At 45.4% G+C, this 68,418-nt stretch overlaps 1 protein-coding gene across 1 annotated transcript; it reads left to right on the top strand.

Moving 5' to 3' along the window:
• Positions 1–30,601: 30,601 nt before the first annotated feature.
• Positions 30,602–66,905, top strand: LOC118770215 (semaphorin-3E-like). Its single transcript, XM_036517754.1, has 17 exons — positions 30,602–30,673; positions 44,998–45,158; positions 46,184–46,243; positions 46,863–46,982; positions 50,289–50,382; positions 51,753–51,869; positions 53,223–53,365; positions 54,128–54,242; positions 54,877–54,946; positions 55,892–56,036; positions 58,120–58,342; positions 60,768–60,859; positions 60,976–61,017; positions 62,036–62,202; positions 63,833–63,900; positions 65,410–65,543; positions 66,256–66,905. The coding sequence occupies exons 2-17, from the start codon at positions 45,063–45,065 to the stop codon at positions 66,712–66,714; spliced, it is 2,145 nt and encodes a 714-aa protein (XP_036373647.1). The 5' UTR covers positions 30,602–30,673; positions 44,998–45,062; the 3' UTR covers positions 66,715–66,905.
• Positions 66,906–68,418: the final 1,513 nt, after the last annotated feature.

Genomic DNA, 68,418 nt, shown 5'->3' with positions numbered 1-68,418 from the left:
CTTGCAGAATGGGTTCATGGCTTCGCCGACAAATAATTTGAGTAAATTTATCCATGGAAAACAAAATTTTGTGTCTGCTGAAGACCCACTAAATTTCCCCTTGGGGAATCAGTGCCTCATGTGAGCAATTACCCTGTTTGGAGACTGAAAGAAATTCAGATAAACTGGGATATAAAACAATCACATGATAACAATGTAGGCACCACAGTACGTGTCCTTTAATTAGCTACCTAACATTCACAGTGCTTTATACGATTCGACTTCTAAACAGAGAATGGATTGTCTGGCTTTGCAAATTATGCATAAAACCTACGTATTTATCGAACGCTTGTCCCGCCACATCTTTCAGGTAAGGAATTCATGAATGCAATCCATACCAATTTTGATTTTATCTTAATTTGATTTCATTTCCTCCCTCTCGAACGTCTTTGGCATAAAGCCGCAAAATTGCACTAACTTAAAAAGGAACAGCGAGTTCTGTTTTTAGTAAAAAAACACTTTTATTAACCTTTTCACCCTGATTTGAGCATGCGCTTAGTACTTTCTGTGCATGCTGTAGCATCAAGCAGAGGCCTAAACTGTTTCCAAAAACTGGTAAGTTAAGACTTCTCTCTTTTTGAGTGAAGTTAATTATCAGTATTCATGAATTTGCGGGGTGTTTTTAAATGCGAGGTGTTGGGTGGTGACAGCTTTGTCTGGGTTTGAGTGTCATTGGGGAGTGCTTATGGCAAAGGGATTGGGAAAGGATATGAGGACGTTCTGTGCAACGCCAAAAGTTAAGATGTTATCGACCGGAGCTCGCTTTCAGCTATTCCCTTGAAATTAGTTCCAAATGCATGTAAAATCTAAATTTATGATCACAAAGGAAGATGTGTACACTCATTTAATCAAACGTGCTGTTGGCAGGTGTTTTTCTTTTTTATGGAATAGACACTTCCGAAAATAATGGCTCCAGTAAGGATAATTTCTAATAAGCATTATATGTCCCGGGGGGATACAGTTTTAGATGTGCTGTTACTACAGCAAGTTCATAAACGTTGTTGAATAGCCTAAATAACAACGGAATTGATGCCGAATTTGAACTGCTCAACCCATTTATAAATTCTAAACAAATATTTGTTGTCAATTATGTAGCCGTAACTACCATATTATTAGCAAGTACACAGTCTGTGTTATCTATTTCAACGAAAGCATCTGACCGAAACAAAGCGTTTTATGTTGAAACGTCTCGACGACTCAGAGTGGCAGTTTGTGGGGCAACCTTCCAGCTCCCTAAGAAAGGGCCCATAAAAGCAATCGGTGACAGGTGGGATTGCATACTTTGTGGTGACGGAGTAGCCATCGGAATAGCTGTTAATTGCCCACTCATTGACAATAGTAACATGCTGTAAGGTGTGGTATCATTAATTCCATCCATCGGAAAACTTAAGAATTGAATATTATCGTTTTATAGTAACAGTTTGGGCAGCGTATTATGAGCATTTAAAAATGCGTGTTCGAAAATCGTTAAGTACTAATTATACAACATGTTTTTTCACTCGTTAAATGTGCTTTTATATCGCGTGGATACATTGATTTTCTACACTGTGTTGCAGACGGTTCAGGAAATTACTATGGAACTTGTCTGGCACCTGGTGGTCGAGCTGGGCATTGCATTTCGCTCCGAACACAGCGGTTATGTTTGAGTCCAGCTTGTTCTTCTAGATGCTGCGCAGGTGTGCTGATCTTTCTGTAATATGGGAATGTATGTGTCTCTACTTCCAGATAAGGTTGTACAATACTCCGAGTGCAACATCTGTCTGTTAGTTAACATATAATTAAGTTTTGTATCTCTGGAGTTCAATACTACATTTACCATTACTGTTTTCTTGGAGTGTTATATTTGCAAATCATATTGCTCTTTGGCATGCTATGTATTGCAAACAGTACATTGAACAATGCCTTTCAGTTGTGTATTAGAAGACAGAGGTAACACAGCTACCAAGATTTGATATTGGATACAGAACCGTACAGTAGGTCGCAGCAGAAAATCTGTGGGTCCACCTTGTGTTCATGTGGTATTACTACAGCTAAACCCATTTTTATAACATTGAGCCATATGCAGGCATATCGTGTACATTTTTTCATTAGTATTTTTTAATTGTCCCAGAACACCAAATCTGCAGAGAGATTGGTTTTGGTATGTTTTTGGGGAAAAAATGTCAGATTTTGTAATCTTTTATCATGATGATGTGACACATTATTTGCTGTACATTATCCACTTGTTGGCCAGCCAACATTGTTAAGACAAACCTACATAATTAAAATTTCACCTGTTATCCATTTAATCATCTCTGTGTTTACTGAAGTGGCTTCCTTATAATGCACTGCATCAGAATGGAAGCCACCATTAGCATGAACCAGTTGGATGGTTGCTGCACGGTAGACATTCTGTGTGTGGTCACCGTTGACCAATCACACAGTGTTCCATGTGGAGGGACAGTGGTTTGAATGTGCAGTTAAGAGTTGGATTATTGTGCTAGAAGCTCTGGATAAGAATGTCTGCTAAATGTAATGTAATGGATGATGGACAGAGTGTTTGGTCAGGACACTGGGGTGAACTTTCTGTAGCATGTTTAATGACTGTGGTGCTTTTTTTTCGCTTTCATCTAAAAGTCTACATTGCAGTGTCCCCATGAAGTACAGAGACACTGGCTTCATTGGGAAGGGCGCCCCCTTTTGGGTCACCAACACCTCTTCCAGCTGTAACCTCATATTCTCAAATGGCTTCAAGCCAAGCACTAACCAGCACCAACACTACTTAACTTCAGCCAATTGGCAAGATACGGCTGCTTGTTATTGCAGATATTACCTTTCCCTTGAGTTGCATAACACTGTTGTTGGTGAGGATAAAACTGGAGCAACGTGGCACAACATTTCATACTATAAAAGTAATGAGAACCATTGATATTTAGGCTTCCACCAATTCACTGAGCGTGACATAATTCGTGGTTTGTTTCATCATTTTGTCTGTTATTGAAGAGTGAATCTTTGCAGGTGAGTTTGGAGCCATAAGAGTAACTGCATTGCTTTTCCACTCTAATCCAATAAGGCTTTTGTATGAACTGAGACATTATGCGGCCTGGTGCTTTTGATCTGAAAGGCGAAATTTTGGCCTGCACGGCGGAACGGATTCCTGCTTGTTTAACCACTGGCTGAGGCTGTATCAGTTGGCTTCTTTGTGGACACATTCTCAATTTCATTTTAACCCCCCCCCTTCCCCCCTGGGTGTTCAAGAGGACACCCATGAGCGCTTGTATCAATATTGCTGTGATAGATATACAAGGCCACAGAGACCCGGGGATTGAAACATGCTGTTTTGTGTACGCTTTTCTGACAGCTTAAACCCGCTGTTTGTTATTGGAGGCCCTCACCTGTGGGGCCACTTAAAGCCGAATGGATCCATGTGTTCTGCGGAGAGCCGCCGGGCAGCATGCGGGCCCTCTCACAGCGTCGGTGAGTTTTTGCGTTGGCACGGAGGTGGGTGCATTGCAGGATGGCCCTGACACGCAGTGGGCCCAGGAGCGATCTTTGTCGCCCCCCCCTGTACCCGCTTGCACCCTGAACAAGGCCAAGTGAAGCTCAGCATATGCACCCTCGGTGCTAATGTGGAAGCGCTGACACGCACTCTCTTCAGTAACGGATCAGCCCCAGCTGAGGCTGATGGAAAAGTTTGAGAGCTTTTTGGACAGACATTTTACAAGTTCAACTAACTGATTTCAGGCATCACTGGTAAGGGGTTTGTTTTTTTTACAGTATAAGATTAGTTTACTGTGTTATCTGAATATGAATGTACGTAACCAGGTCATTTTTGGGGCTTGTTGGACCTAACAGTATAAGCATAAGGCTACCTCACTGGTAAGCATCTGGAGATGGGGTTTCACAAGACCCGGGCTCCTGTGTGGATAAAACTGCCTTCTGTTTCGGGAGTAATAAGCCGACATTCCTATACTTTGAGCGCGTGTTGGGGTTCCAAAGCCCAGCTAGAGGGGTGGGTCGTAACAGCGCCTCCCTCGGCTCCGCAGACCTTTGTCACCATGGTTCAGGGAAAAGATCACTGTTGGATGGAAAAAGTCGGCCCTTGTGATTCCACAGGCCCGAGCACACGGATGAGCACACGGAATTTCACCCAGTGAAAAAGGGCCCATAAATTTTGGGGGAGACAATGACGCATGGAAAAATGAGGAGAACGAATGCAAGAGAGAGTGTGTGTGTGTGTGTGTGTGTGTGTGTGTGTGTGTGTGTGTGTGTGTGTGTCTATGTCTGTGTGTGCTTGGGTGCATGTGTTTGTGGAGAGAGGGTTACTTTGTGAAAATAACTGCACCAAAATCAGTTTGATTCTGATACAATAAAAGTAATGCTGTTTCATGCCAACCTTCATTGGTCATTTTTTATCCAAAACAATTAAAGATTTAACATTTTCCAGAGTGCTGTCACAAAAAGAAAAGAAAATAAAAACTAACTAAAGCAAAATAACTTCAACCTCTAACTGTGTACAAAACATTGTTTTTATATAGTTCCATAAAGTTTATGTGGAATACTGAAGAGGTTCAATTATTTTGGGGTTTTTCGTACAAAATGCCTCCAGTCCTATGAGTGAATCGTAGTGAAGTGAAGTTGTTTTACACAGGGGCATGTGTTCAGCACCTGAGTGAACACTGTCCCACAGACACGCACGGCTGTTCATCTCCTGTCTCAGAGATTTACCTCACATGCTTCTCAGGGCAGGGGGACCCCACTCCTGGTGCCCCTTTACGCAGTTTGTCAAAGATGAATGACAAGAACCGAGGGGAATTGTGTCAGGTGTGACCATTCCTGTGACCAGTTACCCTCAAAATATTGTTCGTACACGATCACTGTTTATGACAAAAGATGTTCCGTGCAAGATGTGTGGAATTTACTGTGGACTGTAACGAATGAAGGAGACCTGTGCTTTGCACTACCATGAACAACAAAAATTTAATTTTATGGTCAATGTTTCTCCTTTAACTATCTTAACTTGGATTCTTCTGTTATGTAGCAGAAGGTTTCAACAAACCATATCTTTAGCATACTTTTTTACCAATAGACAGTTGTCCATAGTTTTTTATGGATTAAACATCTCTTCCTAATTTTTAATTGACAAAATCAGTTTTCATTGGCTGATGAAGCATCTTGTCTGATTGTTGGAGCTGACCTTGGTTTCCCACTTGTTGATTGCACATCTGAGCTCAACGGGCTTAAAGGTATGATGGGAGATGAAGTTTAGGGTAAGAGGTAGAAAAGTAAAATTGAGTTCCATCAACTCCTGTTCAGTGTCATGCAGCATGCTGCCTGTTAAAGCCATTCCCGTCGGCATTAGCTGATAGGATATTTGCTTCCATTGCAGCAAACACCGGTGGTGGTGTATGAACCATAATTGGCCTAAGTGCATGTGCAAGACAAGAAGCCTAAATATTTAGAAGTTGACAGAGCAGTTTCTTTATTGCCATAAGATTTGAACTGTAAATGCCTAAAATACACACTATTATGCAGTGCTCCACTGTTAGATGCCCTTCCAAAATCTAAAAGCAGAGAAATCAGTCATTGAACTTGTATCAAGACATTTATAAGTGCACATTTTTTACGAGCGCCATTGGCCTGACACACAACAACGCCCTGCGCAATGTGGCCGGAGATGGATAACCCAGTATGCCTCAGTCATCTGCAGCCAAACCGCAGCCGACATAGCGGACAACATAAACAAACCAGTCATATAATTTAGGATTCGGAGGCATGCCCCGAATTCCTGAGAGGTAATCTCTTGTGTTATTTAAAGCGGCAGGAATGTGGAAGCTTTTCCCCACCATGTCATGTGTCACTTACTTACATCTATCCAGTGCATGACACGACCAACCATGCCTTTAAGGGAACTGTACACATACAGTTTATAATGAATGTGTGCCAAGTTAAGTGTATGTCAATGTAATTCATGGAAAGTAATTAATCTTCTTTGCTACACGAATTCTGGATATTTTACTTATTTAGTTTATTTAGTTTGGATGAAGTCTGATCAGTTACAGCTTTAAGAAGTAGCTACATATGGAATGCTAAACACCGTGTGAGTTCACAGAACATAGCGAGCTGTTGAACTGCCGGGTCAGCCGAGGAGATCTTTGGCTGTCTCCCTGTCTGTTTTGGGATCGCTAAACATCACCTTTGGAATCTCACACCAAGCATTCCCATAAGTCTGAAGAGTAGCTGAAAAGCAGTGAGTCTTGTGTTAACGCAATGAAAAAATGGCAGGAGCATTAATACAGAAATGCATTGTAGCCTGAGGAGAGGCAGAAAAAGCAATGCATGCATTCGGTTTGGTCTAAAATGCTGACCCAGTGGGTTTGTATCTCGCACAATAAATCAGATTGTGCTTCAGTTAGGCTTTATTGGCTTCTTTGGGCTCTTCTGCAAACTTAATATTGCCGTGCAGGTCACTGCTGTAATGTGTGGCTCATGTCACTGACGGCTAGCGGTAGCGTTCCTCAGGGCTGATGGCCAGTGGTTGGGCTCCTCAGTTCGTGGGGGCTTATTATTATCTTACAACATATTAATTTACTATCATTTTCTTTTTTTAAAGCATGCAAGTAGGCCAATCATTTTCTAATCCCTCATAACATTGAGCTAACAATGGTTCTCCACCGTAACTACACTTCAACTGCTGCTTACTAATAAAACAGTGCACCAATATGTGGTATGTATGAGTATTAAGAATGCAGACACACTCTAAAAATATGTGTAGCCATTATTTGTCATATTCAGAATAGAGCTTTATGATTATCTTCTGTTTTTCTCATGTGGTAGATGATAAATGAAAAATGCTAACAAGTAAAATGAAATGTTAGTGGGGAAAAAAAGCCCAAATATATCATCTACGCAATCAGTAACCAGTAGGAGACTACACTAACGGGAACAACATGTATTGACTAGAGGAAAACAGGTGGCTGTATTTACTCACAATACCTTTTTCTTTGGCGTGTAGAGGAACATCATGATGAAGCTTCAGGTAGCTGCAAATTCTGATGCATATTAATGAGTATCTTGCTGTTTCTCAGCGATCAAAGGGTGGAGACGGAGGGAGCTGCATTAAGCCCCAGGGGTGCTAGATGAGTTGGAGACATCTGGCCAGTCAACTCACTCTGTGACTCCATTCAGTAAGCATCTGCACCATAATGAATGTTAACATGAAGTAGAGTTACATTTTGCACTCAGAAACGTATGAGCTGTTGCAGTTGTTAACAAAACCTTGTTTGATCAGTCACAGTGGTGGGCTATCTTGTGCCATCTCATAGAGGGCAGCTGTTTAAATGTTTAAAAATTAAATTGATTTGCATGTCATACTCATACCGTGAAATATTTATATGCACAGTGTAACTTATGTGTATGAATTCAGCTGACTGGAGACTTGTTAACTTCAATGCCATAGGCTGGGAAATCGTGGTGCAGGAGATGAGATCTTTTGTTTAAAATCTGATCCATATTGACAAAGGTATTTCATGGACATCATTAAAAAAGGTTTTTCTCAAAGGTATCTTCTTGGTGTGCTATGGTAATAAATCATTGTGCTGCATGTAAGTGATTCTGTGAATTTTAAACACATACAAAAATTATGATTCATAACAAGGAAAATACATTATTGTGCATCACATCAATTTTAATAGCTAACATAACAGTATGCCATTGTAAGTCGTCTTGTTCAGTAAATATTCTAATTTCCTTGAATTTTTTTCGCCCAAAAAATGTTGGCCACTGACGTTCCACTGAAAGGTGCAGCACGGACCTCATTTTCACGGTTCATTTCCCCTTCGTGACGGTGTAACTGTAGCTGTGGCACGCTGCACGGTCACAGCTACTCCACCACTGGCACCGTGCACCAGCTGCCAGTCCCTCACTGTTTTCTCTCTCCTATGAGTCAGCCCCGTCCTGAGTGCTTTTCTGGAAGCCAGACCGCTGCGCTGACTTCGATTGGCTGCGTTTAAAGTAACGAGTCCCAGCATTCCTCACCTCTGAAACAGGGTGCCTCCTGTCCTCTCGGTGCCTCTGTGAGGTAAACCGCAGGGCCCTGGGTTTTGACTGACAGCGCGGTCGTTTCTGCCCAGGTTAAGAGGAGTGGGTCTGTTGAGTTTCACGCCCGTGAGCTGCGTTTCCAGGTCAGTCAGGAACAGATACGTAGATGAGTCCGAAAACAAAACGAACCCTTAGGACGGAGCGACGTTCCTTCTCTGTCCTCTCAGTGATCGGTCACTTCCTAGAAATACCCGTCATTAACGTACAACAAGAGGCTGGCGTGCTCCGGGCCGGTGCCTTGGCAGCCCAATGTTGGCTTTGGCGCTGGGCGATATTAAGTGTTTATTTACGCAATGACTCAACATCCCGGCCTCTCTTTCCTCCGCGCAGGAAACCGAGGGGCTGAAGTGTTTGCTCAGGAGCGGGCGGCCCGGCGTCACGTCACACGAACCCTCATCAGGCCCTGGCGAGTCTCCCCTCCCACCTCGCGTTGAGAGCGGCCCATGCCAGGAGCAAAAGCCCCGGCGGCTTCACGCACGAAACGGGCTGGGGAGAGCGATCTTAATCACTTCCAGAGCCGGGGCGAAAAGGCCAGGGTATTAAGTCTCCCTAACCACACACTGTCCCGGCCGCTGGCCTCCGCCACGGCATGCTGGCCGGGGGGATAATCTTACTTAAGTAGGTAAAAGAAAAGCATGTTGTCATGTTTCAGAGCAGGGTTTGATGTTGCGGTCGACTCCTTGTCTGGTTATACAGGCCCCATTGTTTGGACTTCATCCATGTTGGATTTGGCAGTAGCGACCAGGGTGGTTTACTTAGCTTAGTTACCAACTGGAAGCGCTGTAAGTGTGGTTGAAGTGGAAGAAGCAGAAAACGGCTCGTATGAGATCCCTTTGATAACGATAGCCAGTAGTGAAATGTCAGTCGGCTTGATATTTAAACCCTTTTGTCTCCATTATTGCAGTTTTGAAGTAGGAAATACCCCTCATTCTCTGTTTAATAACATTCAGCTATAGGTTTGTGGTGAAAAGTGTAATTCGAATTTGATTACTCTCATGTTATGTGGACCATATCGGTGGCCTGGTGAGGTTGACTGGCTTTGAAAGCGGAAGCTGATGCATTTGCGATTCCCAGCCGAGGCATGCCAGAGGCTTTTCAGAAGGCCAAACGGCTGCACTCACTTCCAGCCTGACCAGAAGTGCAAGGCAATGTCAGCTTGGCATTCCCAATACGGGCAGGCACTCGAGACCCATTCACAGTTTCGGTTTTGACCTGGTTTGCCTCCCTTCAGAGTTCCCTGTCGGGGCGCCACTGATCAAAGCACCCGCCGAGCCACAGGAGGAGTAAAAATGGCGACACGTGTTTGGCTGCTTGCTCTGCACTGGCAGGCATCATCAAATGTCCAGGCACCTCTGGACATCTGGGGTACGAATCTGCCTTGAGACAATGGCCCTTTGCATATGAAGCAGCTTCACGCCCCAGGACAGCATGTACAACCACAGGCTTATTATACGCTCAGTTTAAGAATATGCAGAACAGCTAATTACAGGCCAGGTTATTTCAGCAATGGGAATTTAAGCAATACCCTATGATCTATAAAAGCATTGTGTTGAAGTCTGTAATCTCTCATTAACTTAAAGACTTTACGATTTCCATTAAAAACAATCATAAACGGGGGTACTGTATAGCCGTGAGCTTATGCAGGGCTTTCAGAATGCCCTCAAAGAGCGCTTTATACTCCTGTGAAGTGTTTGATCTTATTCTCTGCAGCACTGTGCAAACTGGAAAAATTCCAACGTGCAAAAGCCCTGGGTCAATAAAACCCAGAACCTAAGGAAGTATTAGAGATTGAAAGCGGAAAGCGTTTTTGCCTCTTATCAGACATTAGCTTATCTTGTGTATTTTTGCCCTCCTCAAAACTCATTGTAAATACTCAATTCTTATCTTACAAACGATGCTATTTCACATCTTACCAATTTTTTTAGTTTTCTGCCTGTTTTTTTTTCTTTTTAGCAGACTGATTTTTGCGGTCAGTTCCCATCCTGGTGCAGGCAGCCCATCCATTATGTGGATGACATGTTGTTGTCCAGGTGACTCTTTGAAACAGTGTCCAAATGGACCAGCTCCAGTCTCATCAGGGTTGTATAATTCTCTCATCCACTCCTCGTATCTGGCCTAATAACATCAAATGTGGAAGGAAGGTAATTTGGCCGTAAAATCTGGGTATTTTCATAATTGTATCAAATTTTAGGCCTGATAGCATTACTTCAGGTCAAAGTTCAGACCTGTTTGAGGCATCTGTTCCAAAAGTTTGATTGAATCATGAAGCACTGGAAAAAAAACACCTTTCCAAAAGCTTTTCATGATGTCCAAAGTAAGCTTGTAATATGAGTATCTCCGCTATTTCCCTGATCACTGATGAATTCTGGCACAGATACATCCCTCTGTCTGCCAGACATCTTGCCCATGACCAGATCATTATTGGGCAATTTTTGTCTGAAAGGGTCAAAGGTCAGCAACAATATACTTCCTTTGTTTGGCAATTACCCTGTCTTTTTTTTTTTGATCCGGATTAATAATATGGCACACATTTATTTCCATAGATCTCACGAGAAAGGATTGCTTTATGAATCAAGCCGTCTTGTGTTCAAAGGTTATCAAAACAGACTTGGGGTGCACACATTAATCTGTTTGAGCTTTATTTCATTTGGGATGAATCTGATTATTTGATTATTTATTTGATTTAGGGACAGATGAAGCCCGTGGTGGATGAGGAATAGCTGGGAGCGAGCCATGCCTTTTGCTGTGTTTATTGTGGTTTCTTTTCGCCTTGAAACGGTTCCAGGGTCCTCCTTCATTTATTACAAACGCAGCAGCACCGCTCTCTCCCCCCTGTTTAGAAGCCACACGCCTGTTGTTTCATCTGCGCTCTGTGTCGTAATATCGTACTCCAGCGGTTTGTATGCAGGCCTGCCGATCTGCCCTTTTGATTAGCGCATCTCTGCACGAAGCCCGCGCTTCTCTCGCCCCACACTAATTCGGCTGCGCAGTCAATCAGGTGAACGCTGTCCAAAGAGACAGCCTGGGCTTTGTCAGACAGACAATCCAGTCTCTTCAACTCACATAATCAAAAAGATGTGTTACTGAAACTGCAATGCCTTTCAAAGGTAAATGAAATTTTGCAGGGGCTGTTTTATGTTTCAGAGGAATATTACTTTATACAGGATTAATGTCAATCAAGAGTCCAACGTATGCAATTACTGATGTGATGATCACTGATGCGAAGGGTTCACTAAAACTCACCTATGTGATGTCAGTGTATATATTGCCATAACTGGTCATAGCTGTGGTTTTATTGAGGGCAAACTCAAAATAAAATACATTAAAAAAAAATGTGAAAGAAACTGAGACTTCACAAACAGATTTATGGTCCAAGGGAATTCTTGTTGCACTTGGCTCTTGCTTTTTAAAATTGTTTTTTAAAACTTTATTTAAGCACATCCACCGCATGTGGTTTTAATACGGCTCTGTATAAATATGGAAATGATTTTCTAAGCAACAGCTGTCCTCTAATTGAAGATTTTGAGCAGCGAGACACGGAGGAAAATAAGTTTGGGAGGCGGCACAATGCTACAGTACAAAAACGCACTAATGAGCTTTAAGGCCAGGGCTCCACTGTATGCCGGGCTGATGTTTAGACAGCACGTCTGTCTCTCGTTCCTCAGCCGGCCTTCACGACACGGCCTGCTTTGAAGTCGCGGGATCCGAGAGGAGCCGGGGGTGAGCCGTGAACAAATTCACTGCCACCTCTGACACACGGGTAATCCTCATTTCAACGAGCACAGATGAGAGCTGTTGTCCTTACCTCGGTCCTCTCGGCTCACCGAGGCGTTCCTGCGCCCCCCCGGGTCAGGGGGTCGCGTCCCGGCTGCTCGTTAATAAAAGTCAGCGAACGGGAGGCTGACGAAGACGTTGGCTTTGCACGCCGCCTGTCTCATAAAGCGCGTCGTAAATCGACAAGGTCATGATGTAGCAGCTCGGATCAAAGCCCCAGTGGGACATCTGTATTGATGACGCAAAGACGCTGTTGTCTGGGAATTATCTGGAAGGAGCTGACATACAACAGTCGCTCACCATCCAGATTGCTGGGGGTCTTACAGACCCGATTAATCTGAAGATCGACCCCCAAAGGATTCTGGGAGACTTTCATTCTCTCTGCTCGAAGAACTTAATTGTCAAGTACTGTCACCTCTTCGTAAGCCACTTGAAAAGAAGCATTCTCCCTTTTCCACAAAGCAGACCTGCGTTTTTCAAAATGATTATAAAACAACAACAAAAGCTCACTGTATTTTATTTAAACATTCTGTTTGCTGCCACCAGGGTCAACATGGGTCAAGTCTTCTCAGAGTGAGACTTGCAGGAAGATTCCAATCTTGTTATCTGAACTTGAGCCACGTATCTTTGGTTTGTCCAGCTATGCTGACATTCATTGATAAGACAGAGCTAACTTTGTCCAGATGTGATGTACTAGACCCATAACTATGGTGGCAAGCAGCATCATTGGTAAGGAAAGCTTACAAAATTCATGTTGGACTCTCAGAAGATTGTTTCCCTGGCAACTACATGGAGCAGTTTTCAGCAGCCCTTGGAAAGGTGTTCTGCTTTCTGCATTACTTTCTGGTGAGCTCTGGGAGAGGAGTGTGCATTGTACATATTTTGAAGGTAAATTGCTGTAAAAAATCTGTAATGTAATGACCATCAGAAAATACATTGAATGATACCAAGCATGAGTTTGAAACGAGTTTGCATTTTGTAGCTTCTCTTGATGTGAAATGTCATTCAGAGCGCATGAAGATTCAGTGTATTCCAACCAATGTGTTTTTAGGTATGTTTCAACCCAGTGTTCACAAATACAGCAACTGTCAGAATGATTCTTATGAAATACAGCATTTAATAGAAAAAAAATGATAGATTGAAAGCACAGCTTCAACCTTTCCATATCTGAGGCAATTTATAATGCAATTTATGAATTGAAATGAATTTGTATGGAAGACAAATCTGCACCCTAAGGACAGCTGGCAGTGGCCCATTTTGCTGTCCTCTCACAAATGCCTTGCAGGTTGAAACTCACCCCATTCAGTATCCATGCAAGATGAGATCCACCTGGTACAACCGTAGTCTTAGGCAAGGACAACAGGGGCTGTCAGACTAAGTGGTGTGATCTAAGCACACTCTCCACACAACTCTTCTTCATTGGCATGTGAACAGGGAAAAAGCCCGCATCTATGTAAACACAAAGCCTTTCTTTATACGGAACTCTCATGCCCATTATCTCTCTATTTTCAGACCGTGATCAGATGCAAAGCGTGGAAGGAGAGAGTCCTGAAAAAAGCACGCTTTGACATATTGCATACATTTCTTCGCCAAAACATTTACTCTTAATTTAAGCTTTTAAAAAATGCTCTCATGCTCTCAAGAAAGAGAGGGTGGATGGCATCGACTTTGATCAATATTTACGCAATCTGTCAGGAATGAGAATGCGAAAATTATGAATCCAAAAAGGAGCGGAGCAGCTGACCAGCAAAGGGCGAGACCTCGAGATGCATTTGATTGATAGACTCGTATGCGGATGAGACGTTTACACTGAGTGGCTTTTGTTTAATGTTCATTAAGGCTCTACATGAAGAGCGTGGAACATCTCCTGGCACGATGGTACACGGCTGTGGACATTGGGAAGGAATGCGGCGGGGGTTATCATGGAAGGCTGCGCAGGAGATAAACCATAAGATAAACTGTAAGATGGCCCTTCAGACAAGCGAGCGAGGCTCTGACAGGGGTCACGGATAGCGCATGTGGCCGACATCTGTGGGCCCCCTTCTCCCACCCAACCCCCGAGTGGCAGCCAGGCTCCCCGAGTAAGTGGATTAATCGTAATCCCTCGAGGAGGTGCGGACAATTTAGGTGCACGGTGTGACCTCCCAAAACCTGAGGTGAGATCTTGGGAGACGGGATGGCGCCCGTGTGGGCTGTTGCGGGAGGCCAGGTTTGGGCAGAGAAAGTGGGCACCCCCCCACCCCACCCCCCGCGCTTTCGCACCCCACCGCCTCATCCCCCTGCCCCTCGCAGCTGTCGCGGAGCCATCCCGCTAATGAAATGCTCAGAGCTCAGCACGGGGTCGGGCGCTTTGGCAGGCACGGGGGAACACAGCGCCCTTCCTGTAGAATCAGCACGTAACACCTCTTAAAAGGAGCTCTACAGCAGGTGAGTGTGACCCGGTCGCAGGTGCAGGGCTTCTCGCCAGCTTTGTGACGTCAGCCCCTGCCTCTCATCCCCGGCCAAATCGATAACTGAGTCACCCCGCAAGCAAGGAGACATTAACTGGATTGCGAAAGACTCGGTGAAAATGTTGAGAGTAATAAAACGATCCTCTCATAGTGATAGACCACAGCGGTGTGGAGCCTGTGTCGAATGAAGCATACAGGGTGGTTATTTATGAACCCCGTGCAGAAGGAATGTCTTTTATTTCTTCTCTTTCTTACACTACCCGACTGAGTAGGGCTTTTTTAATGACCTAATGCTACAATAGCACTACATAAATTCTTTTAATTATGTGCAATACAAGAACTTACTGAAGTTCTTACTGAAGAACTTAAACTGTTTTCCTTTTTTTTTTCAAATAGATGAAAAGGTGACAGATACCCAGTGTTAGAAAATGGAACACACGTGTGGTCTCGTACCTATAGCATGTAACAATAAGAGTCATGCATTTTGAGCCTAAACTCAGCAAGCTGTGACGCCCCCCACCCCCCCACCCCCCCAGAATGGCCATTGAACTTTTAGTAATCTGCCCATTTTCAAATGAAGGTGTGACATTCTGAAATGAGACGCATTCCGTGACAAAGGTCAAAGGTCATGGGACAAGTATTGCGCAGATGCAACATGTTCTAAATAATCCTGCTCCTTTATTGCATGTAGGCGAGGGCGTGTAGCGACAGCGTTAGTATGGCGGCGCTCCAGCTGTGGGGTTCACGCCATGCAATTATATTTACTCACAGTTGTTTTTTATATCCTTCAAAATCAGATCCATATTTTCTATATGTTCTCTGGGGCTCGAAAGCCCTGACTGCTTAAAATTGTTTTTTTTCCTGCCCTGCCCTCTAATTCATGTGAAACTTCGGTGCAGCGGACAGGCTGCCTTTATGACATTCAATGCCGTTAATCAACTCCTCCATCTTTGTTATTGTTGCACCACTTCAAAGATTCGCGAGCAGGAATAACGTCCTCTGAAAATCCGTCACGTTATTTTCCATGTCCCGGGTGGTCCCCGGCACGGAAAGATAGCTCTCCGATTCTGTTTAAATGTAACCATTTCAGCACCACTGCAAACCCCACGTTTCAGCGGAGATCTCTGGCCGAGAAGGTGCCCTGCCTTTTGTTTGAGTGCCGGACCTGTGCTGTTTTATTTCAGCGTAACGCACTCAGTCGAGCAGAGGGCTGACTCTGAGATGCCCCAGCCGTTGCCAGACGGATGCTCTGATGCAGGTCAGAGAACCGTCTGTAAATCTGTCTGCATGTTGCCGCCTCAGGTTCAGCAGGTCGTCAGAGAGAGCGGGCTCTGAGCCGCGCTGAAGAGGGAGGAGGGTGCGGGTAGGCTTCCGCCAGGCCTCTCCTGGCAGCAGCAGCACCAGAGGCCGTGGCCTTGAATGGCCCCTCAGGGTCCGGCCGTTACTGGATGACTGTGCTGGAAATGCAGGCCAGGGAGTGATTTATCTCAGAGGTGCTGTCCAGTGCCCGATACTCAATGTTGATGTCCCAAAAACTCTGGGGTGGTTTGAAGCTTCGGTGGCGTCCTGCTCCTGGTTTTTATTTTCTTGCTGAGCGTGCTTTCCAGCGAACTTGACGCTGTGGTATCGCCTGGTATTACTTCAGTGAATGCGACGCCCCTTTGTCTCTGCCGAGAGTCCAGGCCTCATTATCGTCTTGTCGTTTTTGTGTAACCACAGTCATTTACTCAGTTTAGGGGTTAGGGGTTTCTCATGAGACCACCAGAAATAAGCATGCAGCGTGCATCTCTTCTTTGCAACACTGGGTTACTGGGTGCGTGTGATTGGTTCACTCTGACTTACAGACCTTTTCAGTCTCTGATATCTGGGCGAATCCAGCAAATTACAGCTTGTATATATGGTTTTCCATAAAATGTCATTTATGAGGAGGAGGGCTTTTTTAATACTCTTTTGAATCCCATTAAATGAAAGAACCGTTGTTTCCAATCTAATAAACCGGCCATGGAAGCAGCCCTGGTGAAGCCCTGTGTTCGCGTTCCCAGTGTGAGCTGAGCGGATGCCACATTAGATTTCTGTTTTGTTTTGTTTTTTTTTCCCCCTTGTGTTTCCTCAGAAATAACCCCTGATTTCTGTCTCCTTTGGGAGACAAGTGGAAAAAGGCAATATGTCACTGTCCAGTGGCCGGTGCTTTCCCTGACCTGTGATTCTGCCTCCCCCAGGTCTCACAACGGGAGCGGAAGCAGGGAGCGGCCAAGGGCGCCCCCCCGGTCAGGCCCCACCCGCGTGCGCTACAGGTCAGCGGGGCGGCCGTGACCGCGCGAGACCGAACCTGCATTTGTCTTCCTCAGGGATCAATGGTGAAGTGTAGACATGACGCCCTTCCCACCCGGCACCTTAGACTGAACACATAGTATACTTCTGTGAAAGGGCAAGCCATCCATTGGCTTTTGCAATGCATCTTATAAAAAGATGTTATAAATAACTGAGGGTCCTGTGATTGTTCCCGCTTCCCACGAAGGTAACACAGTGGTAGTGAAAACCATTTTGTGGCAGTGGCTGAAAAACCAGCCGTTCTCATAATGGTATGCTGGGAGATGCGCTCCCAGCTGTTTAGCATGCTCACAGCTGACCCAGCGTGCCAGAGCTGGAGCTGTCCTCCAGTCTTTACCTAACATTCGTTCCCCTACCCAGGGAGCCGGCCTGAGCCAGGACCCCCAAAACGAAACACAGGCCGTGTACCTCCGCGATGTGGACTGCCTGTTAAATCAGAGACCATATCCTAGTTTTCCCCAGACAGCAAAAGACATGCAGCCATTGCAAATACTCCATTTGGATCACACCCTCTTAAAAAAGTATGTGGCTCTTTCAATTTCCTACTTCAGGCACATTTTCTGCACAGAATAAAGCACAGCTCCTTGAGCCAGGGGAAGTCTGAGCCCAGACATCCGCCGCAAAATTACCAATCGCCTTTGTATATTAAGATTGACAGTGGCATTTGTCTTTGGCTGGAGAAGTAATCGCGAGTTCCTCCCCGGCCCCGGTGCAGTCTGAGGATGACTGATGCGGCCCACCAGGAGCCATGTCAACGTTTAACATTCCCCAGAACCGCCATCCCGTCCTGCCGATAGCTCTGCTGCAGGCTCCTGCTATGAACAAATGTCTTCCTCCCCCACTACGATGCTTGGCTTTTGTCTACTGAAATGGGTGCAACGACTCTGCTAAACGCTCCTCGTTAAATACACGTACAGACTGTGGCTGTCAGTCAAGTACACTTTATGTTCCTGAGATTCACCACATCTAAGCAAGTGGCTGCAAGTTGGAAGGACAGGAAGAAAGATGTGGAGGAAAATAGACAAGAGCAGCAGAACGAATGTAGTAGTAACGTTTCTGAGAGAAAAATGGTCCACAAGAGCTTTCTTCTGAAGACATGTTTATGAGCATGTGCAGAAAATTCAGTTTTGCACTGAAGTAATACAAATATGTTTTCATACAGTGTAACTCTCCTGATGGCATAGGCAATTTATCAAGCACCAGTGCTGCCTTGGAGTTGATAAATTTCCCTGTGAGAACAGTCCTTAAATAACCACAAAGGTGATGGCCCCTTTCCAAACTGACCTAACCTGCCTTAAACGCAAAGGTTTGTTAGGAACCCGCTATTTTTGCCACAATCACAGCGGCCCGTTCCATGACATTTTGTGCCGGTAATGGGGTGGGGAAGAACCCTCGCGCCCGCATATGCCCCCTCCCCGAGCCCTCTCCCAGTGCCTACATGGTTGGAACATTCTTCGGCCCTCAAAGGTTGTGTGGCAATTCCCATAACTGGACAAAACTGATAGGAGCGCAGCCGACCGTGTGTCTGCCAAAGCAAATACACCTGGCACTCTTGCTCAATCCGTCGCAGTGAGAGGCCGTCTCCCATTGTACCTGGGCGTTGAACCATACGAGACACGAATGCCTTTTCCCCGGTCTCACATATGGTTTTCCTTAAGTAATTTCTTGACATGTTAGCTAGTATATGCCCTTTGCTTAAGAAGACACCAGACACGATAAATACAGCAAAATATTGGCTGTATTCAGATCTCTTTAGATCAGACTTAAACACAAAGGCATACATTTATGCAGTGACATTGATACGCTTCAGTGTTAAGTCATTGTTGTTTTTACCTCAGATGCTGTTTGTTTTTGTGGGTTTGTAAGAATGTTCTCAGAGCTGGTGTTCTAAGCCAAAAAAATAATTACTGACGATTGTGCAGCCAAAGAGTGACTGTTTCAGATTCAATCATTGTCAAACATCTGTAATAGTCATTGTTGCTGGAGTTTTGGTGGCTATACATTACACAGTGTATCATGTGTCATCCTGATGAATGAGCTGGGTATTTAGGACTCACTGGATTTATGTCCATACAGTGATTTATTCAAACAATTATTAGTTTGGGGTTTTTAGCTTTTAAAAGTGAAGTTATTCATTGTCTATTGCAGGAAAGGTAAAGTTTCATTAACAAGTTGAATCTTTAAATGGTCAGATATGTCTACTAAGACAGGCATTCAGTTTAACAGAGTATTACTTGTAGCCAGCATAAATTTAATATTAGGACAAACTGGGTATATTTTGGGTTGACTTTTATGTCAGTGTCCACACAGCTTCTATGCTGCAAGTCCTTGTCAGTAAGAACTGACATTTAGAAGGAATAATTCATTTTTCTGCAGTTATCGCAAAATACCAATGATTTAGGTCATCAATAGACAATTTTTCAGCAGACTTTCAAGATGCAGTGGGCTGTACCTTAAAAGCTGCTGATTACAGCAGTTCAGAGTGCCTGCCACTTTACAGCAGTAGTCTCTTCCTCACTTCCGCCAGTGACACCCAGCATCAGGTGGCGTTTTAGATGTGATTTCAAAGACAAGGGAGCGCTTGTCAGTTTCACTCTTCCCGATTGGACCAGACTACCCGTGCAGCCGAAAAACAGCCTCAGGTCCAGACCGCGGGCCAAAGTCAACGTCTGCGCTCTGCAGAAAGATGGTTATCTGTGGAGCGACAGGGAGTGTCAGCAAGCAGTGGATTATGGTGAAAAATGTGCTGCGGTCAGTGCCTCGGCACCCCGCCTCCCGTCTCCCAGCGCGCAACCCATCGGCCTTAGAGCGGCGCGCGAGATTCATGGAAGGCTGAGTTTCCGTTCCGCTGGCCGGAATGACCGACAAGCAAACTCACTTCCTCCAGCGCTGTTTCATCGTGAAACAAAACCAATAATCACTATATGAAGTAGAACACAGAAGTGTTTGTTTAACTCATTCAAGATTCTGTGTGGAGTGGGAGGCTGTTTTGATTTCAACATGCGGCATCACAGAAAAATGGCTTACATAATCCTTGCAGAAGTCTGGCTCTCCAAATGAGCGACCTGCTTTATGCAAATTGTTTTTAGATAATGAAACTTAATCAGTTTGCAGTGTTCCTAAAAATTAACAAATGGTAAACAGAATAACCTCATCTACACTGCAATCGAGGCTTTCATCACCCAGAATGACATTTTTTGCTTCTTTTGTTTATTTCCTTTTTAAGAAATGTAGATGTAACGTAAGCCAGAGTGTGAATCAGTTAGCGTGTTGGAATTTTTGTAAACTTTGTAAACTAAAGCAGAGAGCCAATCGTAACAAATTCTGAAAGTGAATGTTTTTGTGCATGGCTCTTGCATCCCAGTAAAGAGGCTCTCTGAGTGGTTTGAATAGTTCAATATCTGCGCAAATGCTTGATACAGGAAAGTGGAAGAGCAGCAGTCTCTGCAGTGCCCAAGTTAATGTAGAAAGCATCTGTTTCCTTCTGTTCCTAGATTCAATATCGTTTTGCTTGGGTTGATTCACTGCTTCAATGTGACTAGGAGTGATGACACCGTGCAGAAGATTTAACTCCTTCTGTGACTGCGGATTTGAATGGTTCTTTTAACGTTTTTGAGCTCTTTTTCCATAAGTGCTGTTAGGAATCAAACATGTGCTGCTTATATGAATAATAAATTGCGTGGCTGTTTGTTCTACTGGTGTTGTAAGATAAGTCAGAGAACCAAATACTTTTGCCTTAAAGGAGAATAATGACAGAACGTCAGTTTAAACCATCAGAATAAATGACAGCCTATTCATTCCATTCTGACTAAAGTTCACTTTTTGCAGTACTCTTTGTATGTATGCATACATTGGCATTGCATAGAATGCATCTATACCTATGCAATATATTTCAGTGAATAAATTCGTGAAGGTATGTGACCCCATGTGTAATTAGATTTTAAAGTGGAAAATGCTACGGAGGCCCGCGTCTCATCCTGTGTTAAGTGTAGCGAAAGAGCGCCGTCTCTGGGGTGGAGTTAACGTGCTGCGCACGGCCGAGCGTGACGTCCCGGCGGAGGAACACACACACAGAGGCAGCAAACTTCAAAGGAGCCCTTTCCGCAGGCAGCCAGTCTGTGAAAATGGGTTCCGGTTATACATGCCTTACCTGTAAGTCCAGACACGTAGTGTCACAAATGTAAGTGGACCGATCCATGCAGGTGAAGATGACGGATGGTTCGGTTTTCATGAATTGAGTTGGGTTCATTCACGTAGTGAAGGGTGGAGGGCTCAACTGGTGAAACTGCAGACCTCAGGCAGTGGTCCACTCATGTTTCCTTTTGGTCTCTCAGTGTTTGTTGACGTTTTAATTTTAAACCGCACGACATGAACGTAACTGGATTTTTTTTTACTGTGGTTTTCGCAAGCAAAACAAACATGTGACATCTGCGGAGTCAGTGCTTCACCCCACGCGAACACGCCTGAGCTCCTGGATGTGTCGGCGCCTCCATATGATAGACACCTGTGTAAACTCCACACATTTCTCTTACGGGCAGAGAGAACCAAAAACAAAACGTCCAGCAATCAGTTTGAATGGCGGGCATCTCAGGCCAGCCTCTGAGCCAACAAGGTGCCTCCGCTTCCAGGAAGAAGCCTCACGGATCCATGCGAACGGGCCTCTCCCCTCTCTGGTCGCCCTTAGCTCCGAGGCAAGGCCAGATATTTTTTTAGCATTAATGCTAACGAAAATATTTTCACTCCCTTATATTCACGCCGGAGGCAAACCGCCACTTCAGAGACAAGGCGAATTAAAACAAATGTGAGATACAGCCAGACACTCCTCTACATTCTCAGGTTTTTAGAAACGTCAGCGTGTCTGACAGGCAGTAAGACCAGGAGCTGTAATAGCAGGCGTACGTGCTTTGGAAACTCAGAGGCCGGCCTGCCTGTGACTGACAGGTGAAGACACAGTGAATTTGATGTTGCAGAGTGAGGTGCTTAGCCTCCGCCGCTGCGTTCTCTGCTGATGTGTCAGCCCAATATTCAGGAGGGTTTGAAATGGCCTACTGTCTGTCTCTGCTTATCTCTAGAGAAGAGACTGCATAATGTGTTACTCATATTAAAGGTCTGTGCATTGAGGGGTCGTGCTAAGTGCATTCACTGATTTTTATCTCAAAAGTACACTCCATACCCTTGGTATGTTTACCTATGGTGCCGCCTTATCAGTTCTCTGGCAGAAAACCACTCACAACAGATACTTAGCAAAATAGGAAAGCTTACTTTTGAAACATTACCTAGTGCTGGGAAAAAAAATCTAGCTGATTTGACAGGCTTCATGCTGCACAACACAGAGTCGTGGGACAGGAAATTGATATCATTTTACCAGCACAGTTATCAAAATACACAAACTTATATGTATATATCCCATATTTTGAACATAGAGAAAAGTAGGAGAAATGTATTTCAGTGGATTTCAGGTTTAGCGTGAGTGCTTGTGTTTCATGATGTTAAGATTTTAATGCATCACAATTTATTATTTCATTTATCCCTAAATTTATCCTGATAGTGCTATTAAAATTTAACTGATCCTAGATGGCACCAATGTATACTACATAGGAAATGACAGTCTCTTACAATACAGGGGAAACTTACTGGACCAGTTTGATCTCCAGGTAAGATGCATGTTGCACATTACAACAGCATGCTTACTGAAAACAAAATGTATTCCCGCCAGAAGTCTGTCCATCTACCAGGAGTTTGAGCTTTGCAGAGCAGGGTTTTTCAAGTCTCATGTCTGATGATAACCAGACTGTCTGGCTCCAGAAGAAGATCGTCCGTGTTCTGTATTTCACTTCTTCCATCTTAACCCGGTCCTGCTCAGAGGCCCTGAAGCCGATGCACTCAGAAAGCTCTCACCGTCCATCAGGCAGTAGCAAATCAGACACAAGCCCTCAATTCTGACGTGTGCCCTAGCATTCAGTTCATTCAAATAAAGGATTGTTGTTATCCTTAGGATGCCAAGTTGAGTGATGCTTTTACTCTGACAAGCCACAGCAAGAGCTGTGACCTGGGTTACACTTCAGTTACATCTTAACAAGGCATCCTTCTCTTTACAGGTGCCCCCCCCCCCACACACACACACACACACACACACACACACACACACACACACACACAAAATCCCTGGTAACATTATCTTTGAAGTAGTGCAGGACTATTAACCTTTGTGTTGCTGCCTACTGTACTCATTATGCGGAACCACTAAGTGGTCCATTTTTACATGCCTAATTCTGTAAAATAACTGCTTTCTTGGAGCCATTTTGCCAGCACACGTTCATCTCCTTCAGCTGGCATATCCAAGACTAATTGACTCAGCAGCTTAGGTTTCAGTCAAAGGCGTTCAAATGGAGAAAAAACCTCACCGCGAGCTGACAGCTCTTCTCAAAGACAAGGAGAAAAAAAATAACAAATAATAAAGGGCACTTACCCCGAGACCGCGTGCCAGGCAGTGCCGTCACCTGGGCAAACGGGTCAGGTTTTCAGCCATTGTTTTTCTTACTGGGGGAGAACAAACGTGTATAGCTGGCACCGAGCACAAATTGCACGTTTGGGGAGTGATTGTAGAGAGCGGTTCTGGCAGAGAGGGGGTACTTGCACGCCCCCTCCACAGCTGCAGGCTTCTCTACCCTTGCTCGCCCCGCAGGGCCCCGGCGGGGGGCGAGAGTGAGAGGGATGTCCCCCCACATCACAGAGAGCAGATTACAGGTTACGCAGCCCAGCGCCAGGCCCGGGCGGCTCTGCGGCCCACTGTTATTAGCATCTGGCAGGGGAAGTGCGTGCTTCGCCAGAGAGCAAATTTGCCCTCATACAGCGCACTGGAACCTGATACTAAGGCTAATGACCAGTTTGAGCAAACGTGTTTGAGGCGTGCTCTGCGATAAGTGTCACTGACAACATGAACTATGTATTTCACGCATGGATTATTTTAAGATACAAGGTAAGTTTTGGTGTCATAGCCTGTATATATACACAGTGTAACTGTGTGTGGATTTGATGTCCTTTGGTACTACTGATGAACCACAAGGACTAGGTTCCAGAAAATAGTTCATAATCAGTCATAATAGCTTGCACATAGTTTGCAGAGTGTAAGTTTACATTCACATGCTCATGTATTTTTGATAACCAGTAGACACCACGTCAGTGAGATATGACTCAGGGTCTTTCTCTGGAACCAGTGCTGTCTCTCTCCTCACTGGTCTGTCCTTGTGTCTTAAAGCCCAAGACCTGTTGGCCCATTCGCTTTGTCAGAAATGGCAAGATTTCTGTTATTTTTTTTTCTTTCTAGGCAGGCATGAGAGCCATCAAATCAAATCACTGTTTTGGCATACAGGGAAATTTCCCTTTTAAGGGTGACATTCCACTCTCTCAGATGTCTTTATCTCTTAATAATGTCAGCTTTGACTGTGCCTGTGAGCAGCATGCTTCTAACTTTGAAGGCTTTGTTTCCACATTCCCCTCTTTTGCTGATATGTACATTCAGAAGCTGTTTTTTGATAAGAAGGTTATTTCAAGGTTGTCATTTGTGTTTGTGGGGTCATGACTTAATGCCATTTATGCATTATTCCAAAACTCCTCTGATACTCTCAAGACACGTAAGTGTGATGGTAGTATAAGAGTTCTTTTGGAATACCACAAGTGCCATGTGCAAGGTGCTGACAGTATCAGTTTCAGCCCAATTCCGGTGAAGCACAAATGCTACCGGTGTGAGATGGATGTTAAAGAGAGGGATTGCTCCCTACGCTGTTTGGATTCAGTGATGCAGTTCCAAATAACAGGCCTGGTGGTTGCAGTGTGTCATCTGTGAAATGCAAGGCAGCTCCCAGCTGAATCGTTTTAAAGGATCACCCCCGTGCTTGCCTCTGGAACACTTTTCCAGTGAACAGCGTCCAAACAGATTTAGTGTTGCGGTTTTAACTTTTGGCCATGGCAAACACATCTATTGCAGCAATGTATTGCCTGAGCAACTGCTTTGGACAGATTGTCCAATACTGTTTCCAGTGCGACTGATCTTGCATTCCTCGTGAATTGTAAAGGGTTGCAGTCCCAGTCAGAAGTCTTAGAACCAATACATTCAGGATATGTGTATGATAGCTGTCAGTTTTTTTTTTCAGTTATCATGGAAGGAAGTAACAAGAATTTTAATCAGTCTCTTCAGTGAAAGATGATTCTCTGTCAAGCGCAGGTGTACCGCATGACTCATGTTTCCGTCGATACAGAAAACAGCTGTTGGCACCGAGGGTCTTTGTTTAAATGCTCATTGTAAACATCCATTTTAACTTGGTGAAATCCTGTTTACATTGATGTCAGTTTTGTCCATATGTGAATGAGTTCTGGTGGTGTAGCGTTTCTGCGGCACCTTCATGCGTTTATCCTCCGCTTTGAATGTCACGCTTTGTGTGTCAGGTTTGTTTTCAATGAGAAACCATGGCAGGAAAACAGGACACGTTATAACTATTAATAAGCAGTTTGCTGCGCACTGAAGTACAGTGCTGTATTAACAGACCCTAAAGGGGTATCATGCTGGAGCGATACATGACTTTTGCATGTGAAATGTTTATGCTTTCCTGTGTGAGAATTGGGGAAGCTGAAACTGGTGATGTGTTTGAAGAAATAATTGGCTTAATGACATGCATGCCTAGCGAGCTGTTAAATTAGCAATAGGAGAAGATGAGAGAAGATTTAATTGACATTGCAGTCATTGCATCACAATTAAGGGGGGGGGGGGTCAAAACCAGATGCTGTTCACACAACACCATGGATATGACCTGAGGGAACTTCCTACTGGATGATCCTCCTGTTGTCTGTCTTCACACTCACTCTGAGAAGACGTTTAGTTGGAGGTGGGCAGCATCAACTGTTTTACGGGGGCTACAGATTCTAATAGGCTAATGGGTTTTGAAGATACGCACGCTGGTAACATTACTCATTAATGAATGAAAACCATTTTAAAGGGCATAGCCAAATTGATTGTCATTATCATGGATTACATGTTTATCTCCAATATCCTTCTTCAGAAACACTGCTTAAGTTAGCTACAAAGGGACAAATTTGGTTCCTGGTAAATAGAATATGATAAACAAATACTGGAAATTTTCCAACTGTTTCACATAAATAGTAAAGACAATACTTGTTGACAGAATTATGTTTATGTGTGTATATGTACACTATATGGACAAGTATTTGGCCACACCTGTTTTTCCGGGTTTGGGCTAGGCCCCTTATCTCCAGTGAAGGGCAGTCTTAATGCTTCAGCATACCAAGACATTTTGGGCAATGCTATGCTTCCAACGTTGTGGCAACAGTTTGGGTAAGGCCCTTTTCTATTCCGACATGACTGTGCCCCAGTGCACAAAGCAAGGACTATAAAGACATGGTTTGATGAGTTTGGTGTGGAAGAACTTGACTGGCCCGCACAGAGCCCTGATCTCAACCCCATCAAGCGCCTTTGGGATGAACTGGAACAGAGATTGCGAGCCAGGCCTTCTCGTCCAACATCAGTGCCTGACCTCATAAATGCTCTACAGAATGAATGGGCACAAATTCCCACAGAAACACTCCAAAATCTTGTGGAAAGCCTTCCAAAAAGAGTGGAAGTTGTTATAGCTGCAAAAGGGGGACCAACTCCATATTAAAGTATAGGTGTTTGAATACAATGTCGTTACAATGTAATGGTCAGGCGTCTGAATACTTTTGTTTTTTGTACTTTTTGCTTTTTTAGTAAAAGTTTAATTTCTAGTGTATACAAAAGTATTTGCAACAAGTGCATGTAACCAGCCATTCCAGTTCAATATTATATTAGTGCAACCTCATGCAGAAATATATCAATAGAAATTCAACAGTAGGATCAGACTGAAATTTGTTTCATTGTAATAGCATGTCAAGCACAATCAACGCCATTGTCCTTGGAAAGTATTTGCATGGGAGCAGGAACTCCTTCCAAATTTCCAGTTATTGCAATCAGTATTAATTGCTTGGTGTTTCTTTTACAATCATAAATTGCAGTGATGCAGCAGAGATGCAGACTGGCAATAGATCACGAGACTAAGTTTCATGTGCCACTTTTGCTGTTTATACATTTTAAATGTAATTATGGCCCGAATAGAGCACAAGTAAATGGTAGTCAGTGCAATAACGTCTACACTGTAGATGATCACGAGGCTGTTGTATTTGCAGCAACTACTACCTTAAAAGAAATCAGATGTAGTTTTCGTTTATTTGTCTGTGATCATGTAGCCAGTTAATAATGTGATAGCTAGGCTCTAATGTTAAAAGTCAACCACATTGCAATTCTTCATGATGTCTAATGATAAATAATTGACTGTCTAGTTGACTGCATTCATTATGTTTAATTTATTTTGTTTTTAATTAATGCCGCAATATGTGACCCCTTTTTTTATTTACACAGTAAAGGGTAAAAGAAAAGCGTCATCCACGTCAAGAAGCAAAGAACACATAAATCATTTTAATTCGCCACACTTGTGCTTGTATGTAGCGTGTGTTTGAGACTGACATGTTTATGCCATTGCCTGCAGTTTGGCCATCCAACTGTAACAGGAGGTAAGTGGAGGACAGTGGCGATTAAATCCAATCTGATGCCAAGCAACCGTGACCACCACAGGGAAACACACCTTGCATTCATAATGTTCATGTTGCACAAGCAAGTTGGTGTACAGCTGCTGTTGTTGTTTTTAATGCAAAAATGAATGACTGAAAGTTGACAACAATGGTTATCATGACCAGTTATGCTGTATTTATTTTTGCTGTCGTTGTATACATCCCCAGCTCTCAGGTCACAGTGCCATTCCTAGTCTGCAAACAGCAAAAGAGTGGGAGGATCTGATGCAGATTTGATCATTGTAGAAATGAGAGATTCATTCTGGTTGAAAAATTAACCCATAATATGTAACAACTGTAAGAGATTTAGTAGCATCCTCATGCGCCATAGTTTCCATTGGATGGATTTCATCCATGTGGATCTCATTTAAAGACACATTTAGTTTCCAGTGGGGATAGAGATTAACTCACTTTATTCACCACATAAGCTGGTGTATACGTTGAGGAAGAATATAAACACATACATGTCATTTGTCAGAAGAAGGTAATGAAATGTCACACTGATAATGCTGTTCCATGTGATGGTGAGTCACATTTGTACAGTTCATTATCGCCATGGTTACATCATACATATACATCAGCGGAGGCCACAGGTTTCTGGTGTCCATTCCAGCTGTTCAGATATTTCCATACAAATCTGTCAAATATTTATCAGATTTTATTACTCACCATGTCAAATCCCTTTACTAACAATTATATCCACATCAAATTTTCATATGAAAGCACGTTTTATATGGTTATCACGCACTATAAATGTTAGCATTTTTAAGGTTTTTTTCTTTCACATGCCTCCTTCTCCGCCAACCACCACAACTTATGGATCTGATATATTCTGGCTCGGAAGCAAGTAATGATAAAATTGTTTCAGCATATGAAGCTATTGTGGACAGAATGTACAGAATGAGAAATGAGAAAAGGCCTGAGTGCAACCATGAAGCTCGGCTTTCAAATGAGCCCAGCGCGCACCACACTTGGATCCCATACAGGAGCCGTAAGAGCAGATCTCTCCTTTATGTCCCTGATCCCTTGTGACGGCTCGGATGCAAACGGCATGAAAGCACACACTCGTGCGTGAGATGTTACCCCGGGACACATATAGAGCTGAATGCAACGCTGTCCGAGCAGATGGAACCTCTTAACCATCTAGAAGCTTTACCTCTTCAAAGGGCTACGTAAAAAGACGAGGTCGCTTTACTGTAACAGATCACTTGTCAATTGCACTTGATCTTGGGGGTTGGTTCAGTCGCCCCCCAGATACGCTACAGATTGGCAAGATAACACCGTTGGAAAGATCTTGATTCAGAGTGAGGGAGGACACAAAGTCCCTGAATAACAAAAGTAATACTTCATTTTCCACAAAGGCTTTTGAGCTCTCTTAGAGTGCAACTGTTTTATTGGTCAGAGTAATTTTTAGCAACCATTTGCTTTTGTGTTCCTTCCTTAAAGAACTGTGAACAATTGGATAGAGATTCATTCATTCATTCAGGTTAATTAATAATTTAGTTGGGTAGCAGTGAAGTACAGTGGTACAGAGCAGGGCTTAAAATTTGAATTGTGTCAGTAAATTGGTAACATATACAATTGTAAGATGTGTAGTTCGCTCTGGGTAAGAGCATTCTAATGTTGTCTAGATAGCAGTCCAGTCTTTCATTGTAAATACGTATATTAATAATGTACAAAAAAGTTGTGTTAGGACATATTTCAAAACATGCAATGGCATACTTTTCTTGCACTGAATTGTTACATTTTAATACTTCAAAGGGGAAGTGTCTGATAGATGTTCTTTCAGGGAATATTGCTACAGTAAGGGCTGACAGAGTTTCTCATTTGCTGTTCCTTTAGAGCAAGACTTACAGAAAGGAATGAGTCACTGCTGGATTTTAGAGAAACCAAATGTGCCGTGGTGTCTTTAAATCGTACTTAACAGTCTCTGGGAGGTTTGAAAATCTCCCTAATGATTCCAGAATTATCCTTCAGAACAATAGCTTTTTCCATCCTTTGGAAATGTCCATATGTGGAGAAATCTCTGGCGTCAGTTTTTGTTTAGTGGTGCAGGAGATGAGCACTCTTGGGATTTCAGATGCAACTAAATGTGTGTTTTGTGTTTTCTGTGCGTTTCATATTTGCAGTCTTGTATTGGGGCGTTACTGTCTTGTGTATATGTATGAACCTGTTTGAATCATACATACCGATTCCTCATCACTGGAATGTTGACAAGTTGACTCACCCTGCTTATTTACTTTAATAACACTATAAAGTCCTTGTACAGTGTTTTAAATAGCTAAAATAGACAGTGTGTTCCCTGAAGGCAGAGTGCCACAGCGAGAAAAAATATTTCTACGGGCCTTACTTTGATGGTACCTAAATAGAGCGAGGCAGTTGATTTCTTCAGTGTGGCTGCTATATAAACACGGCATATAGTGTTGACACAATATGTCACACCAGCCCCAGATACCCGCCCCCAAACAGTGTCAGAACAGCCTGCGAAAGGAAGCGTGGCAGGAGAGTGGGCCACTGTTATTATCACTGCTTCAAAAAGAAGAGGAGAGAGAGAGCGAGGGAGAGAGAGGGAAGGGGAGGGAGCGAGCTTGGCCCTGGTCCAGGTTAACGCCGGAGGAGCTGGAGAAGTCGGCAGGAGAGGGGAGGATCGGAGCGCGGCACGTGGAGCGGCAGCGTCTCTGGGAGCGGAGCGGGGCAGAGCCCTCCAGTGAAGCGCGAGCGGTGGGGTGGTGCTGCAGCCCAGCTGGAAGAGCGGCGGGTTAGCGGCGTGCATAGAGAGGGCTTCTTCTCATTAGCAGGGGTGAAAGGTGAACAGGCCGAGTGGGGCACACGCGCGCACACACACACACACACATACAAACACACACACACATACACCCCAGGGCCAGAGGGAGCCAGGGGAGGGGGCTGTGGAATGCCTCCTGTTGTCCTCTGAAGTGTCAGGAGATCTGACTCCCAGCATTTGTAGGAGCCCTGACAGCGAGTGGAAACAGACTTGGAGCAGCTGAATCGCAGAGGGAGCATCAGCCAATCTGAAAGCCTCTGCTCTGCGCAGTTCTGAAGCTTGACTTTCACTTAATGGTCGACCACTGCTCTGAAACACCTTCCCCACCAAACGGACTATAATCCTGTCTGTGCCGACCGGATGGCACCGGCTCCCCACTGTAACTAAACTCAGAAGAACGCGAGGAACGGTTTGAGAAGGGACCACAGCAGGATGGCTGCAGGAGGGAGGAGGCTGGATCAGGTTCTGGTTCTGGTTCTGGTGCAGATGTTGGTGATCCTGCAGAGTTCAGCTGAGGCAGCCCGGAGCAGCCATCCCAGACTGAGTCTATCTCACAGAGGTAGGTGAGAAGGAGAGGTGTGATATATCTCACTTTGTACACAGGGAGTTCACACTCACTCTGTGAGAATACCATATGCCAAAAATGCATTTCTCAGGAAACGTGTAGCCAAAGGCAGGGGATAGAAATCTTAATTCTTAGCAAAAGAGTTCATCAGTTAGCAGTTGCAGCCTAGCTGAGTGTAACTTGTAATGCTTTCATTTTGTTGTTTAATTTGAATGTATTTATTTTGAATTTTGAATGTAAATTTATTGTGAAATAATACTTGAGAGACACGCTTTTTTTAAATTGTTCAGTGCTCTTTGCAGGTAAAAATTGTAACAATAATTGAGCTTGTGACTTTAAGTTCTGGCAATTCTAGTTCTATAATCACAGTTGCACTGTGCAGTTGTCTGAATTTAAGTAGAATTTCAGGAGTAATTATTCTTTTAATTTACTGTTCATGGCTTCCGCTGCTGTCTAAACAGCTCAATACTCGTGGGACAGAACTTGAGCAAGTCTAGTTTTCCTGTTATCCATCATTTCAAAGCCAGACACCATACAGGTGTATCTGTGATAATGCTGCTTTCTCTGTGCTCACAGTTCTACCTCCACATTGCCCAGCGGCTGTGGAAATCACAGCAGCATTCAGGTCCTTTTTCGCTCTGCAAACTGTGTGGACACAGGGGTTCACAGTTTTTTTTCCTCTGCAAAGCTTTTGCTTTAATACGCATGCCTATGTTTTTGCTCTTAGAAAATCTAGACATCATATTAATACAATATCTGCCTAAAGAATTGAATAGGATTACAATTTTTAAGGATTAAAATTGCATTTTTGGTGATCCTCCATGTTGATTGTGAGGAGGCTAGTAGCAAACCTGTGTAAAAAAGAGCCCTGTTGTACAGCGATATTGTGCTATTGTCATTGCTGGGTTTACAAAAAACAAGACAGAGGAATTTGTGTCTGAGACAGGCTGTTCACATCAGGATTTATTGCAAAACCCTTAACATAAGACTCAGTTGTTTGTGAGATATCAAATTATAGAATGTTAAAAAACTGGGTACCACTAATTCAGGGGACTTTTTTGGCTATGTAGTCCATGAAAAGTGAACAAACAAGGGCACAGTGCTTTTTCATGACAGACATAAACTCTGTCTCTCTATCCCCTTTTAGAGCGTATGATTTTGTGAATTATGTAATGTTTTATTTTACAAATAAAATTTGAAAATAGGCAGGCTTTTACAACTGCCAAATTTTAGAAAATGTATTTGAGAAGTATGCTTTATGCATCTCAGAAACATATAACTTGTGGTGTAGTATAGTAAATATGTAGTATCAACAGATGACACATATTTAGAATTTGAATATTTAAATATTGAATAGTTAAAATATAGTTTTTAAGGGTTAATGTCTGTGTTTGTTTTGGAGTGCCATAACTCTGCCTTCTATGTGATTTCAGCACCGTTTGGTTGTCTTTTCTTTGAAAAACTATTCTCAGCTCATTGTTTTTGTGGCGTCTCAGCTGGTTGTGAACAAAAGCTTGGGAGCTTTTGTTATGAGTGTACTAGCTTTGGCTGCATGCACCAGCAAGCATTAAACGCTCACTTTTAGTATCTTCTATTCTGATACTGGCGTAAGGGCCAGAGTGGCGCATTGAAAACCACAGTGGAGAAAAAGCAATGTATCTGGATCACACCGGGTCTGGAATGCGAAATGTCAGTAAATCATAAATTCCACGAGAGGCGAGATGGCAGTGATAAGAGCTGTCCAGCGCATTTGATACGGCACATCACAGGAGAGGGCTGGGCCGCCGCCTGTTGCCCTCTTTCGTCTGCTTTCAGGTTTCGATGACTCTCAGGGGGTCACGCCTCGCAAAGGCGGTAATTACAGGTGACCATTGTTTGCCTTTGTTCCCCCCCTCTCCCTTCCCGGACGTGCTTACCAGATCAGCCAGTCCGTCTCAATACCCGCGCCCTCCGTCGTTCACAAACGCAAGGAGCAATAAGCACGGAGCGCGTTTTTAAAAACATGAGTCACGGAGATCCCTGGGGAAAAGGTGCCTTTGTAAGTGACGCACTCCTCGCTCCAGAGAGAGGAGCCGGGCTGGCACAGAGAGCACGCCTCAGGCACCGACGCATCCCCACAGCCCCGGCCCCGGCGCTCTGCATGTCTAGACTGATGCGCCGTGTTCCGCCGAGCAGAACAGAGTCGGGCGATTCGGCTTGAATCCTATCATTACAGGACGAGACGAGCGTAAGCCTGGATATTTATGTGCAGGCTTTGCCAAGCCCGGCGACCCGCCCGAAGAGAAGCTCGAGTGTGTGTCTGCGTGGAAGGTATTTTGAAACCCTGAGGCGGTTATAGGAGTCAGGTATGCGGATTACGCTGCGGGATCCTCCAGTAAGATCGCAGGGCTTCTGGAAATGCAATAGAAATGGTGGGGATATTAAATATATCCCTGGCCGGATCCATCTGTTGCTGTTCCAGCTCGAGGCTCAAGACGGATAGGCCCGCTTAAAGCCTTTGATTGGAGCGTTCCCCAAGCAGATGTTGATCTTGATTATTACATCATTTTCGCTGTTTGCACTGCTCAGTGCAGCTTCGCCGTAATTCTGCATGCATCTTAATTGCAGGCACCGTGACTGTTTTTAGCTCACTTGGAGGGCTGTTTCATCTTCCCTCTTTGCGGTCTCTCCACAACATTAACACTGAATGTTTCGGCACCAAATGAGTTGCTGGGCGGAGTGCCATCTCTGTATAGCGATGAAATGATGAGTTACTAGTGAGGTGGATGGTTTTTAACCCAGAGGACCCATAACCTGGGATTTAGCCTCCAGAACTCAGGTGAAGTTCGTGGTTATTTAACGTCTTCAAGAGTGCGACAGTAGCGTCCTACGTTGAATTTGAACTCCCGACCCCCCCTCAGGCTCAGAATTTATGCACTCTGTGCACTGTCACAGCCTGGAGGCTTTTCGATAGGGTCTTTATTTGATAGATATGCCTTCCAGCGTGGGCGTTTAAACACCATTTGTGATACGCAGTATTGACACTTTTTCATTAGGGTGTCGCCAGTTGAACTTTACCAAGCGAGGGTCATCAGGACCCGTTTGACGTTACAATAACTTAAACTGCAGTTCACCCCTGGGCTCTACAAAGGCTTATTTTCCTATACTTTGATTGCGTCACTCACACACTGCCACACTGATATGAATCTAACCTCAGCAATCCATATGAAGAAGACGCCCATATGATCTACACAGCGAGAACGCCAGCCTGGCTTGTTCTCATTTCACCATATTTGTCTGTGATCTCTTTGATGTCATTTAAATCTGATGATAACGTTAGCCCTGTTTAATCAGTCGTCAGGCTACAGGTTACACTGTGTTCTCTGTAGGGTGCCACAGAGTTCCCTCTACCCCTTGGTGTTGAAGTAAATCAAGATGTTTTATTGATTCATGACATTTTTGTACTAATTCTCAGAAATATTGGAGTGGCTGCCCTTGTTTTCTGCACAGAGAATTATGCCAGGCCAGGACTGATTGTTGGCATCTCTTAGAATGGGATTTGTGACTCAAAGACTGGTACTCCCAACAGCTTCTTGCTGTCACTGTGTTGCTTCATATCTTTGTTTGGAGATGTTTAATGAATCCCCAGAGAACCACGTTTCAAACCACAGCAGACAGGGTATGGGGAATTATGGGATACTGTGTGCAGTGAGATGTCCGATGCCAGATGTTAAAAAAGGCAAACCGTCTCTCCATTGCTGTAAGGACGTCCCATATAAACTTCATTACTTCATAATGTCAGAACACAGTCACCCCAGAAGGGCAGTGCTGGGGCCAGTGGAATAACCCCTAATCTTGACAATTATACTGCACCATCTCTGACTGTCCACAGACGGTGACGCTGGTGTAATGGATTCCCTGAGATTGTTTAGAATTGAGTCCTCTGGGTGTTCCACACTGCTTATAACAAATGACCCATTGTATCACTTGCGAACTTTGTTTTCCCCACTCATATATTTGTATCACCCAGTTCTTTTCAGGACAGCTTGGGGGAGTTATCCAAAAGGCAGGGATTGTAGTACTAATCAGCTTTCTCTTGTTATGCTGGACTTTTTACTCTGACAAGTACTTGGTTAATCTCTTCTTATGTGCTTTGTTGCTGTTATTAATGTAATTAATTCCATGTTTTTTACAAGCCCAGTTTATCCTGGTTATAGTTTCAAAGACACTGTACCATTTAGTGATTGTTACATTCATATCCATGGCAAATGATACAGTGTGCATTAGGGGTGTAATGTCACAACCAAGTAAGTCACAGAGGGACACTGTAACACTGTGTAACACTTGACATTGTGTAAAAGCAGACTAGCTCAGAAGGTAGGCAGTGTCACTGGAGCTGGTGGAATATGAGAGCACTGTAGCCCTGACATGTTTACAGGAAAAGGAATTTCCCTGGCTGACAGGAATGGATCCTCCAGCTGACAAAAAAATGAAGATCGAGCACTTAAAACCCACAAAAAAAGTGAGTAACAAACAGACAACAACTCAATACAGATGGCTGCCACTGTAAATTCTGCAGATGGGAAGGCTGGGTCTATTCAATCTGACCACAACACACTTTCTTTAACTTCAAGCAAGTGGCCCAGACATATTTTACATTTTTCTAGTTGTTGATCATCTCCTTGCTCCCATTCAACTCATTTTGTTGTCCGTTGTATCACCAAACATAATCATCTGCATAATTGGAAAGAGGCACACGTGCTTTGATTGGTTCGCCTAAGTGACAGCGCATGGCAGACGTTTTGGAAAGAACCCTTGCTTGTTAAGAACTGCAGAGTAAAAGAAAGTACTGCTGGACTGAATGGCCTTGTGGAGAACTTTTTATAGCCGCAATCACTATAAAATTTTGATCTGAAGACCACTCTAGAGGATGGAGGCCAGGCAAGAGACATTTAGCACGCTGATCCTTCCATTTGTGTTAAAATCCTTGCGTAAGTTACAGTGGGGAAGAACCAACTGCAAATCTATGCTTTTTTCTCCTGGGGAGACACACCATAGCGTGCAGTTATGTTTCTTATGTATGAAAAAATCTGGAATGTGGCCCCAAAAAGGTTGAAAGCAAAATCAAGTCCTAAATCCAAGTTCAGAGCATTGTTAGTGTGTGCAGTGTAAGAAACCAAAGGTAATGTTGCAGACCACAAGAGTATCATTACTGTGTACTGTATACATAAGCAGCAATAATTTAGACTCAGTAGGTGATCAGAGAATTTTTCTCATGGAAATCTTATATATGTGACTCAAATGTTGCTCAATGGAATGGGGTTTAGCAGTGACATCACAGTGTTTTGATAGCGAGAATGTCACGAACATTACCTTGTACAAATAAACCCTCTTCCCTGTGCATATTTTACTGAAATGTTCTCCTCTCACAAACTCAACACAAAAGCCACTAAAAGCTCTCTAGGGTTATACCTCATGTCTATACTATTTAAATGCAGCTCATTTTCTACCCTGAGTCCATAAAATTGTTCAAACACAATTTTACAGCTGACCAGCGCTCTTTGATTCAGTGCGTGAGTGGCAGTTTTGAGGAAGTGACCCGGCAGGTATGTTTCAGAACGGACCGTTTAGTCATCTGCAGTTTATAATAATTAATTTATTGAAAATATGAGGTATGGTTACACTATGCTTTCCTTTGTTTAATCATTGCTATAGTGGAGTGCCATGTGAAAGCTGATGTCTGCTGTATGCATGTATGAAACATTACCTTTTCCTGTATTGTCCAACACACCCAATAGCGTGTATCCTTAAACGCAAATAAGAGTTTGGTTTGTATGAAAGAGGCTTCCATAGGCTTCACTTCTGAAGTCCCGGGGAGCCGACAGTAGCGCTTCAGACGTCTGATTTTAATCATTGCGCTCAGTTGAAATGGATACTGATACGACCAAACTGTCAGTTTGAATTCTGTGTGCGCTCCGGTTGGAATTGTACGTGTTCAGCCCCTTCAGAAATCGGTGCAATTTGAAACCTTTCCCCGAACAAGGAAAACCAATATTTTGTCTGGCCTCTAAATGATTTTGCTCAAGGTAATAGGATGAGGGGGCCACACCAATCTCAGGCGCAATGTTTCTGATGCTGGTAGGGCTTTCTTGTGAAAATGTATATATTATGACCTGAGAACGGTTTTAATATGCCCTGTAGGTGTAGGTTAACCAGTATAAAGTACTGTCATAATCTGGTATCTCTCTAGCCATAGAATAGAATTACCAGCAGTTACCATAAAATGTAGCCTTCTACTTGAGAATGCTTTGCAATTTAGTTCAACATGAAAAAAAAAACCACGCTGGGCGTGGGATAGGAAAATGTGATATTGTGAGCTATTTCTGTAGTACAGGAGGGGGGTGGTGCTCTCCTCATGAGCCGCTGTGTAAACGGCACCATTAACTAATTAATGATATACCTAGCGAGCACTGTGCCCGCTCTCCTCCCGTTACCATGCCGACCTTTACCCAGCGCGGGATCCAGTCTCCAGCTGCGCGGCTGTACTCTCAGAATGACGATGTACTGAGAGCTCCCATCACATCCCCTGGTAGGGAAGGGGGGGCATCTTACGCTGATAACACCACCGCCCCGCCTTCCTCTCACACAAATGGGCCCCTCGCTGTTTCGCGCTTGATGCAAAACCGCTCTCTCCCCTCCAGCAGACACATGGCACCGGATGGCTGCATGGAGGTTTGCTTAGGGGCGAGTATTGCGACCAGATGGATGTAGTTTTACGTCTCAGGCCCGGGCATTGCTTTTGAGAGAGTTCTTGCCCTGTGGTGTTTCGCTGAATGTCTGTATAATTGATATAAAATGGAAGGCTATGTAATTTATGCTGGATAAGGGAATCTTCCCTCCAGGTGAATAACTGAATAATGTAATCTCTCTGAATGGGATTCATTCATCCGGATGTAGTGAAGACAAAGGTGAGTGCAACAGTGTTTAAATTGTGTATAATCGATGAATAGCATACTGATGATTGTCATAAAACTTCCGTTTGAAAGGATCAGCTTGTTCCTCTCGGACCGCAAAGCCGGCCCAACACCATACGGAACCTTCTCGCTCTTATTTCCTGATGCATCCTTTTAAAGTTTCGCACACAACCGGAGGGCCCTCCTCAGCTGAGACCGGCCCATGTGGCTCTCATTTGGGCCGTGACATCATTAGCAAACGCCCCGCAGAACACAAGGCCAAATTAATAAGGGTGTAATTGCTCCTCCCCGTGGGGTGTGTGGAGTGGGGGTGGATCCAGAGAGCCTCCTGCAGGACCCCACTGCGAGGACTTCACCCCGCGGGCCCATGGCGTTCTGTCAACGTCGAAACGAAATTTCGCCACCACTGCCTCTGTCCTTGCGCACGCTCCAAGCTCTGGCACAGCAATGCGGTCAAAGGTGGTTCCATCTCTGCAGCGTGACACCAGGCTACAGAATTTACAAGGGCTTTTTTCACTGAAACGTACCAGATTTAAGTGTTAACACAAATCCAAATTAGACTTTTTTTCCCCCTCTCCCCACTCTCATGCTATCCAGATGGGTCTTATTGTGTGTCAGAATGTGTCCTTGGTTTCGCCTGGTGTTTTTCCAGCTTCCGATCGTTCACAGCCCCCCTTTCTCGGGGGTCCAACATTTCATCTCCCCAGAGACAGCTTTAGTAAAGGGGTTTACTTATTTTAGCTAAAGCAACATTTCCAAGGTCCTCCAGGCATGAGGTTTAAGTGTATATTTTCATTTTATTCTGCGAAATCTCTGCTGGCATCACTCGTCACCCTGATGGTGGGCAATGAAACTGGATTTTTGAAAAGTATCGCTTTCTCGTTCAGGCTGTAGCGTGCTGTGATGTCTCTTGGACACTTTTGTTTTGAATAAAACATAGACCGACTCAGACTGATAATAGACATTAAAGACGTAGTTTTCCCTTGCTGTGTTATCCGATATGGTAGAAGATTATGGATATCCCCGCTGGATTTGAGACAGCTATGTGCAAAGATCAGCACGCTTTGGCAAAATAAAAGTTTGTGTCTTTGAATCTTCTGACATTGTAATCTGCTCAAATGAAGTGTGAGTGACTCACTCAAACAACTAATGGACTAATTGCTACCAGCAGCCTCTTCCAGGAAATGGCAAAAACAAGTGAAATGACCAGGGGAATGCTGGAATTCTGACTCACTGAGTTCACTGTTGTTACTCTGTGAGGGGATCGACCTTGCGAAGGATTTCACCACTGCTGCAAATGCATTTAAACAAAAATGGGTCAAAGAGACCAAATGCAGCATTTGAACAAAACCTCGCAAACTTTTTGCAGCCCAGTGTAATTTATTTGTAGCATTTCCTCTCCCAAAATCTAATGTAGTCTTTGAGGGGATATTATTTCTCTTAGTGCTTATTGTAATTATTATATATATTTTTCACTATTACATGTGTGCTCTCCTAAATTAGTCCTAATGGCCAAAACTAAGAGAATCCACAATACTGATGAATTTTCAACCTTGCGTTCATTTCAACCTTATGTTCATAAAATTGTAACAAAGGATATTCCATATTTATGGCATCCCCTGTTGTGCAGTTTTGTGGTTAGACTCTGACTGAGCTTGCATTAGACCTGCACTCTTTTGGCATGTTGGAACATGACCCTTATTCTTTTCCAAAGCCCCTTCTTTCATACATCAATGCCCTGTAACCGCTAAGGCGTTCATGAACTCGAGTATGAATGCAACATTTTCCATCCAATAACATGGACCTCAAAGAGCTCCATCAGTGCAAAGACTCCCCCTTGGCCCTGTGGTACCCTCCCTCCCGACAGAGCCATGTCCCAGATCCCGTCTGTCGCCAGGAGATTTCTGAATCATACACGGTGGCTTAACCTGGGTGGCTGCGCCCTCAATCCCAGCCAGAGATCCAAATTTGCAGTCCGTGCCAAACTCTTGTTATTAACAGCCAGGACCAACGCTGCATGGCAAGTGGGATGCGGTGAATATTCATCAGAACGCCACATGCGAGGACTGCTCCTCCTGCTGTGTCCGGGCAGGGGTGGGGTACTACACGGAGACGCCGCAGGGCTTTTTTATTCCAGGGAGAGTTCAGGTATCGCGAGCCCATCCAAGCACCGGGTGTAGCTGGCAGGGGCTGCGGGTCTCTGTCTGTCTGTCAGTCAAATGGTCGTCAGGGGGTTGACTTTATTTTAAACTGAAGTTAGTCTTGCCCCCTCAAGGGAACTGGCTGGTTTTTGTTTCCAATTCTACTGAATTGGAAATGTGGAAAGTGTCTCTCTCTCTCGGCCGCCAGTCTTCATTATCTCAGGAGAGAGGGTCAGACAATGAGAGAGAGAGAGAGAGGAGAGGATCGAGGAGAGAAGAGAGTTCCCGGTCCTGTCAGAGGCAGTCTGAGGAATGCATGTATACATTTTCTCTTGGCCCCTGATAACTCCTGTCACAAGCTGTCATTGGACCTTGAGTCTCAAAGAAGATATGGTGACTTTAGAGGTCAAAAGGTACCAACTGTCAAAAGTGATGTGGGCTTGTTCGTACTGTAACACTCATCGCAATCCGGCCAGCTGAGCATGTCTCACCTCCTCTGCCGACCCAAGATAACGTCCCGTTTTGGCTTCTGTTTGTGCTCAGTAAGGAAACATAGCCATTTTAATCTTTACTCCCATCATTACGTAAAATCATTTGCTGTAGACAAAAACAGGCCAATTGGATAGCATGGAAACAGCCAGAGTGCTGGCTGAGCAAGCGAATAATGTGGAGAATGCCCTATCAATCTGTTTGAATCTGAGAATCATTACAGTGCCGTCAGACTGATGTTTGGAATGTCTCTGAAAGGTGGGAGAGTGACCCATCGGTGTTGATAATGTCCAAGGATGGCATTCTCTCAGCTGAGTACAGTCCTGGCAACGCCCATGTTTAGTCTAACCACAAAGTACTAACTTTGAGTTGCTTATTAAGCAAGTTTTCAGCTTTGTTTTGGTCGTTTGTTTCTCATACAATGTTGTGAGGTTGGCGACCACTGACATAAACCAAAATGCAAATGGTTAGTATTTGTTTTGTTTAAATATCTAAAATAATTTTCAGGAAAAAAAAAACACATTTTGCTTTCTTTTACTGCATTATTGTTGTTTAGAATTATATATCTGAAATGTGCTTGACTCTTTAAGCTACAAATTTATGAAATGCTACTTCTTTTTGTTTCTTCCATAAAGTTAGGACTTAGCTGAAAAGTTGCTGAGAATGTTTTGTAATGGGGAAAGCAAACACACCATTTCCAGTCATTACTCAAAGCCATGGGCACAGTGCGTTGTAGTTATTTGAATCTTAGCCTAATCACATTTAATAGCAAATCAAATAACAGTAGATGGGAAGGTATGTTCAGCGTGTGTATAATCCTGAGTGCAGCTGAATGTTTGTTAAGTTAAAATTCATAAAGGAAAGTCCCAGTCTGCTCTCTGCAGACTCAGTGCGGAGGGAACTGTTTTCGTCTGATTCTGATGAATATTACCAGATAGAATATCCAGGTGGGCTTCTGTGTGCGATTTTCTCTGCGTATTCTGGAATTACATTAAAAACAAACCCGCACCTCAAACCTCGGTGGCGTAACTGCTCGGATTAGGTAATTAGAGGAACCGTGCCTTAGCCTTAACAAAACACACGTCTGACAAGATCTTTTTTTATTCAGGTATAATTGTACATAAAACAAATAGCGCTGTAATAACAAACGGAAAGGAATACCCCTTCAGACTCCAGCGTGCCGAAACACTAAATGCTGTGTTTAGTGTCGCGAAAACCCCTTTGTCCTACTATTGCGGTAGGAGACTGCTTTAGGATGGGTGATGGTAGCCAGCTGTATCCGAGGGGCACCGGGCAGGAACCGAAACGCGGTAGAAAGTGGCAGCTCCAATTAGAGGCGTAGATTGTACAGACGGGGAGAGTCACATGAGTTCACAGTAACCGTATACAAGGTGACTGGATCCGGCAGCCTTTGTGTGAGGCAGGGGCTTTAATACGCACCAGACACGCCTGTGCGCAAGGCTGGGCGGCCATCTGCTCTGAGGCCCAGAGCCGTCACAGCTCCGCAGCACCGCGGCTCATCTCTGCTGGGACGTGAGCTTCTAAACCCCGGTCCTTCACCCTGTCCTGACCTGAAATGCATGCTGGGAAGGCAGTGCTACGGCAGGCAACTTTGATCGGGCGCTAGTGTGTCCGAAGCCATATGTCTCCCTGATTTGCTGTTTGTTCTGTCAAACATAATATTTCAGCCAGGTCGATATTTTCCGCCTGGACACTTTCCAGAGATGGATTGCCTCACTGTGACTAATGTGTAAATTGTCCAGCTTCATAATTTCAAGCAAATAGCTGCAGAATTAATTTGAAGACACTTAAATCAGAGGGAGTAATCGCTATTTCCAAGTCCTGGAGTGTAACTCTTCCTCTTGAGGTAGGTTTTTATGAAGGTAAAGGGGAATAGCGTGCAAGAAATCCAGAGGGCCATTTGAAGGAACCATTAGCCTTAACATGAAGACATTTGCTCAGACTGAGGAAAGATGGAGATTTTTTTTTTTACTATAATGGTTGGACATGCTTCGATGTTAATGATCTTGGGCACAAAGGTTAACACAGTTGACATGTCGGGTTAATGGCTTCCCTTTAGCTTTCCCTTAACTGTCCCCTGCAAACGAGGAGCTCAGGCTTTAATGTGAAAAAATGAGGAAACAGGTTAAAGGGATACATATGAGACTGGGTCGTCGAAGAGTTTTAGCTGTAATTTTAATCCAAGACAATTTTTATTTCCCCATTACCATGTAAATCGAATGTCAGAAAGGGTGAGTGTATATAATGCAGGCTGTGTATGTGTTTCACACATCCACATGTGTAATGCAGCTAAATAACTTTCTGTCAGTTTAAATCAACAAATTGCTCCGTGGCACCCCGTTGAATTCTGAATAAAGGCAAAAAGAAAGCAATCCTGTCAGATTAAAGGCAGCTGCTGATAACCCCGCTGAAAAGATCAAATATCCGCCCCTGTAATCATTGCATTTCCCCGCTCTCTTCCGTTCTCTCGTTCCGGAGCCTTTTCAAAGCCAGAGCGTCTTCCTGCCTCCATTGAATGGCGTTCTGTTCACGCCTGAAGTAACCCCCCCCCCCCCCCCACTCACAAACACACACACACACGCGCACACACACGCACACACGCATACACCTCATAGCGCAGACTACCCCATGTCCTTCACGCCTGATGTGGTCTGCAAAGGCAACCCATTTGCCACATTGATCGGTGACAGCGTACATGGCAAGGCCTGATCAACTGGTAAACGCCCAGCAAACTGGGTGGTGAGATGTTGAGCTTCCAGCCCTTTCCTTTACAAGATGAGCTGGGCCCCCTGGACTGTGCCATCTGAGAGAGGGGATTTGAAATAACATGGGGGCCCAGAGAATCCAAAACACTGTGAGGAAATGGACCAGTTTCAGTTCACTGCATCTTCGCGTTTGCAAGACATTTGCAATGTTCCCTCTCTGCTTAGATGTCCACTTGGGCTGCTCGTTTTCCCACATACTCCCTAATTGTATGCAGATTGTATGTCATCATTCTTCCTGATTAATGGAACATAATAGTTACGATGATACAATGGAGATGACCCTTAAAACGCGTCCGGAAAAGCAGTAATGTACCCCTACTTTGGATTTCCTTCATTTGTCTTACTCAAATGACCATCCTCCGCCCAAGCCAAAATTCAGTTGTGCTGAGTATGTTGTTCTGAAAAAAACATTCAACAGCTGCTGACAGAGCTATTAATTGATGATTTTGACAATTAGGAAATGCAGTACAAGCTTGAGTAATTATAAAAAGAATATTGAGAATTTGGAAAGACAGAGATTACACAATTGACAAACAGTAAACCAGTCATAACAAAACATTACACAGATTTGGCTTTGCCTCCCTGTCCGATGTTCCCCCCACGGTCGGCATTTCTCCTGCGGTGAAATTGGACGTAACATGATAATGTTGGAAAACTTGCCTTTGGCGTGCAATCGTATAGCCCTGGGTCTGCTCTTTTTTCCCCTCTCTTTAACCAAACGCTTAATTTCAATAAGTTCCGCTCAAAAGCACGCTGGGGTCAGGAGGTCAGGGCTCCTCACAGTGGACTGGGGGTAATCTGTAACAGCTTGGAGGAGTTCGCCAGGTAGGACACCCCTCAAATTTATGAAGTGGCTCGATGTTTGTGAGCCCTTTCATGCTATGAGCGTTAACAGGCTCCAGTTTTCTTGCATACCATTTCTAATGCCTCAAATGAATTTTTCCTATTGCCGTGCCTGTGCGGGATGTACGTGTTAACAGATTTGCAATCGCAACCAGTAGTCTTTGCTGCTCCATTGTTGCACGTGTCATACTTTTTTGGGGGTATTTTAATGAGATCCAAATATCCAACATGTTTACAAGCCTACCCTGTTCCTCAAAGCATCTCCTTGAGGTTTAAGAACAGAGTCATTCCCCAAAAGCTTTGGACTGAAACGCTCCGGTGTTGGCATTTCTCACAGATGCGCTGGTGATCAAAAACATTTGGACAGAACTCTCCGGGACCCGCAGGCTCTCGCCTCCCCATGGCGATGGCTGCTCGTAAAGATGGTGGCAAGGGACCGATCCGGTCTGAGCGGTTAATGCGGTGAGATGGATGATCTGTGTTCTCATCCCACGCAGTGCTCGCGGGCCAGAACCCGCTTTCCCCAGGGTCGGTTTGCGGCCAGATTCTGTGCGCCGGGGAAACCCAGGCGCTCTAAGCACAGTCACAGCGGGCGGCAATCCCGCACGAGCGCTGACCCTGCTGTCAGGATGCAGGCCGCCCTGGGGTGGTGTGTGTGTGTGTTGGTGAGGGGTGAGGGGTGAGGGGTGAGGGGGTGGGGGGGGTGGGGGGGGGGGGTTGCCGTTCATGGCTCCTTGAAAGTCATCGGGGGCCCGCAAAATCACAAACACATTGTTGCTAACCCGTGCCCCTGACCGCAGACCCAGCGCAGTCCTGGAGGAAATGAAGCAGCTCTTCCCAGAGTCACAGGGATGGCCTCACTGAGGCCCCAGTACATGCTGTCAAAATGAGAGGGAAACTCTCAGCCCTCAAACACTTATCTCAGGTGACCGAAGCCCAGCTAATAAATGGCCTGTTTCATTAGCAAAAGGTAACCGCGGGGCTAATTTATTGAAGGTTATCCTGGAGCGATGGTAAAGTTTGCCGAAGCTTCTCAACCACTGATTGCTTTTCTGGGTCTGAGAGATGGGCCCTCTCTGACGCCTCACTCCCCCTGTCTCTCACAGAGCTGTGGGACCTGAACAGGACCTGGGTGTTCCACGGCCAGCGGGGGGCGCTGGACCTGCGCACCATGCTGCTGGATGAGTACCAGGAGAGGCTGTTCGTAGGAGGGCGGGACACTCTGTACTCTCTGAGCCTGGAGCGCATCAACGCGGAGCACAAAGAGGTGCGTCCTGTTTACTCTGTGTGTGTGTGTGTGTGTGTGTGTGTGTGTGTGTGTGTGTGTGTGTGTGTGTGTGTGTGTGTGTGCGCACGCGCGTGTGTGTGTATGTGCATTTGTGCCCTTATTGTGTCAAACCCCTCTATTCTGGTCAGAGTGCATGTCTGTACATGTGCACATAACATTTTCAACCCTTCTACAAAAACCTTTTTAAATGTCTGACAATGTCTCTGATACATCATGAGAGCACAACAGTGCTGATTCACTCACAGAATGACATAGTCAGAAAGCTAATGTCACTCTGACTGTAAATTTCAATTCAGTCTAATTTGACTTAAATAATGCAGGACTCCACCCGGTGTGAGAGAAATGGTATCATTAACATGGAAACATAATGTTTACCTGCCAGTTGGGATGAGGCCGCTGTGTTTGTATTTTCCCATTTAAATTTGAATTTGAAATTGAATCGCAGCAGTGAGCCTCAGAACCTTTCTGTTCCATGCATGAACACCATCTTTAATGGCCCACAATAAATATCTGAGAAGCACATAATATTAGCAATAAGTAACATGAGTAATATTCTGTCATATTGTGTCATCGTTAGCCCTCATTTGTCATATGCTGAAACCCCCCCATCATATCGGTTGCGTTTAATTAGATCCGTATGAACTAGTCCACTCAATCTTGCACGCACAGTGAATGTTGTGTTTGATTTCTGATTCATCGCAAACAGTAATGGTTTCTATCACACTCAGTAAATACAGATTGAATGTGTTGCCTCAGAGAACAGATGCAGTGGATGGGAATGGACATTCATGGTCACAGCAACTTGACTTGTTTGCTGTACAGACAAACAGCCACTGAATCATGGCAGGAGGGTTAGATCCAAGAGTCAAATCGAAGTAAATTCCTGTAAATAATGACTCTGTGTTTCTCTTCCTTCAAAGGCAGACGTGCTGGAATTTGTTGCCGATTGTTCCGGGCTGCCTGCATCTTTATGTGCTGACGTTATGTTCGTTGTTTCTTCTCAGATACACTGGCCGTGCACAGCCACACAAGTAGACGAATGTCTGATGAAAGGCAGAGAAAAGGTAACATCTTTTATTATCACTGTCTCCCTTTACCTGCATCGACCTGCATGTGGCCAATGCCCTCATCAAGTCTGTGAACGCGTGTCTGACCGCTCACTGCAACGGCACAGACAGCTGTTTAACACATTTCTGCAAGAGCAAACTGCAGCTGGTTTCAGCTCGCAGGAAATGATATGACTGTCAAAACTGCAGGCCTAAAATGTCATCCTTTTCCTGAGCCCTTTGGACTCACTTGTTGGAGAAAGCTGGATTAAGAAAGGTTCAGGAAGCTGGGTTAATTCTGTGGGACAGTGGGGCTAAGGAAAATTCAGTGGGGGTAAATTGGTGGGACAGGCAAGGTGAAAGAGATTTGGTGAAGCTAAATCTATGGGACAGTAAGCTACGTCTCTGGGACAGTCAAGTGAGGGAGTTTCAGTGCAGCTAACTCTTTGGAACTGTGAGGCTGAAGAAGATTCAGTGGAGCTAACTCTGTGGAAAGGTGAGGTTGAGAGAGATTCAGTGGAGCTAATTCTGTGAAACGGTGAGGTTGAGAGAGATTCAGTGGAGCTAATTCTGTGAAACGAGGTGGAGCAGGGAAAGAAAATAAAGCCTGATGTGCCTTTTCCTCCTTCTTCCCCAGTCTGAGTGCGCCAACTACATCAAGGTGCTTCACCAATACAACAGGACCCACCTGCTGGCCTGTGGGACGGGCGCGTTCGACCCCGTTTGCGCCTTCATCCGTGTGGGACGCTGGACTGAGGTAGGGAACACATCCTTTAACAATTACGCTCACACACGGGCGCAGTTGTATGTCTTTAGAAATATGGCCCATAATGCAAGCATTAGCATTAGTGTTAGCAAGTTCAAAGCTCAGAGCACTCTTTCACCCTATGGTGTAAGCTCATGTTTTAACAGTAAGGCCTGTGTGCCTCTTTCATATCACCAGCATGTTTTGAATAAGCGTGTGCCTGAAATTTGAAAATTGCCACTGGTTTGGTCTGGACATGGCAACCTCATCTGCAATTTGCAAAGTACGTGCACATAAATTAATGGTGTATTTGTCTCACGTTGACTCAGAACGGAATGCTGAATTCACCCTCTGTGTGGAAGCAATAGATGGCATTCCTTGGAAAGCAGTTCCAGCATGCTCAATGGCATTATTATGTATTTGCATGGCAGACTTTATGGCTTGCATGTGATACATTTTACATTTATGCAGCTGGATGTGTACTTAAACAAGGGAAGCACTTTAACTGGTGACTTACCGTTCTCTAGAGTGCAGTAGTACTTGCTTTACCTCGCTTTACCTTGCTTTAAGTTTTGCCCACTTCCAAACAGCATGGGCACACAGCCGCCTCAGTGCAGTACAGGGCAAGGATGTGCTTTCGTTGAACCCGCATTCTTTTAAGATTTAAAGCAAACCTGTTTGCTGCATTTTCGTTCGAATGCTTTAAAGGAAATTCCCCGAGGCTTGTTGTTCAAGGAAACTTCAATAAATAAGCTCTTCCCGCTTACTCCTGACCTCCTCTCAAACCTCCCTCCTCCCCTCCCGGGCTGCGAAAATGCCAAACACACTCACGCTTTTTTTTATTCGCAATGTCAACGGGCGTAGAGCGAAAAACAAACTCCCGGCACCCTCCCCGGGGGAGCGGGGCGGAATAGAAAAGACACAGGAGGAGGAGGGGAGATGCTCCTCCCCTCACGTCTCGCCCCTCTCCCTGCTTCACAGGTCAAGCGCTCCTCTTTGCACAGGCTCTGTCCTTAAAGGCGTTGATTTTCCATCTGGCAAGTGCAGTTTACAGAAAATACCACATGAATAGGGTGACAGAAAGTTGAACACTACTTGAATGTGTGCACATAAAAAAAAAAAAAAAAACTTGATTCTCAGGGGCTGACAGAAAACTCGCTTTCAGAAACAGAGCTATTGATCTGAGATATCATACGATGTTGTGTTATTCCGTGCTTTGTAGATGCAGCTTTTGACTGACTTGGCTACCCCGTGCGAGTGCTGCGCTCTCGTTCATAATTCATACGATGCTCTGCGTCTAAACTCTGGACTCTGTGTTTCCAGACGTAGCTGCGGATCGCATTAAGTGGGACCGCTCGCGCGCATGGCCTGCGTCGTCGCATTCCCCCACCCGCGAACTGAGCTGACCTCGCAGCACTCCTGCAGGGGTGGGCCGGGGGACCCAAACTCTCCTCTGTGTGGATCACGGATCCAACATAGGCCTGGCACCCCCGCGCAGACGGAGTGTAACCCCAGCAATAATGGCACAGCCGGTCCACCCCAAGGGGGAAAGAGATGCAGGTTTCTTTACCGGCCTACATGAAGCAGACCCCATTTACCACACGCCGGGCGCAGGCGACCGGGGGGGCGGCCGTGCAGCTCAGGTGATCCCCTTTCTCTCAGCCCGACTCCAGGAAGGGGTTTGCTGTGCATTCCTGGCTCTGTAATCCAATCGGATCGGACGCCCCACCTTGCAAATGCAAACCACATTGGCTGAAGGAGGTGTAAGTGAAATGGCACGCAGAGGCTTTTTTTTTTTTACTGTTTTACCCCAAATGCGTCTAAATTGAAGATTTGGATGGCCTGTCGAGCATATAATTTGTTGCTCCATGATTTAATGCTGAAGTTCCGTCGCTTTTTCATTTTGTTTAATGAGGTCTTTGGATACCTGTACTGTTCTTTTGCTCATGTGACACAAGTGTGCCCTTACCTCATTTTTCTTTATAATTGTGCTACAGTGATGAAAGATTGAAATCAAATGGGAATCAGTTTAACTTCTGAAGGAAATCCAAGCAACTGTAGGACCTGTGATTAAAATATATGTTGAGAAGGGTGAAGAAAAGGGTTGTAAAGAAAGAGAGGAATACAAGGAGAAAGTGTAGGAGAGGAGTAGAAGGGGGAGAGTGTAAGATATTAAGAGCGCCTGATCTAAAATGTTTGCAAATAATTACTGAAATTATTGTAAAACAAAATTTTCCATAATAATAATTTATCATTGTGTAAATCTTCAGACAGACTTAAAATGATCCCATAATCTTCGCAGTCTGAAGACAAACATTTCTTGTGCCACATACGATTTTTGAGAGTGGGCCATTTGCACATCGTCTGCTTACTGGTGTGTCTGAGGTCTTGAGTTTTGCAGACATTTTTTCAGAAAGCGTCCTGCAGGGCATATGATATTAAGGGCAAGTGAGAGATTTCTGTGCATGGTGGGAGGTGCAGTTACTGAGGCCGTTCCTCAGTACCCCACAGTGTTCTCACATTGGTCTGTAATGATCCCTTGAAAACGTCTCCCGTGTTTCTACTCCCAGATGTCCTGGCAATTCCGCTCGCCGCTCCCAGATGATGTCTATTACGAGGCAATATTAAAGCGTGCGTCTCCTGATCCGAAACAGAGCGGTCTCATCTTCACAGCGCTGTGTATTAGTTTCACGCGCCCGCTGTGCGTGTAGACCGTAGGGGCGATCCTCCGCCGCTTTGTTCGCGAGTCGACTGCAGAGAGGTGACGTCACGGACCCGAGACGGATGAGGGGCCAAAGTTAAAGCGCTTGTCACCGCTGAGCGGGACGCGGATGGGTGCTGCCAGCCGTTCGTGCAGTTTCCAGCCGCCATCCTACCCAGCCCCCTACCCCAGATTCGTTTCGCACCCCTGACGTCTGCGCCCGACATCCTCCCGACGTACATTTGCGCTAACGAGAGTAATAAGCACGAGCTGTTTGGAGAGGGCCGCGGGCCTGGCGACTGCAGCTGGGAGAACGTCACTTTCGGAGGCACCCGCGCGCCTCTGGTGACTCGTTTGTCACTCGTCCCTCTCAGTCAGCATCTTTTTGACGCGAGAGCGGCACTCCCGCCCCCCGCTTTGTCTTGCCGGGTAACGTGACAGGCAGCACCAGGCGGCGGGGAGTTTTTATTGGAACGTCTTCAGGCCTCCCAGACAACTTAATCCGCTCTCTTCTCAAATCCCTCAGAATCGGAGGTGAAGTGAAAGTGCGCTTTTTTTCAAATCCATCCCAGCTGCTGAAGAATGGCTAATTGTGTGTGTTCTACCCTTCCTCTCAGGACAGGCTGTTTCTCCTGGAGGCCGATGCTGTGGAGTCCGGGCGGGGACGCTGCCCCTACGACCCCAACAGCTCTTGCGTCTCGACTTTCTCAAGTAAGCATCATCGATCTGTGCCAGGGGTGTCCTGTGCCAGTCCCAGAGGGTCACGGTGACCGCCTGCTAGTGCTCGAGCCGGGCACTCAGCCACCTGATTCAGCCTCACTGACTGACCCAGTGTACAGTATCTGCTCACCAGATTTATGACAAGTTACATCTTGAAAACCAGCTGGGTAGCAGCCATTCAGGACCGCAGCTGAGTGCACTAATCTACATATGTATTCATTATGCTGATGTGACACAATTACAGCCACGGCAGATAAATCTTTCTCTTTCAGTGGAAGGGTGTCAGGTCAAGTCATGAATGTTTTCAATGTTGTGTATCATCTTGTGTAATCCAGTTGAAGCAGAATCCTTTCTCTATATTGCAATGACTGTTTGTAAGGTTCTATGAATGAGTAGATGGAGAATAATTGTGTTAGATGAAGCAGGAATAAGGTAATCGCTGCAATTTCTTAGTCAAAGCATGCGTCACATGACTCCATCTGTGTCTGATGCTGTCTATGTGAATGTGTATGCGTGCCACGCCTTCTGTCTCTCGTGTCCCATGATGCTCTGCAGATTTCTTCTTCTGACGGTGTTCTGTTCCTCCATACCTGATTCATGCTTTTGATTGGCTCTCGGGCCCTCACTGTACCTAGCATACATAAGCTCTCTGTACCCACAAGGGCATTCAGAGTCCTGTCAAACGTCTGATCAGACAGAGGTCCAGATTTGTGCAACAAGCAGCCTTTAGCTGTCTGATCCCAGACTGATGCATGCTAACTCCTTTGATAAGAAAAGAGACCGTTGATTAATGAGACGTCTGGCACCTGGTATTCAACCCTTTATTATTTTTTGACAATTTTTATTTTTTTTATTCACTCGTGGCTGTGATTATTTTTCAGTCCCTCAGGGTGGAGGCGGTTTGTTCTGGAACAGCTTGTACATGGAAGGTCTCTAGAGCCGGTACCAGTCAGAAAGGAACAGAACGATCTATGCATTAATCATAAAGGCCGCGCTCCAGTTCAGTGCTCGGCACTACTGCGGTTCAAAAGCAGCACGGTCAACGTTTGAACGCTCTTTTGTTTTTTGAGAAGACAGACGCTTGAATTAGTTCACCTCACTCATTCAGTCTGACCCAGTTGTTCCCAGCTCAGCATGAGCTTCACAACAGTGAGCAGTCACAGAGCTGCCCTCTTGTGGAGGCTCGGAGAATAGCCCCAGATTAAATTCATTTGGAAATTGGAATCGCTCCCTTCTTGAAATGTGTTGCCTTGTTATATAGTGGCTTAGGGCCTTTTCCAGGATTGCATTTTTTTGCATGTATCCGCTGGTTTAGGGAAATTGGATGTGACTGTTGTGCGGTTTCCTTGTCCCTGTGCCAGGAGGGGAGCTGTACGTCGGACTTTACACCGATTACTGGGAGAACGACGCCGCTCTCTGTCGCCTGAGCGACCACAGCCACACCAGGACGGAGAGAGACGACAGGCAGCAGCTGAACGGTAAGCAGAAAGTGCCTGCGGCCCCCGGTCCGCGTCCGCACCGACCGGTAATTACATCCCGGCTGCCTTGTAACGCCGCCGCAACACTCCTGCAATCACGGCTCTGTGTCAGGACAACACCACGCTCTCGCGTGGGAAGAAGCTACAGCCCAGCTCCAGTCAAGAGCAGAGAGCTCTGTCCCACTGGGGAGAGTGTGGTGGGCTTTGCTTACAGGGGGCGTTTGTACACTTAGAAATCATCAAAGCCAAATATACGTCCATCCATCAGAACCTCTTGAGTGGCTTATTTCATTATTAAAGTTATTAAACAGATCATAATGAGGTCCTTAACAGGTTTGTAGATTCTGGCTGTTTGAATATTACTGTGTCGTCAGGAAATCGTAGTTATCATATAGTCAAATTGTATAGTTATCAATAAATATCAATATTAAAACATGTTAAAGGGCAAATATGAACTTGTATACCAGTTTACTATTTCCAAGCAACATCATGCCACGAATTTGTCAGTTTAGTATTTTGTAACAGTACATCGAGGCCTTTAAATTACAGTGTGGCTCAGAATGTGTGTGAAAACCCACCCCAGCTGAATGTGAGCTGTCGCCCCAATAGGATACAGTTTATTATGTCACTGTGAGGCTGAGAGGAGTTGATGGCTTTTCCATATGGACCTGGGAGTGTGCTTGCTTCTGTCTGGGGTGTTTTGAGGGGCAGCTGGTGTGTTACTCCAGCTCCCTCCACGGCCCACGGCGTGGCAGTGTGTGAGCTTTGTGCCGGCGGGTGGGCTTCTTTAAACAGCGCACCCCCTGCCAGGCCACCATAAATCACCGCGGCCCCTCAGGAAGGCCACTCGGACGTCTCCCGTCCGCTCAGAATCCCTGTGCGGGGCAGGTCCGACGGACCGTGGCGCTGCCGCCGAGCGGAAGCAAAGCTCGCCCATTTGGCTTGTGGGACACCGGTGTCTCACAGACGTCCCCTGGGCTGGCTGTCAGGCGCAGCGAATAATGTGGAAAGGAAGCTCATCCACCAGCCCTCCTCCTCCCTCCTCCCCCTCCTGATGTTTTCAGCCTTAATTCATCGCCTCAGCCGAGGTGACAAGTGTGACATTCCACAGGTGTGGGAGCGGAGAGAGCTGTCATCGCGTGCCGGTGACTCAGTGTTCCTGTAGCTCTCAGATCTGTTTGGCATAGGTAGCTCTTCTTTCATATTTCCACACGCCATTCATCCTTTGATCCTGGTACCCCGCCCCATCCAGATGATTCAGCACTCTAAGTATATCCTTCACCACGGGCGTGAACGTGCTGAATAGATAAGGTATATAATACCCAGCGCTCATGTTTTCCCTTTCTTCACCAGAGCCGAAGTTTGTTGGGTCCGTTGTTATTCCTGACAACGACGACGGGGACGATGACAAAGTGTACTTCTTCTTCACGGAAAAAGCTATCGACACGGAGAGCGGGAACAACGCTGTTTACTCCAAGGTTGCAAGAGTCTGCGCGGTAAGACTGTTCTTCACATTCAAGATTAAAGTGCAGCCAAATGATAGTTAACATGGACTGACATTGAACAGAGAATAAGTATGATAGTATACAACGGTTTATAGGTTTAATATAATGTTCATTTCTACAGGAATGTTTCTTGGCCTCCCACACAGAACAGCCTGCTCAGTTTCAGTGATGATTTTTTTTTCAGTGCGCACACTAAAATGGTTCACCCAGTATGGCATACACATCTGTGCTTTTCCTGGTGTCACAGATGCACTGTTAATAGATTTCTGATGAAGCCTCACGCAAATTGGAAAAGAGGCTGTGCGAAGTGCCAGTCCAATTACATCACTGTAAATGTGGCGGTTCATGGTGACTGCAGCCCTCTCAATGCGTGGAAGAGCCGTGACGGCAAGATGCGTGAGAGATTTGTGCCTATGTACCCAGTTCGGATTTAAATGGTTTATATATGGTTTGGAAGTATATTTGTTTTAGATTATGTAGATTCAGTGTTAAAAATAATGAAGTATCGCAGTCACACAGAGCAGGAGTGGCGGAAAACTCAACGAGGCGAATAATCCAGACTTTGCCATGTTTAAGAGCCTTTTCTAAGTTAGAATGAGTCACGAAGAGGCACTCCTTCAGCAAAGACAATGCAGCATCGGCATGTGGCCGAGACCGTGCAGTGGATTAAGAAACGCAGAACCAAAGCGCTAGCTGTTCACAAAAGCGCCTGTCCTCACGTTCCCCCTCTCTCCTGTGACGCTCTCCCATCAGAACGACGTGGGCGGCCAGAGGATGCTCGTGAACAAGTGGAGCTCCTTCTCCAAGACCCGCTTGATCTGCTCCGTCCCGGGGCCCAATGGGATCGACACGCATTTCGACGAGCTAGGTAAGGCCCAGCCCATCAGAGCAGGGGGCAGGGCAGCAGGCCTCGAGACTCAAACCCGCCCACAGGGGCGCCCCCCACCTTGTGATCGCCTCAGTGTCTCATCTCCACCTTCACTGATTCCACCCTCCCAGTATTGAGCTGGCTGAGCGGCTCCATCTCAGTAAGTTTCTGTGTGAACTCCGATGGGGAGCCCTTCATTTATTTAGCTCTTGGAAGGAAATGCAACGGAATCTTTAAAGCAGCCCCCCCCACCGCCAAAGTGACAGTCACACTCTTTCTGTGAGTAAACAGGGAAGCAAGCTGGTGGCAGGACCCAATGTCCTGAGTGAGTGAGTGAGCCAGTGAGTGAGCTCTCTCTGGTAACACCCTGCCAGAAATGCCCTGGCCGATACAGGTTACTCCTTCCGAGACAGCCTCTGCCAGCAGGGTGCCTTAGATAAATTTGGTGGGGTAGAGGGTTCAAAAGAAGCAGCACGCCTGGCTGTGGAATCTTGCCAAGCTGTGAAATATTCAGCAAGTGAGAAATCAGAAACACCTACAGAGACAGAATGGCATCCCCACACGCTGGAACATGTATGCCAATGCCCCCCCCCCGTCTTAAGGGACCAACAGAATGCTTTCATCTGTCTTTCAGAGGACGTGTTTGTGCTGCGGAAGAAGGACGAGAAAAACCCGGAGATCTTCGGCCTGTTCAGCACCACCAGGTCAGTGGAGAGGACCCCGTCGCAACGGCGGGCTGGGGCTAGTGGTCAAGGCACTGGGCCTATAACCAGAGAAAGGAATTTACTCCACACAAAGGTGCCTCGGTTTCCACAGCTGAAATACCCAGCTGTAGGGACCACCACAGATAAGCAAATAAATATGCTCCCTCCGTGTCGTGATTGGAGCGATCTCGGTGAGCAGTGTGGGACTGCATTAACTCTTCTCTCCATTGTCTGTGTATTCCACCTACATAATCCTCCCGTAGCTTAGCCTGCGTGAGTGCTGTACAAAGCGCGTGGCTGATTTAGACGGTGTGTGGCAAAGATCAAATGAATAAATACTGCCAACTGCCGAGCTCGTGGTTTTCATAACACAAGCAGCCGTTCCAAGAATGCATGAATATGAATGTGTTCGCATTTCACATGCTATCACTGGACAGGTACCATGCAGTTGGCACAAAGATGCCCATGTGCCACGTTGGATCATACAGTACTGTCATTTTTCCAATGGAGGTCATGCCAGCAGTGTGCCGCTACAGTGAACGAGGGCTGTTGTTCCTACACTTGGGGACATGGATGTAAAATGGGAGCTTTGTTGTACCCTCTCTCATGCTGTCCCTGCTGGGTCTCTGCCTTAGGATCCATAGCCAACCCACAGACATTAAATCCGTTATGTGCGTTACACGCTATTGATTTTCCTCCTGACCCCCTGCGGTTGTGAGCGAGCGGGTAGATATCCCATACCTCCTCAGGAAAGCGATTACGGCCTCCGTCAGCCCTCTCTGTGACGCCCAGCGCTTCCTGTCCTCCCACGCTGATCCAGAACCCTCCCACGCTGTGCACTCACAACTGCAAATTCTCTCTCTCTCTCTCTCTCTCTCTCTCTCTCTCTCTCTCTTTCTCTCTCTCCCTATCTCTCTCTCTCGCTCCCCCCCTCTATCAAAACAGCAACATCTTCAAGGGCTACGCTGTGTGTGTCTACCACATGGACCACATCCGGGCGGCTTTCAACGGACCCTTTGCCCACAGGGACCGCCCCGAGCACCACTGGACTGCCTTCGAGGGCAAGGTCCCTTTCCCAAGACCTGGATCAGTAAGTCTCTGCTCACTGTGGAACAGTGCCCTGTATGATGTTCCAGTTTGAAGAGTGTACTGCATATACGCGCACACACACACACACACACACGCACGCACACACACAGTACTCAAACATGCACACTGTGTGCACATTATGTGTATGTGATATATGTATAACCAGTTTATGTTAAAAGAAACAACCTTTCCTGGGCCTAGTTTTGAAACATACAAGATGAATCGAGCTCACACAGAAGAACACACACAGGCAGCATTGGATGAATCAAGCTCAAACACACAGGCAGCATTGATTGAAGAGAGCTTTCCTGCAGGCAAACAGAGAAAAAAATCAGATGGAGAGAGTCAGTTTCAGGCCTGTCAGACAGAGATCCATGCGGACACCTAGATCTTGTCCCCCTCCGTGTCATCCCCCGTCCTCTTTCCTCTGAAAGATTGGCGCATGTGCTGTATCATTTCAGGTGGCACCCCTTAGATCCTCCCTAAACTACATGGAACAGTAGTAGGAGGAGCAGAGCATCACATTTATATTTTGCTCAACTTAGGCTGGAATCGGCAGCTCTCTGTCTGTAGATAATCCTCCCTCTATATATTCACATGATGATGGTTCCTTGTTTATCACACATCAGTACCCTTGAGATACGTTGATGTGAACTGTATCCCTGCAACTTCTCCTGAGGATCTGTATTCATTCACATCACATTCCAGTGTCAATAAGATCATATTAAAAAGCTTACCTCGCGTTACCGTTCTATTCCAGCTGACCTTTAAAGAGCGCGTTTAAAAGTGGAACAGCCGTTCTGCAACCATAGTTACCTGCTCTGAAAGCCTCCACCTCCGGGGAATGTAATTTCCATGCCCCCCCCCCTCTCCCCCCGTCCCCCCCGCATCATGCCTAGTATTATTACAATGGCAATAGCGTCACAGCACAGAGGTTCACCCAAGGGGCACGTCGCCTGTGTAGTCTGCAGTGGTCTGAATCAGCTCGGCCCCTCCAGTTCGCTTGGCGTAGCTGAGGGCTTCTCTGAATGAAAGAGGGGAGGAGGAACAGCTACTTCCAGGTGTGTGGGCCGGTTGCGATGATCCACCCGAGTGGGTTTGAGCGCAGGTCGCTGGGGTTGGCAATTCATCGTGTTACGTCCTTGTATATTAAAGCGTCTTTTTGGAGTTTTATTTCTAAGTTTTAAAGTTTAATTTTTATGTAACAAGTACCTGTAAGGTGGCAGTGCAGATAGTGCTCATTCATGGTGTCGAGGAGGCTGCTGTCGCTGCCATACCAGACCCCATTCATGCAAACTGAAAAGAATGGCAAACTCACTAGCAGAAATCAAGGTTTGTTGTGTTCCCTTTGATGAAACTTGCTTTCTGCAGAGTCAACAAGCTCTGCTGTTGACGTCAGTCGGCTGTTTTTTTCATTAGGTCTGGAAAATTTCCACAGTTCCAGTTTTATTTTTTTTTTTTTGGTGTGAGATGGTTCTTTCATCTGATCTCAATCCTATCTATATGCAATCTTATCTAATCTTGTCATGCACAATACTCCAACAGTTGCATTTTCCACACTCCCGTCCTCTGTTATGACAGTAAGCAATTAGGATGTAATTTGATCCTCCCCACCATTGGTCACATGTAGTTACGAACAGTGGCAATGTTATCAGCTATCGACCCAACCCCAAAGGCCAAAGATATTTTCTGATCTGCCCAGATATGCAGCCCCTGCATTCCGCCCATCCTCCCTTTTGAAGGTACCAGTTGCTAACAAGGTTGTGACTGTTGTTTGCGTTGCTATGCTGACTATTTATGTTCTTTTTGAGACCCTGCCCCCCTCAAAAAGTTTCATAAGAAGACAGAAAATCACAACAATTTTAGCTTCAACAATGGGGAGAGAGAATTTCCAATGTGAAACACATAAAGACGGCTATCTGGTGAATAAATGGAACATCTGTTTGCTGGTGCTGACTGAGCAGAATTAGCTGAGACAGGGGTCAAATACAGGAACAAACAGGCTTGATTCAGTCCCCTCCCACGTCAAACGAAGCCTCGACTGCTGCAAATCTCATTGGTTTTTACTCCTCCCCCTCCCCCAGTGCGCCAGTCGGGTGAACGGGGGCCGTTACACCAGCTCCAAGGAGTACCCGGACGAGGCGCTGCGCTTTGCGCGGGACCACCCCGTCATGTTCCAGCCAGTGCAGCCCCTCCGCCGGCGGCCCGTGCTGCTCAGGGCGGACGGCGAGCGGAGGCTCACGCAGGTGGCCGTGGACCGGGTGGAGGCGCAGGACGGCCACTACGACGTGCTCTTCATCGGGACAGGTGAGGCCCCCGCGGAGAGAGCATGTCACCGAATACATGAGGCAGTCCCTCCTTTCCACATGTTTCTGAAAAACAAAGGGTTAAAAATCAGCCCACCCAATCAATTATAAATGCTCTAGGGGCAAACACATTATTATTTTATTGCAGATCTAAGAATAAGAATAAGAAATACTTTATTAATCCCGAGGGAAATTTGAGATCCGTGTACAGTTGTGAGCACCATACAGGAAAGGAAAGAAAACCAGTTATCATACAGTTATGATACATTTAAATAACATAAAAGAAAATCGGTGAATTTATCACTTAGGCCTTGCTGTGTATTTTTTTGATTCAAAATTTGCTTAATTTTACTCAGTACTCAGTAACAGGTTAACAATCTTATTTGGAAACCTAGAATAAATATAATATGCTATAGAGTAAAAAATAAGATATCCATATACACACACAATGTAGCTGATTGCAGTTGCCCTTAGATGTTGCACTTAGCTTGATTGTGTCACCAAAGAGTGTATTTGGTTTCATTTGTTGCACTATGTACATAACTGTATATGTGTGCAAATTATGCTGTACCTCTTGATCAATATGACATTTCAATTAAAGCAATCAATAAATGCAAAGAACATTAGCTGCTGATTAAGCCATAATTTACCAGCCTTTCTGTGATGCACTTAGGCAGACTGTCTGTAATGGGCATATTGTTGCCCAGTAAAGGTTTATTTTATAGAAGAATAAAAAATTTGGAAATTGCACCGGTTATTTTCGACCATTTCAGAAGCCTTTAGTGCATTAGACCGTGCAGAAAGGAAAAGTATTAAAAGCAAGATACTCAAAACCAGACAAAGAAGGATACCGTCTGTACATGGCAGCACAAACAACCTTCATTGGGTTACTTATTCAAGGGCTTTAGTTAAAGAAAGTAGTGTAGAGAGCACTCTGACACTACACAGTGTAATTCAGAACACGCATTGATTCTGTACAGGGTGTGCTATGATTGTATGCAGGGTAGTTCATAGAATGCTCTGATTCTACGTGATGTAGATAGCACTCTGATTCTATGCAGCATTGTTGAGAGAATGTTCTGATTCAATGCGATGTAGTTCAGAGAACTCTCTTGTTCCATGTGAAATAGTTCAGCGACAGCTCTCCTATACCCTTTAGTTCTGAGAATGCGCTCTGATTGTATGCGATGTAGCTCAGAGAGTGCTCTGATTCTCTTTCCTAATTAGCTCTAAAGGATATTGTGGGAAACTTAGCTCATATGGCTAACAGCTGGCCATGTAGGGAATGTACATTAAAATGTGTTCATCAAGGACTACAGAAAACAGTAATGGGGTGAAGATACCTACTTCTAAAGTACTGGAAGTAAGACATACAATAGTTCTCTGCATACAAGAGGGTTGGAATTGAAATTGGAGTGTTTTGGAGGGAGCCAGGTATTTGAATAGAAACCCTGAGGAAAGTATTTATTTACACAGAACAAGCACGCACCCACCCCAACAAGGCTGAATTATAAGTCATTTCTATGTCCAACCAACCATTTTCCCTGGTTTTTAGGTTCTAATTAAATGACCCTGGGTGTCATTTCAGCAGAAAATACCTGAGTTCATTTCGGGTCCCAGACTATTTACACAAATTGAAATTGCTGGTAGCACTTATCAGGAACATCCCAGTCAAGATCTGGAAACGTGTGTGAGTATACACAGAGAAACATGCAAGCCCCTAAGACGGCCACACAGGTTGGGAAGAGTCTGGATGTTGATAGCCTCATGTTCTTCAAGTTATTTAATGGAAGACAGTGTTGAACAGTGTTCATGATGTTCCTGTCTCAATTAGGTTCTGCAGGGGGGGTTGAAAACCCTAGCCACAGCTTCTGTCTCCATCATGATAATTATTTTTATTTATTTAAAATGATTTTATATTCATTTTATATTCATGGAGTGAAACCCTGCCTCTCAAATGCAGCCGCTCGTAAGGGCCCTTTTTTTTGCAGAATCATTCACTCGGCTCTCAAGAGCTGCGGCCGGTGCGAGTTTCCTGCAGCCGTTACCATGACAACCGTGTCAAGTGTACGCGAACAATGAATCTGGTGACTCCTGCGAGAAAAACACAGCTCACATCACACGCCGTGCGAGCGTCCCATCTCACCCACAGGAAGACACAACTCGGAACAATTCCGCACACTGTCCCAACCACAGAATAATACTTACGGGTTGTCTGACATATGACATGACATGACATGTCACAGAGGCTGCTGTCCACTGAGGCTACATAAGTCAGATATTAAGCCTTTTACTAAAGCATTTAGTGTCAGTTCCTTCATATATGGCTGTACAATGGTTCATAGTGAAACATTTTGACTCTAATGCTCATTAACCATGCAGCATGTTTGTGCAATGTGTAATGTCATTTCTTTCTCTCCTCTCAGATGATTCTGTTGTGTTGAAAGTGATCACCATTTACAACAAGGACACTGACACCATGGAAGAAGTCCTTCTGGAGGAACTGCATGTTTTCAAGGTGTATACCTGCTCTTAACGCCTTCTCAGACATCTCCGCATCACGCGTCAGGCAATGTTTCCTCATAATGTCGTTGTCTTCCTCATCTCAGCTTCGTGTTGCTCTTTGTTTTTCAGGTTCCGGTGCCAATCACTGAAATTCTAATCTCCGCTAAAAGGGTAGGAACAGCTACTAATTATTATTAATTGCTCGTCGTCATTTCATGTCAGTTGCAACCGTCTGCCACTTGGTGGTACCAAACCGAGCAAGAAAGGACACAATGAAAAACAAATGAAGAGCTCTTTCCCCTCATAACACAGACTGTGTTAAATGATGATTATTTTCCTGCCTGTTTCTACATCCTCATGTATTGTATATTGCTGTGCATTATCCTGGTTTGAAGTGCAATCTTTCTAGCCAAGCGCAAGCTGTGGTGTTTTCCATAACCTTGTGTCGGAGTAGGCTTCGTGCTGCATGCATAAGCGGGCCCAGGCGGGGAGTCCGATTTCTCCTCTTTTGTTTGTGTTTGAGCCGTTCCTAAATGGAATGCGTTCAGTAATGAAGGCGAGGAGCCCCCCGCTGGCACCGCCCAAGGTCGTTTCGTTCGCACATCGTTACACAGCGCAGTGTCACTGATGAACTCATAACCTCCTGCGAAGAACAAGCAAATAGGCAGTTTTGTACCCGGTGACCTAGAACGGGAAATATAAGTCACTTATGCTGTAACCTGTAGTTGAACTATTCTGTGAGATTTAGTTCATTCTTTTCAATGCATCACTTTCTGTGTTAGTTTACATTGAGATCTCATTTTGTTGTGGATGCTGTTTAGTTTTTGTGTTTATGTGTGCCTTCAGTGTGTGTGAGTTTTTATACCTTTAGTTCTTCTGTGAGCAAATGAACCCCTGAGAAAGGGGTTTGTTGGAGGTATCAAACATTTATAGCATTTATAAATCTACCTTTTAAGGGTTGTTTCCACAGTTTGTGCTTCGTACATCCAACTAAGCACCCTGGGGTTCACTTCCAAGTACTAAATGAGTGTTTCCACAAAGCTTAAATTAATGCTAAAAATTCAATTAGATATACAGGTTAAATATAATAAGGACTTTCAGAGAACTGCCCCAGGTGTGTTTTAAGCCCGTAGTGCATTGTGGGTAGTGATAGTGAATTGGTGTTTTGTGGGTCTTCGCCCACCCCCAGCAACAGCTGTACGTGGGATCGGAGTTCGGAGTGGCCCAGGTGAAGGTGCACCAGTGCGACCTGTACGGCTCGGCGTGTGCAGACTGCTGCCTGGCGCGGGACCCCTACTGCGCCTGGGACGGGGTGACCTGCTCCAGGTACGACCCAGCGGGGCTCCACGCCAAAAGGTAAGATCGCCCCGAGTTGCCGCAATGAAAACCAAGGTATTTCAAACATGCCAGCGATACCTGCTAGCTGTTTTTGTAATATTCACCGTGCGCTTTGTAACGGGATTGAGCGCCTACTCCTTCCACACTGTGCGATCCCAGGCGGTTACGGCGCGCAGGCCCGACTCCGCAGCTGTTCGGCTCTGGGGCTCGTGTTCGCGCCCTTATCTCCGGCTGTCAGCATCGCTAACACACCTTCATCTCATCATTAATCCTCCTGTGGCATCCCTCTCCTCCTCCTGAGGTTTTTATACCTGCAGTACCAGCGGAAGCCGGCTTACGGCTCACCGCCCCATTACGGCAGGAGTGCTGGGTGCAGGGTTGGGGGGGTAGGGGAGTGTGCACACACACAGAGGTGTGCGGCGTGCTCTTTACATCAAACGGGGAAATGGAGCGGGGTAGATAGAGGCCTGGTGTGGAGCCATTGAGAGAGGAGAAAAGAGGGGCATCTCAGCTCACCCCACCCAGCCGTCATTTGTCTGTCAATGTGCTCTCAAAGCCCTGCTGCGGGTGGTCACATACACGGCGTGCGATATCGCCGCATTACTCTGGCCTCCTCCAGGCAGGAGCCAGGCCTGAATCCTGATTCTAATCCAAGGTTAGAATCCGTGGCCTTTACTGAGTCAACAGCAGGATAAAACCGCGGCTCCTGTTCAGAGCAGGCGGCGTCGCGCCGAGTTACAAACAGGCCCCATTTGCACGCTTATTCCTGTCACATATGCGGCCGGCCTGTTTCCGAACGCCACTCCTCTCTCCCTCTTCATCTCCAGAGAGCGATAGCCATGATTGCAGCGGGGGCCCCCGCGGACGCCTCGAGGAGCCTCGCGGCAGATAGCTAGAGAGAGGGAGCGCTAATGGGCCGCGGCGCTCTCGGAAACCCTCGCTGTCGGGCCAATCTGTTTAGCGCATTAATCCGAACCGTCAGCGCCGGGACGCCCTTCCTAAGTGCATTAATCACGATGAAGCAGATTTAAAAGAACAAACAAGCACAAGAACTGGAAAGATACCCGGCAAGGAATCCCCCTCCTCCCCTCCACCCCTCTCTTAATCAGGGCCACCTTATTCTTTTAACTTCTGTCTTGGCATTGCTTACTGGCTTATCAGGCCCACGACTGATATGAAGGGCTTTTCAAGGTCATCCCTTGTTGTAGTACAGTACAACTTCCTGCATCTTCATTAGCGTTGATGGCCAATGAACGGACCTTAATCTGCCTCCCAGAAGGCTGTCAGTCGAGGCGACTCACTCCAAGCCTCACTGTCACTTTCCACTGGTTAGCAGTTTATCCTAATGTCTGCCTCCCTCCCTTCCCCCCACCCAATTTCTTTCACTCTTGCTCTGTATGTGTGGCAGAAAGTCAATCAGGGATAATCAGCGCAGAGTTGCCGTCACATGAATAACGCCAAGAACGAAAACAAAAGAGATTAGCTGGCTTGATTTGATTTCCTGCCCTCTTGATGCTTCCACCGTTTGTGGGGGGGTTTTAGGCACTTTGCACCCCAGTGTTTCAAGCAATGTTTCGAAATGAGAGTTTGTGTCATCAACGCAGCCTCGGGTTCAACAGCGGACACCCCTGTTTTCTCTGTCCCCTAGGCGCTTCCGGAGACAAGACGTTCGTCATGGAAACGCGGTTCAGCAGTGCAACGGGCTGCAGGTGAATGGTATGTCTCAAAGATGGTGGAATTGATGAGACAGTGGTTAGCGGAGATTATGTACAAAGGCATATAGATTTTTTCTTTGCTTTACAGAATTTATGAATCAGCTGTGTAGGGGCTGATTTATGTGTGTTTAATGCAAGCAATCCCTTTCTGTCCTTATGTTGTGGTAATGACATCACCTATGGTACGGGTCTTGATATAGTAAATATTGACACAATGTCAGTATCATTTGCCAGGAGTCTTTATGTTGTGCTTATGAAGCTATTTGTAGTTCTTAAGTAGAGCCTTTCACACAAAGTTTTTTACCAGTGACTAAAAAGTGTTAAATCTCTTAAATATGTGCTTATTCTGGCATAAATTGAATCATATCATTTGTTTTCTATCCATTTATTGCTCTGTTCAGATTTCCCTGGGTAATTCTTGGCATTGGCAATACAAAACCAAAGAGCAAAATAGTCTGGTCTTTTTTGATTTAGGAAAATTAAAAAATGACTCTATTTAATATTCAGCTGCATGTTTGTGGTAAGCAGCATGCATATGCAGCAGAAAAAGACATAAAAGAGTTGCCCATCTTTGAGTGAGCATGAGAGGAGAATGATCAAGGCTTCCACAGAGAGAAGGGCATGATGGGATCTTGGCATGGTTCATGAGATGTGCATGATGGGACTGGGACATTTTTAGTGAGAGGTGCATGATGGGATTGGGAGGGTTTTAGAGGGGTATGATGGGATGAAGGCTTCCTCAGAGAGAGTCAGTGAGAGGTGCATTATGGGATCAGGGCTTCCTCAGAGAGTGGGGCATGATGGGACCAGGGTATCCTCAGAGAGAGGCGCATTATGGGATCAGGGCTTCCTCAGAGAGAGGTGCATGATGGGATTAGGGTATCCTCGGAGATAGGTGCATGATGGGATTAGGGCTTCCTTAGAGAGAGGTGCATGATGGGATTAGGGTATCTTCAGAGAAAGGTGCATGATGGGAACAGGGCTTCCTTAGAGAGAGGTGCATGATGGGAACAGAGCTTCCTTAGAGACAGTCAGTGAGAGGGTCAGAGGTCAGAGTGGGGTCAGCCCAGCCGCTCCCTCAACAGCTGCAGAGGAGAGAACTCTTAATCCCCTCATAATGTGGGCAGCACATGGAGGGATTGATTCAGCGCATCAGGTACTCTGAGTCAGCGAGAGCCAGCAACCACAGTGAGCACATCAATACCCTCACAAAACAGCTCACCACTGGTGCAGGTTCATAATGTTCAGATGAAATTCACGGTGCATCTGGATCTGTAATATTTTACATTTTAAAATATCCTTTCAGTTATTTTCATAGAGTGTCATATATCTTAATTAACCCTGCCATTTTTTTATATTGTTGATTATGTTGCCTCCCATATGTGAGCTGAAGTTTTTTTTTCTTTTTCTATTTCCAGTGGAACAGCTCTGTTTTGGGATTGCATTTATTTGCGCTGTTGTCAGTAGCCTCTCCCATCTGTGGAAGTTATGAATCCATCTGTCTCTGCAGGAGAGCAGCTCCAGAAATCAGAGGAGAAGTCCGTGTTCGGGGTAGAAAACAACAGCACCCTGCTCGAATGCAGCCCCAGATCGCCGCTGGCCAAAGTCCTCTGGTTCATACAACGAGGCGCTGACAAGGAGGAGGTAAGATTATCACTGAGCCTGCCGCTTTGTCAGAGATTACACATTCTGTCAGAAAATCTGTCCCTTTCAGCCCTTTGCAGGGATGCTGTTTGTTTTTGTAGACTGGACAAAAAGTCTTTGGAATGCACACCAAAGTCTGTCAGAAATCGATCTGTAAATTGAAGCGCACAGCTTAATGATACAAATCTATTCAACTAAATCAAAGTGGGGAACAAAGTTTTAGTATTTTTCAAGTGGTTTTCAAAAGAAATTTAACTTTGAGAGATGTCACTTGTAAATACAACAGTCATTCCAGAAGGATATGTTTTGTGTTCTACGTGGCTGTTATCCCCACAGAGATATAACAGTGTAAAACTGAGGAGTTTGTAAAGAAAATAAAATCTCACATTACTTAAAACTTCTTCTTTCCCATAACACAATAATAATAACTCTGTTATGAAGATAATTCTGTTGAAGTATTGTAACGGGTATCTTCAAGAACTAGAAAAAAGGTAAGTTTGACATGAAATTCCCCATGAGCGCTTTAGAAAAAGAAAGCCTAAGAACATAGGCGGTGTGCTTTCAATCACATTTGCCCAACAAAGCGTGTAACACAAAGCTGACGCAGAGAGCACCTTAGATAAAGAAAAAAAGTCTTAGTGAGCTGTGATGGTTGTCTCTACAGCAACGTGCCATGACTCTCCCACAATGCGCGTGTGTGTGTCCTCCCCAGGTGAGAGGGGACGAGAGGGTGGTAAAGACGCCGCATGGCCTGCTGTTTCTCAAGCTGCGGAGGATGGACGCCGGCATTTACCTGTGTCAGTCAGCAGAGCACGGCTTCATCCAGGAGGTGGCGCGGGTCTCCCTGGAGGTCCTGGAGGAGGAGCGGGTGGAGGAGCTCTTCCACAGGGCGGAGGAGGATGAGGCGGGCGACGCCCACCTCAAGGCTCCGCCCTGCCCGCTCCCGCAGGGCTCCGCCTCCAAGCTCTGGTACAAGGAGTTCCTCCAGCTCATCGGCTACAGCAACTTCCACAGGGTGGAGGAGTACTGCGAGAGGGTGTGGTGCTCCGACCGCAAGCGCAAGAAGCTCAAGTCCCTGCAGCCCAAGTGGAAGTACTCCCACGCACAGGAGAGGCGGGGGAGGGCGAGGGGGGACCACCACCGCTCACCCAGACACGCCCCGGGCACCTGAGGAGCTCCGCCCCCTCCCTCCAAACAGTAAAACTTCTCCAAATTCAATCTCACGCCACACAGCGCAAAGGCCTGCCCCTTTTGGGAACAGACTGGGGACAGAATCCAACCCCTTAACTGGGTTCAGGTGAAAAGCAGTCGAAGAGCTGCAGGGACTCATCACCTAAAGAAGTATAAGCTGTGTTTATGTTCAAGACCACTGGGTAGAGAAACACACCATGTCATACGCACATATATGTATTTTTTTTTTTTTTAGTCCAATGCTCGTTTAACTTATTGTAGTAGACTTTTGATGTGACTGAGGTTGTAGGTTAGACGCCATCCTCATTAGCTAAACTGGAAACATGGTACTGTTTGAATGCTTGGTCTCACATTTTGGCAACACCAGTCTTACAACAGTACTCCATCATATGCCTCTTGATAACTGATGCACATTGCATAGCACCTCATGACTTTTGTGAACATCAACCCGTGAAGACTGAAATAAGCTTTGACGATGCTGTTGTATTATAATAGCCTTGAATGTCTCTCAGCCAGACACAGGAAAGCTAATTTGACTGATGTCTTTATTGAGGCTGATTGAATCAATACAGTCAAAATGGTATAGCAAAAGATGACAGTGACACAGACATGTAAACTTATTTTGCTGTCTAAACAATAACCAGGTTCTTATTTACTCTAGCAAAAATGTAGCTAACACTTGGTTAGAAATTAAAGTAAATGTTACATTTGCTGCCAGTTCCTTAAGTATCAAACTGAAAATTATCTCCAAGAAAAAAAAAGTAATTTCTTTTAATCAGATGCCTAAAAATGAAGGACAAAGCACATTAGATTAAACAGAAGCCTTTATCTGAAAAGAGTCTCTCAGTGAGGCTGAGTTTGTTTTGTACAGTTCCAAACAGAACCTTGATGCTAAACTTGGCTTTTAAACATTCCTTTTTATCCCACAGCCATGTTTGAGATTCCAGATCAGTTTTGCCAGGTGCACCTTGCGAAGTCATTTTCGATTAAGGCACACACCGTTACACCTCTAAGCAAACCCCCCCCCCCCCCAAAAAAAAAAAGCTGGTGCAGTAACCTGAGGCCCAGCTGTTCAGCATTTATTCGAACCTGCACCCAGGCTGCAGGCCTCCTGCTGCACATACCCAAGCCACAAGCGAAACAAATCCACACAGTCTAAAAAAGTATTCTGGGGAGAAACGGTAATGCCATTTACACCGGCGCTGTCTGAACATTGACCCACATGGAGATTCAGGGCTGACCCAGAGTTCCCCGCTTCTGTCAGCGGTACATTCCGTCTGAGTGAGTTTGCTGGTGAGCTTGAGTCACTGCCCCTGAACGCTTTGGCCCATTACGCAGACACTTTTATTTGCTATATTCTTCTTCCCTCAACGATTCTTCAGTCGTGACTCTTTCTCTTTTTTTCATGTCCTTGCAGGTGTCTTGTTTGTCGGAGTTAGTCGGGGAACACCTTGTGAATAAAGATTTCAGAATGTGCTGTGTTTTTTTCCAGCCGAAGACGATGTCTGCTTTTAATGACTACTTAGCTCTTCTGGGAACAGGGGGTCTTAGATCAGGATTCAGACCCACTGATCTCCCATTTCGGGGGGGGGGTTAATCAAACACAGCATACCTCTTTAGCAGCACATAAATAATTGCCATTAAAATTGCCTAATTGCCATCGGGAGTGTTACCTTGAGTGGTG

The sequence above is a fragment of the Megalops cyprinoides genome, chromosome 23, assembly GCF_013368585.1.
Source record: "Megalops cyprinoides isolate fMegCyp1 chromosome 23, fMegCyp1.pri, whole genome shotgun sequence".
Classification (NCBI taxonomy): Eukaryota; Metazoa; Chordata; class Actinopteri; order Elopiformes; family Megalopidae; genus Megalops; species Megalops cyprinoides.
Note: the sequence above shows the minus strand (reverse complement) of the source record. Positions and strands in the feature narration are given on the sequence as shown.

Coding starts and splice junctions, on each gene's coding strand:
- LOC118770215 (XM_036517754.1), top strand. CDS start 45,063: ATGCTGCTGGATGAGTACCAGGAGAGGCTGTTCGTAGGAGGGCGGGAC. Junction 50,383..51,752: donor TTGCGTCTCGACTTTCTCAA/GTAAGCATCATC, acceptor TCCCTGTGCCAG/GAGGGGAGCTGTACGTCGGA. Junction 62,203..63,832: donor GCGGGGCTCCACGCCAAAAG/GTAAGATCGCCC, acceptor TCTGTCCCCTAG/GCGCTTCCGGAGACAAGACG.